Source organism: Stegodyphus dumicola, chromosome 4 (genome assembly GCF_044657685.1).
Source record: "Stegodyphus dumicola isolate Sdum_Otavi_A_Nest chromosome 4, ASM4465768v1".
NCBI classification, from domain to species: domain Eukaryota; kingdom Metazoa; phylum Arthropoda; class Arachnida; order Araneae; family Eresidae; genus Stegodyphus; species Stegodyphus dumicola.
Window position 1 is genome coordinate 118,713,177 of NC_140771.1, and position 72,089 is coordinate 118,785,265.

Consider the following 72,089-nt stretch of genomic DNA (forward strand, 5'->3'; position numbering starts at 1 on the left):
TCCTACAGAATGTCCGTCTACCTATCCGTGATGTGACTTATAGCTAAACACATGTGCGTATTTCTTTAGAATTGAATTTCTAACAGTTTTCTACCTTGATACCCAGTTAAACCATACCAGTTTCGTAATAAAATGATATTCTGTAATGTCATCAATAGTTTTTTTAATAAGATAAGAGCGCATACAAATCTCAAAGTCCCCATCTTTCCCAAAAATCAAACCACGTATTGCGCTGTAGTAATATAAGGCTTTAGCTTATTTATTAAAACTCTCTATCACTTCCATTCACTAGCTGGACTTTAGCTGAATGAAATCTGGTTAACTGAATAACTACTGCTGTTCCAGTCCATGTATTGAGCAGTTCATGAGAAAATAAATACAGAAGCACTTTATTTTGCATATTAAAATATTCCCTTGCTCTTAAATTATAATGAAATGTATAATTTGTTAAATTCCTCAGAGTTCTCAAATTCAAATAATATGGGCACTTATAAGCTTTCTAATCAAATATTGAATGTAATTATTTATGGAACTAGAAATTGTCTCAACCCACACTTCTTTCAGTATGTGGCAAATTCAGGAAATATGCTTCTGTAAACAGTTGGAGTGATGACATTTCCGTTATGAACATTCCGTTATGACATTTCCATTACGTAAGAAATTTCCAATATGCAAATCAGAAAAAGGAAATGTTTATATCCTACTCACGCACGTACGCCTGAATACTTTTATTCAGCATGTCTTTAAACGTTCTGTTTCATCTTTCTGTAGCACTCATACTTTCGTAGTGGCAAGAGCAGAAAATCGCAAACTCCTATGACGGTTAAAAATGCTTTAATTAATTTTTCAATAAAATTACCTCCTTTATCTGAACGTACAAGTTTAGAAAATCTTGCTGGAGTAAATACTCTCATCAAAACACTGCAAGTAGTAACTTAAATTTAGTTTAAGTTATTGTTGCCTGCATATCACCTGAGAATTGGAAGTAAATTTTATTAATTATTTTATTTTTGTTTTTTCACACAGAAGTTCAAATAAACCCTTTAGTGGTTTCAATTTTCATATTTACTTAATGCTGTGATATTGAAATGAATGCTTTACGCTTTTGAAGATTTTAGCAGCATAATTTCCTCATACTGGAGCTATATGAATTCATATTAACTGTTGTGATAAAGGTCAACTAGACACAGCTAAAAGTTTATCTTAAATTAACTTTTTTAAATTATAATAATCTATGATATCTTAAATTCTTTCTATAATATCTTAAATTAATTTTCCAAACCACTGTAAAAGTTTTGATTCCAAATTATAGAGGTGCATTCAACGTTTCGAGCGCATTTTCCTCATCCGGTTTAAAACAGTAAAAAAGTTTTAGTTGATGCAGAAGCTATCTGAAAATTTGATAGGAATATTGTCAGATGGAACATTATTAAGGGAAAATTCTGGTGAACCCAGCCATTATTTTGACAACCACTGCAAAGTTTAAGAACGTTATATCGAAATATTAGATCTAAGATAATAGTTTTATAACAGGCAGAATTACTAGCTGTTCGGGGATCTATTACATTTAATGGAAAGTTTTTCATTTTTTGAAGTTTTTCTCTTCTCTTGATTTGTATAAATCGGCTTCATCTTTGTCACAATTTCATAAATAAATTCATCCTTCATTTAGTATCACTATATTTTTCTCATGTTTTCACAAAACAAAAGTTTATGTTTAAAGATATTTAGTTGTATCTGTTTTTCTTGCAGACAATAGATACGATTTCTCATGTCTACTTTAAGCTAAAGATCTTATGAAGATTCTTTAAAAACATTCAATCGTTACCCAGTTACAAATCCGAAACTTTCTCTTTAGTAACTATTTTAGGAACATATGTTTTGATAAAGCTATCTAGTTATGGTAAAAGATGGTAGATCCGATATTTTTATATGAAATTTAATTGAAGAGAATATTAAAAATACAAATGCGGCAAAACGCACTTTTTTATTGTTTTATAATGCAAGTAAACAAACTCTTCAGTACATTTTTCAATTCTTAGTGGCCTTTCTACTGCACAGTTTCACAGTTCTATGAAATTTTAAATGTAATTCATTTGTTCAGATCATGAAAAAATAAACATTGTGAATTGAGGAGTAGAGATAAATTGTACTCGTACATAGCCAGATTGGCAACGCAAGAATGATATTAAAAAAATCTCTTTGTGTAATGTAACTAGGAATTTAAGATGATATAGATTATATTTTTCGTCAAAAATGGGATTGTTGATTTTGAAGAACCTAATTGTTACTTCAAGAATGGTTATTTATTAAAGCTGAATTACGTGATGGAAGTTAACATATCTGAACATGGAATATGGAATGGACGAGTAAAGTTTATTATAGGGAACAAAAGCCAATTTTTTTTTTAAAGAGAACAGAAAATATCGTAGCATCTACTTTTAAAATAAAACAATCTATAGTTAAAATAATTATTATCATATATTATCCGATCATTTTAGTTAAATTTTATGTATTTAAGGAAAAGATAGCTTTGTGAACGATAGGCGGCAAAAGTGACAGCTGTCACGTACCGTTTGTTTAAACACTTATCCTTCGAAAACTCTTATAGTGCAGCAAATTTAGGAGCAGCTTTTGAAGTGTTTTTTTTTTTAACCACAGCATTCCAAGCGTAAGTCTTAAAAGCATGGTTTTCATCATTATCAGGCCTTTGAATAAAATCTTGTTTTATTGTGCGCTTTAATATGCTGGAGATTAGAGGAAAGGCTTTTGCATCCTAAAAGAAAAGGGGAAACTGGAATATTCTGTAACGTAAAGAGAGTTGCATAGGAGAAAAGCGGAAGACTGGATAAAACTGCTTGTATCGCCAAGCGGATTTTAAATAAGACACAGTGCACTTTTTGAAAAATATATGAATTATATGTAAATTGGTATTCATAAGTAAAGAAACAAGAAAAAAGTATCATTGTAGTTTAATACAAATTTAACAAATCCTTCATATGAAATTTCACGAAACTGTAATCATATTTGTGTTTATGCCACTAGAAGGATAGCTGCCTTTCAGCTGCATTTTCCAAAAAAGTATAATAAAAATGAAAAAGGAAGTTTTTTTATCTAAAAGTATAATGAAAATAAAGGAAAAAAGTTTGGCTTTCCAAGAGTCCGAAAAAAATCAATAAATAAAGCGCTTAGTCTAAATGCACAGTTATACAAATGGTATTAGGTAATTAATATAGAATGTTGGAAAAGTCTTAGACTGTCATGAAAACTTATTGATAATGTTCCTTCTAAACATATTTTCGATTTTAATACCTCTAATTCTAAATACATTACCACTCTGTTAAAACGGAACACAAACACAAGTTAAAAATTTAGCATTAATTCATAGTTCCAAAGCTAATGTTAATATTCCTATGTCGTTAGTTCTATATGGCATACAAAAAGAAAAGGGAAATACCTGTTCTAAGGAAGAATGCTCTAACGCAGCGGTTCTCAACCTTTGACTAAAGCGTACCATCTAAAAAAATTTTTAAAACCTTATTGAGTACCATCACTACAAAGTACTACTACCACCACTACTCTTGAACAAAGCTCAGAGGCTTTGAATTTAATAGTTAAAAATACTTTGCTTCTTTGCGTACCACCAGTGGTACGCGTACTACCGGTTGAGAACCCCTACTCTAACGGAAATAAGCTTCGGGAAAATAAGAAGGATATAAAGGGGAGCTTAGGGAAATAAGCTTCGGCAAACTTAAATTAATAAAACAATAGGAAGAATGGCTAGAAAACCTAGGAAATTAATGCAATGTGCATTCCGATGTTATTTCTTATTTATCAGAAAAGAATTTTTTAACATTTTTATTTGAAAATTATAATTAATTGGCTATATTATTTTTCTGAATTTATAAAGCTACGATTAAAAAATACTTTAAGGGTTATGGTATAATTATGCTATAAGAATTATGATATTTTGACTTGTTTAATACAAATATATACATTATAGGGGAACGCATTTACCTTTTTGCCTCAGGTGAAAAAATACCTTGGCACGGCTCTGTTGTTGAAATTAAAATTTTTGTAAGACACAATAAATTTTTGACAAAAGCTTCTTTGTTTGATTTTACTGTGCTTCAAAGTAATTTGGATTTTTCATTGAAGAACTCTCTCTTGTTTTTTACTGGCCCTATTTTCTTCCGCCATGTATTAACGCGATTGAATGTATGTCCAAAAGGAAATGATTTCTTTTCTCATCATGTTTATGACTAAACACTAGGAAAAATAGTGGATAAAAATCAACTATCGAATTATTTATTACATTTTCATTTTATAGAGCGATCAGTAGTTTGATACGCTTGTCGCTTTGGACATAAGCTATAAAATTTAATTGCCTTATTATATCATTAAAAATTTTCGGAACTATCGTAAATATATGTGAAGCTGAATAAACATAAAATATACGCACTCATGAAGGCGAACAACGTTGTTCAACAGAAATTCAGAGCATAAAAAATTTCTATTTACTATTGTATTTATTTTTAAAATATAAAGCAGAAATAAAACACGGATGTTAAGCTAAGATTGCTACAATATGCAGTTAATTGTTTCTGTACCATTTTACTTTTTACAAAAATTGCGCCGTTTACTATCTTCTTTAAAAGTGTCGAAATGTCTTTCTGTGTTTAAAATGCTGAAACCTGAATAATAAACAATTTCATGTATAGTTTGCGTAACGTCTTCATGTCAAATCTTGTCCTAGACTCTTAAAATGTCCTCCTCAAATGTATACCTTTTCTTAGGCAGTAGTCCTCGTGTGCTTTGCCGTAAAAGAGCTAAACCAACAAACCAATCCTTGGCTAAGATATGTTCAATCCATTTTATTTGCAAATATAAGTTTCATCAAAATTTCCCTTAAACAGTGTAAATGCCTGTATGGCATTTGTTTCAGAGAGATTTAAAAGGAATGATACATTATTATTATTCATCAATTAAATTCGAAAACCAGTTTCTCTATTATCGTATTAGGATCTGATATGTACGATTAAACTAAATCAGTTTGAATTCTACAACTAAACGAATCGTTATAATTCTGATAATGAAATGAAAAAATTCACTTCTTAATGCAACCATTTGAAACTGATCAGCGTTGTTTCTGAGAGTGCGAATCAATAATGGTAATAAATATCATCAATAATCATACTCTCTAAGATGAAGATCTCCACTAGACCAAAATTCGTAGAGAGGTTTTACTATATTTAAATTCGATTATGTGAATTGTAAATCAATATTATGCAATTAGTATATCCTGCAATAATGAATAAAATTAATAAAAAGTACTTGGTGTCCAAAAAATGATGTTTACATTTGTTAAACATTAAAACAGAAGCTCTAGCATGAATTTTGCTGTGCAACATTTGTTGTAAATGTTAGTTACAAGTTACAGATATTGCCATTGGGGTTTAAAATGTTCCTTATGGACAGCAATAATTAGCCTGAACGCTGTAGAAATGAGTGATGAAAAAAAAATCACGCGATTTCCATGGGAAGGAAAATGCACGTAGTCTTAATCACGTGTTATCTAATGTGTGAGGCTTTACTTTGGGATTTTGTAAAGTCAGTAAACAATCTGCTTAGCTCCTTCATTCATAGCTATTTCTAAAGAGTTCTTATAACAACACAAAATAACGTTACAATGTGTTACTGTCACACATTTCCCATACTGAGCTCATACCTTTTGTGACAATTCCTGTGTAATTCATGGCAGATATTATTATTACTTCAGTTGTTAAATTTGGGGTCGCGAAAGATCAATCTTTCCATTTACAGTGATTTAAATTCTGGCTTAAAGTCTTTAATATTCATTTCGTCAATAATGATTATCGAGAACTGAGTAATCTCTATTGAAGAATTACTATGTCAAAGATTTTGGACATGGAGAATGGCGAAAGAATAGAAATCTATCACCTTCATCATCAAATCTTCGTTTGACAAATGTCGCAAGGTTTATCAACTTCTGTTTATGAAACAAATAATTCTAAATGAAATCGTGGCAGCATATGATATGTTTGGGTATGTTACTAGACAATCTTTTCCCTTCTAGCTTAATATAAGGGATCTATTATTTCATTTATTGATGTTTTGGGTCCGTCTGGCCTCCGGCCATTTTGTACACACAACACTTCTGTCACGAGCGAATTAAGTCAATGAAAGTCTGTGTTTCTCTTCACTGCTTGCTAACCATGAACTTCAAGCAGTACACAATGAAAGTTTCGTCATTAAAAACTGTTCGAGTTTTGCCACATACGCTTTCAGTTTTTGATTTCTGTAATCACAATATTCCAAATTGCTGTAAACGCTATTTCAAACACTCATCACTTCTAAGTGCCTTACTCTAAAGAATTCCAAGTGGACACTTAATTTTGTCTTTAACCTTCACTTGCGAATAACACAAACGCGCCGTCACCTTAATTCCGTTAACGCTTGTCATGAATTAAAAGGACTTCTTACTGAGAATGCAAACTGCATTTATCAAGATTGACTGAAAGATTTGTGTACTTATAAATGCTACAGAAAATAAAAATGCAGATAAAAATTTATGCATCGCATACAAACAGCAGTACTCTTCATGTTTTGGTTTAGGTGATTATGGGAAAGCCTCGAGGGCTATCGGCGTAAGGGAAGAGATGCCTTCGTGGAGGACGTTCTCGTATACACGTTACGCATGCGGGAAGCTACAAAAACGCTGATGCAGCCATCCCGTTCGCGGGATTCGAACCTCGAACCGAACTTCTAGCGTTCAAGCGATTTTACTCTCGGCTGCTGGTGGGCCTTGCAGTGCATTTCATTTTTCAACTAATACGTAGCATAAAGAAAACAATCAAGTATTTCATTATACTAGACTACTAGACATTCTTTTTGTATGGCTCACATTTAGAAGTTTTTTAGGCTCATTAGTTGATATCAATGAAGGATGGTAATTTTTTATATTGTAGCAGAGCAGATTTCAGAATAGTATTAGCAACATCACTATCTAACCTATAGCATAATATGTACAGTACGTTATATTTAATTTCTCAAAGTACATTGAAAAATACCAACGATTAGTAAAAGCTTGACTCAAATAGCTATCTGAAATACATTTTTGTAAGAAATTTTAGCAAGAGTACGGGTGTGCGTGCATCTTCCTTTAACTGAGTGACCATATCGTTCAATCTCGCATTTATTTATGCTTAGCTGATAAAACCGCTTTCATTGTTACAGAAATTTTAACTAAATTTTTGTAAAAGTTTATTAATGAGAGCAATAATGTATGCTGTATTAGCTCTGTATTACATTTAGTAAACTGTGTAAAATTTAATTTTTAACGCATATTAAAATTAATGTAGTTCGTATATAATTTAATTTCTAGACCTGATTAAATTTAATAAAAATAGTACTAATTGAAAATTATCTATAATAAATAGCATGAAGATTTTAATCAATTAGTTAGTAATATCTTATAGTCCATAAATGATGCTCTAATTGCATTATTGATATATTGCAAAACTTAAAGATCAGCTATTCGTTTCCGGATTTGGTTGTAGAAATAAGCAATCAAATACATAGTGGTCAGGGTCGCCAATCTTATCACGTATGCAAACATCACTTGCCATTTTACCTGTTGAACCCCTTTTTTCTCAGAACAGTGGTTTCTAAATTAAAGTACGAGGAGGAATTAGTGAACTGCACAGTATAGTCTTAGTTTATAGTTCAAGTTTTGAAACCGTAAATAGATTTTATTGTCAAAACTTTTATGTAATATAACTTTTTTTATGTATTAATTACTCTTATTTTACTAGCATAATGTATATTATAATAAAAAAGGATCAGAGAAAGAAGTATGTGGGACGTGGACGCACTCAGCTGAACAATGTTTATTAATGTTTAACAATATTTTTACTTAAAACATTATGCACAGTGAAGTTTTTGATTAATTTCATAAGTTAATTTATTTTGCTAACTTTACTGCTCATTATTATGCAAAGTTTGACTTATGTTGCAAAATAAAACAATAGAAAAACTTATCCATCTACGTTTAATCTTTATTTAGTGTTATTTATTCATTATTTAATTTCATTTAACCTTCGTTTTACCTTATCTCTAAATGTAAATGTCTCAAAATATAAGTACAACTTTAACGTTGGATTTATTCTCTTTAACAAATCAAAACGTATTATTCTCTTGAAACAACTTTAAATTTCTTTTATTCCATCATTTTCATTCCCATGCAATTGATACCGTACGGAGTTTCACCGCATTCGCTTATTCGGTTCGTTAGACAATCGGATTATAAGGTAAAACAATAAAATAATTGATAAATCTTCATTTAATATTATTTGTTTATTATTTTATAAGGCATTTTCTCTCTCCTTTCTGCATGCCTTCGTGGTGTAACGGTAGCACACTCGGCACGTATTCGAGAAGTCCAGGTTCGAGTCCCGACGAGGGCACTGGACATTTTTCACATCTTCTGTTTCAATATAGCCTAATGCCTCTACAACTTAATTTTGCTTAACCTTCGTTTAATCTTAACGCCAAGTCCCAAAATGTATGTACAGCTTTAAAGTTGAATTTATTCTCTCTAACAACTCAAAACGCATTATTCTTTATATACAACTTTACGAGTGTTTTATTCTTCCATTCTCATTTTTATGCAATTCATATCGCATCCAGTTTAACGCATCGTTATTCGATTCGTTAGCGAATCGGAACTCACTAGTTTCATATAAAAACCTACTTTTGAAAGGTAATGAAATGGAATCCTGGGAAAGCGTAAACACGAATAAAAAACGCAAACATATTTAAGAAGCAATTCAGATTTCAGCGTCCATGGCTGACTATCTCATTTATTATATAAATGGAGATAAGTACGTAACATAACGTTCATATACCACGATATGAGTTAGCGGAAGTATTCAGAACCTATTAGCAATAGGGTGTCTACATTGAGTGGCCGAAAGTTTAGAGTAGCCTCTTTTTTTCCAACATGAATTAGTCTGTCAGTGAAGTATAGTGATGCAACAACCTAGAGTTACTTACATGAAACGTAATCATGTTGTGAAGAAACCATTACTAGTATGGCTATTATGAAAATGGGCAAAACGGAAGATAAAGTAACTTTGAAAGAGACATGATCGTTGATCTAAGAACACTCAATTATGATATCTCTGAAATTGTTTTCTGTTCTATATTTTCTTCCTGCAACATGATCTCGAATGTTTACAGAGCAGATGCTGAGAAACAAACTTAAGGTGATAAAGATAATTCTGGACGTTAAATGTTACGGACCGAAAGAGGTGAAAACGGCTGACACGAACAGCTCTTAGCAACAAAAGGGCAACGACAAATTGCAACTCAGTATGATTCAAGATCGTTGCAATGCATACCTTAATATGCAAAATGATAGAATTTACAACGGAAGGATTTTAACAGTGGAAGATTGTCAAGAACGTCTATGCTATTGTTGATAAACATGAAATCACGATTGCTAGGGACCCAGGAGCAACAAAACTGGAGCCCTGACGACGGAAAAATTTGCTTGGTCTGTACTATTTTTCCTGTTACATTTGCAGATTACAATGCCAGAATATGGAGCATACAAAAGAATTCATCTACAACTTCTAGCCCAGTGACAAGAATTCATGTTGGTGGCTGAGGAATTATTGTCTCAGAAATATTTCTTTAGAATTTAATGTGTCCGTCTGTATGTATGAAAACAACCGGCAGCCCCATGACATTAAGACAGCATGACTGTCAGTACCATGACAACTTTCTAAGCTTACTTCACTATCCTTGTTGATCCCATACACTCGTTTATTGCTGTGATATTCCCTGACACAGATGATCACTTTCAACAAAACAATGCAGCTTGTCTCTGTGCACGATTGACTTCAGACTGGTTTGAAGAGCATGATTCGGAGTTCGAATTGGTTCAGTAACAAGATTGGCCCTGTAACCCTTATCCTATTCGGCATATTGGAGAAAGGGGAAATATTACTTCTACCAAAACCAGCCAACAGTTATAAACGGCGGTAAAAATGAAAACGTTTGTTTTTCTGTCTAAAAAAACTAAACATTTCTTCCCATTCAAAAGATAATTAATTACTTTTAAAAAATGTAAATAGGGATCTGGTGATCTTAAATTTCCTGAATTCTCCTATTATCAAGATTTTGGATACCATTGTTATAAGAGATGTAAGATATATAACGCATGAATTATCACTCTCAGAATACGTAGATTCACAAAGCGTAGGAAGTATTTCATTTAAAAACATAAATTTTAAATGCAAAATATAACGTGCATGTGTGAAGATTCAAATTCATGGTAAAATCAATGAACTGTGCGTTATGGAATGTAAGATCTGATGTCATTTGCCTAATCTCATTCTATAAATTCTCGTTCGCATATATCGCAATTCTTCCTTCGAAATAGCATTTGAAAATATCTATGTTTCATAAGATGTTTCCATTAAAATTATGACTCAGGTTTTTGATTATTTAAAAAGGAGAAAGAAAGAGTATTAAAATAATTGGGCAATCTATATATAAGGAATTCACCAGACACTGCTAAATTTAAGACATTTAATTGAAGCACATGTGACATACGCTAAATCTAATGAACTGTGTGATTAACTGGCGACGACAGACTGTCTTCCTCAATTTTCTTCCCTTTCTTTCTTGGGAAAAAGTTATTCTAATATTTATATCAATAGTTTGTATGGTCACGGCAATTTATTTCATTTAACTACAAAAAATCAACGCTTGCTTGTCCGTTCCGTGCGGAAGCGAAAGACATAAGGAAAGGGATGGCTAAAACAGCTGAGAATGGGGAAACAACAAGAAGACAGATTTACGCAGTGTATTTGTTAAAAGGATGCTATTTTGAAAGCTTTGCGTGATGAGACTCGTTTGGATGTGAGTCTCTGATATATATAGTCGACCGATCAGAACATTTGTTTATAGTAAATGATGAGTAAGCTGTCCGTATACATCACAGTTTATCTTGCAATAGCTTTCACGAGTTTGCAGTTGCTTTTATAAAGAAGAATAACCACGAAGAAAGGTAAGGCTTCTGCTGGAAGTATTTAAAATTTAAACTGAACGTTATCTCTAATTTTTGGAAATAGACTTTTATAAAATATGTGATATAATGTTAAAAAGTCGAAGATGTGAAGCAATGATTTGATAACCATAATTCGAAATCAGCATTTGTATCAGCTCATAATGAATAATTATGCTATGTAATATTGAACCTATGGAGAAAGAAAAAATTTGTGTATTCTCTTCAGATTTATATTTATTTTTTTTTTAATCTTTTAAATAAAATTTCAGGCTAGAAAATTATTTTCTCAAGCAAAGCGCTTAAACTGGTGTTATGTGTCAGATTAAAACAGTTTACCTAATTTTTAAAGTTATCTCAATTTAGAATTAAAACTAGCAGACATGTTTGAATATTTTTGTATATTTTGTCGATACTACTAACTTTAGATATTAGTACCATACTTTAGATTTCAGATGTGTAAGATCAGACATCAGATTAACCAGATAAGCGTTCGTAGAAACCAACTAAAGAGCGCCCATAGTTTACAAGAATGTTCTAATATATTCTGTTTGTTTGTTGTTAATACAGCAAAGCATGCAGAGTTATCTATTTAATTAGAAGAATATCTCCTTGAAATACTTTTGGGTCATGACCGATCAGTTTGTGGGAAGTCTCCTATTTAGCATATGGACGTTGTAGTAAATTAAGATAAAATGTCTAAAATATGTTAGACGATAAGACAGAAAATTTGTGGTTCATATTCTTCTATCTAGAGCTCAATGCAGTTTATATTTTCAGTCGCATCCGCAGAAATTAGATTGCAGTACAGTACGTCAAAGTTTTATTCAAGTATGAAAAAACCGTTTCAACATTATTCTGGACGTGAGCTGATCCTTAAAAGTGATGCTGGTATTTCTGGAAACTGGGATAACAATGATATCTTCTGAATAATCCCCATAGTTCCCCATAGCTTCCCCATAATTCAAATCCAGAGAATAATTGTGGAATGATACTTGGAAGATGCGATGGCGTTAAAATCTGTTCTAGAACTAAACCAAGATTTCATCCATGCTCTGAAGAAGTAACGGATAGAATTTAGATAGAAAATAAGTATTAAGTTAAACTACGGCGTTATTTTATAAGTAAATGTGCTCAGGTTGTTCCGTATGAATACACTGCATAAGGACATTGTTCTCTCAGCCTGTTTATTAGTAAGCACTATTAATAAGCATTCTCAAATTGTGAACTTAAAAAATTTATAGGTTTTGAAGAAATGCTTATTAAATTAAACTTGTGGCATATAACTTTAATTTCTAGATTTTTTATGCAATGTTATGTGTTAGTAGACGCACGATACATTTAATTCAAAACTGGTTTCAAAAATAAGAAATTTTTCACATATAAATAAAAATACAACATACCTCTGGTTTTCGGAATGCAGTTCATATTAGCATAAAATGACTTAGCAACAAAATTTTGTACTGCACTTTTAAAAGTTTCAAAGAAGATAATGTTTGTATAAAATAATACGCGTGTAAATATCGAAAATATATCGGTCGATATTTATTTGGACGATAATAAGGTAGCTCTTATTTCAACATTTTTGCTGTGTACTTACTGATCAAAATACAGATTGAGAGCACCTGCCGAAGAACTGCCGTGCATCGCTGTTTTCACGCTCCTCAATATTCGCAATTTTTCGCGTAAGTCCTCATAATTAGGTTGAGTAAATCATACCATACTATTGAGGAAGCCAAGACGTGCGTTTTGATATATGGATTAAGCCTGTATCATCCATACGTAAAAAGTTATTAATTAATTTCTAGTTTACTCGTGGGAGCCCATTGTGTCCGCCATTGTTCATGCAAGGGAAGAACAACATGGCACTTTAGTCCATCATTTACTCTCAAGATTTATATCACCGGACGCGCAATCGTGTCAGGTTTTCCTTGGAACTATTTTCGTAGTGATCAGATTATTATTACTTTAATTACGTAAGATTATTTAGCTAGCACGTGGTGTGATGAGTCATCTGTGAAATTGCAGGAAAAAGTACGGTTTCATCCCTGAACGTATTGCTAACTATGACAAAGAGCTCCAAAGAGATAAGAAAAGCTGTTGATAACAAAAGGTACTAGTGGTTTCTTCATCAGGCAGTTTCTCCAGTTTTTACAGCCCTTTTTTCATGAAAAAAAGATGACAACAATCAGCGGAAAATGACGATTAAGGATTTCTAAATTAAAAGATTCTCCGTCAAATAGTTCAGAAAATATAAAATTTGGCTTATTTTCTCCTTTCTACCCTGGAGGAAATCCCACCGCAGCAATCCCTACAAGGAAGGAATCTACAACGTTCCCCTTCCCCCCCCCAGGACCCTTACGAACAAAGAGCCTCTCCCACTACGTTTGCGGTTTTTACGACAGTGGATATTCCCATGGAGGTAGGAAGTAAGATGGAGTCGCCCTAAACAAGTTTCTCCGTACCCTGCTCTGAAGCACCGGCGATCCCTACGTGGTGACCAAAACATTGGGTCATTTACCATTGAGTTCTATGGGATTTGACGCGTTCGGGTGTAAATATTTTCTAATTACGTCGCAAATATACATATAAATGTATATATTTTCTTTTTCTACAACACTTCAGAGTCCTAAGTATGTGAAAACAACATATTTTTAAACAACATTTCATTCTGAACGGAATTAAATGCTATACTTTTCACAGGACAGTTTTCTCAGAATGGTTTAATTTGAATGAAATATTTTCACAAGTTTTCGTTAATTACATTAGAAAAAAAAATTAAGGTAATTCGATTTTATTCGGTTAAGGTACAAAAATTAAGATCAAAGTTTATTGTATTATTAATATTAAAATTATGCATTATTTCTTTTCTATTTATAGAGCTTCTTCCTAAAATACTTTCTTAAATATGACATGATTTTTTGGCTTCTTTTAAATCGAAAAATATAAGTCAATTTATAATTAATGCTCTATTCGGTTCATTTTAAATTAGAGAATTATTAGGAATTAGCGAAATACTTTAAATAAGTATTTCGCTAATTCCTAATAATTAAATAGGTATTTGACTTTCTCTGAACATTTCTGAAAGGGAATAAAATAAGTTTTTTTTTTTTTTAAGTATTATTTAAAACTTGTAACTGAGTTATTATAAAATGTAAAGGGAATAATTCTTTTAATTATACTTATCAGATTTTTTTTTTTTTAACCCTTCATTTCAACAATACATATTCCAAAACTCTTTATTACGTTCTTAAGTGCGCATCTCATAGCATTTGCTTTACAATACCTTTTAACAGATTGCCTTCCAATACGAACAATTCTTGCTTAAATAGTTTTATAACGTATTTGTCAACAGGATTTCAATTTATGTTTCCAATTCAATATTAAGGTTATTATATATTTAGATAACATTTATAATCATTATAAATTAGATACATTTAATCATTAGATTTCTTCACAGTACTTTCACAGTTGTTTATAAGTGAATAAATTCTTCATTTCAAATACATTTATAAATAATTTAATGAATATTTAAGTATTTTGTCAAAGGCAGATACATCCTTTTTGCAAACACATGCATAAATACCCATACATATTTCCTATTTATCATTTCCGGCATGTGCAAATCTTTAATTTCTGTGCATTCACTATATTTTTCGTGTAAAGTAATTTACACTAATTTAGCATACACCCGAAAGTTTTACATAAAAATATATATGAATATAATTTGAATGAAAATTATAAGTATTATTTTTAATACCCACTCAAAGGTCAGTTTTTCTTCAAAATTCCTCCACGATGGCATCTCTCTCTTTAGGCAGATAGCCCTTGCATGCGTTACTCTATTTAATAAAAACTTAATCTGACCTATGTGCCTAATTACAAATATTTTAACATACATAATTTTATATTTACATTTAGCCATCAAGTTTCAAACTTTTCAAATCTTCTAGAAAATAAATTTTGGCAGATCTCTTTTAGCAATTTTCTTAAAATCTATATCTTTGTAGTGTAACTGTTTAGAATTTTATAAAACAAATTCATAATCAAAATCGCTGTTGTTAGTTATCGAAAAATAACCAAGATGTGATTTTTGCGTAAATGTCAGTAAACTATACAAATTGCTATTATCCATCACACTATGAATGTTTCTTTCATGCGAGAGTGTCCCTTTTTCGATTTCTATGGAATTGTCGTGTGTCGAAATACTATCAGAATCTTGTCAAGCGAGCTTCTGAATGTAAACAAAGAACACCCCGTCTGGTGACCCAAGCTTTAAAGCAGTGCTTCACTTCTAGCGCGGAATGGCCCCTCCTCCCTTTCCTACCTCCATGGATATTCCTCAATTGTGCAGTCACTCTTTATTCAATTAGAAAACGGATACAGGACAGAGAAATTCCCTCTCAAGTCTTCCAGAGTACTTTAAAAGTTAACTTTGCATCTCTATCGGTCATCTACTTCAATTTTAGTGATTTTGGTGAAATTTTGATTTTAGTAACAGCTTGTACAGACTCTATATTGTGTGATAAAATTAGTGTATCATTGTTTTCGCACTCTTTTCTTAACAAGAATTGAGAATTTTCTCTCTTGGAAATTGTCTAACTTACGGAAGAAGTACTGCTACCAAGGTAGGACTTTTTACTCTTTCGTCCCCGCTTCTCATTCTCCTTGCTTCTGTAATTGATTAATTATACCACACGCATTGCATAGTTTAATAACAAACAGAGTTAATTGCTTAGTGTCTAAAGAGATGAATTAAGGTGCCTAATATTCCTTATTTTCTTAAGTGCTGAATAACGCAGTTGACTTAATATATATTCGGCCTAACATTTTTCATTTCATTTTACCAATGTTTTTAATAAGTTACATTCTTATATTAGTTACTTTTTTCATTTATTGCACTGAATAGAATGTATTTGTTCTTAACATTCTATTATTATGTTTGTACTTGTTTTTTGTTATATATTTTATATTTAACTCATCTAATCTGATTAGTAATTTATACTGGTATTATTCATCCTAAAAAAACAAAACAAAAAACAAAACAAAAAAAAAAAAAAAAAAAATTGGCTCTCTACGTATAGAAAGCATTTCCATTCAATTATCTCTGTACTACGACATTTCTCAGGAGTGTGTGCAACTTATCACAGTATAACTGTTCACAATTTATAATAGTAATTCCCTCATAGTCAGCTTCCAGCATGGCTCAAACTACACGTCCTTCGAGCCCAGTGTCCGTCAACTCGGAAAGTATGCTTTTACCAGCGGAAAAAACAGCAACAGTACGCCAAGAACCGCGTATAAGAGCCGTAAATCTTTATCATGCATGTCTAGATCTAGCCAGTACTAGACGAGGCGGAAAACGCATCATCCCACCAGGAATGTTCACAAAGCTTAAAAAGATGCTCGATGAGCTCAGAGATATTGCTACAAGTAATGGGATCAGTAACGTAAGCGACGTTCCGTTTCCGATAGGTATTCCGCATCCCTCCCACGCCGTCACACGTCAGTGCGATGATTCCACCACAGACTTAATTAATACAGAAACAATGCCGTCATTATTAGAGGATAATAATGTTCCTAAAATTTCATATGCTGATGCTGTAGCAAAGGTACCAAGAAAAAATAACCCAACTATTTTGCTATACCCAAAGCAAGAGCTAAAATGCCATATTACAGAGAAACTAAATCAGATCCTTCCCCTCAAAGAAATAAATGCCAATATTGATTATATAGCAAATATTAAGAATGGAGGCATCGCGATCAGCAGCACTTCAAAGGAAGAACTCAACAAGATTACTAACGCCATAAACGTTTCCGAAGAAGCAAATAACTTAATAGAAATAAAAACACCAAGGGTTAAAAAACCGAAAATCTCAATCAATAATATCCCGAATACATTACCACCAAAATTAGTTCTCGAAGAACTAGTTGACCATTTAAGGATTGATAAAGAGGAGATTTCACCTCTCTTTTACACAAAAGGCAAAAACCCAAACACCATTAAGTGGGTTCTCGAATGCTCCCCTCGTACTCTATCCAAATGTATTGAACGTAGGAAAATTATAATTAATTGGAGCATTCTCCCAATCCCAGAATTCTACGGAGTGAGGAGATGCTACAGATGCCAAGATTTCTCACATTCTGGTAGTGCATGCAAATTTAGGACTTATTGCGCTTTCTGTGGCGGACCTCACTCCATAAGGAATTGCAAAGAAGACGTACCGGATTGTATCAACTGTAAACTGTTCAACTGCACATATGGAACCTACATCAATACTTCACATGCTGCATTCTCCCCCAAATGCCCATTATATCAGAGGGAAATCTCAAAAATTAAAGCTGCTGCAGTTTACACATCAAAGCAAGAAGAATAGTTAGCTTACTACCTAGTTTCTTTTAAGTTAATTTAAACTTCCCTTTCTGTACATGAATCCATCAAGTACTACCGCCGCCCTTTCAATTCCCCAATCTCAACTGTTTACGACAATTTTACACAATAATTCGCCTCCACAGGACAAGCTTAGAATTCTTCAAATAAACTTAGGCAGAGGAAAAAGGCGTCAGAACAACTTAGTGAAGTAATTGAAAATAACAATCATGATGTAATTTGCATTACTGAGCCGTATTGCGTAAAAGGTGAAGTTAGATGCCTTCCCCTTCACTGGCAAATATTTCAATCTACTGAAAAGGATCCTCTAGTTAACCCACGTGCCAGTATTATAGTCACCAATACCAAATGGTCCCCTACAATTATATTAAGCCATAGAGATGTGATGACGATAAGTATTAACTGTAAATCAGAACAGCTATTAATTACTTCCATTTACTGCTCACCACGAGAGGATATGGGGCCGAATCTCCACACATTAGAAAATATCTTCAGTAATCTCAGAAGATCACAGCACGTGATTACAGGTGACTTCAATGCTCACCATCAAATGTGGCATTACAATAATACAGATAATACAGGACATACACTAGCTGACTTTATTGCTACACACAATCTGTATATACATAACCTCTCTTCAGACACTCCTACATTTGAAACAACAAATGGTAAAGGATGGCCGGACTTGACACTGTCAACATTGAGTATCTCCAATAAAATACAAGAATGGAAAGTTCTTGATGATCCAAGCCACTCAGATCATAACTACATTTCATTTGAATTATCAGAAGAAATCCCCGACCTCAAATTAAGATTTTCAATCTCAAAGCAAAAAGCAAGGCAATTTGGAAGAAAAATCTCCACATGTCTTCAGTATGCGGAGAAACTTATAGATAAATGCACATCACCCGATGCAGTCCATGATTTAATGGAAACAATTATCAAAACAATACAGGAGACAGCGACCAACACATTTAAACTCCGTAACAACAACAAGATTACGAAGACTAACTGGTGGACAAAGGAATTAAGACGTGAAAAGCAACATACAAGGGCCCTTCGTAGAAAAATGAAAAGTGCTCCGGAAGGGTTGAAAATGGAAATATGGATAAAATACAAGCAACAATTGGCAAATTACAAAAAGAAAATAACTGAAGCAAAATTACGCAGCTGGAAGAATTACTGCTGTAGTAATAAAGATACATACAGCCAGCTGTATAAAATGGCTACAAGTAAAGTTTTTAGTCCCGCACATATCGGTCTTTCGAGACATATCGGTCTCTCACGTAACAGCCAGCTTGGTAATGTCACTGAAAAGATTCTCAACAATATTTTAGATGTTGTCTTCCTAAAAGATAATGCAGAAGACGATGGCCACTCACATTCCGACATTAGATACAATAATACCGCTCCAAATACTCCAGACGATGTGGAATTCCACTCACAAGAAATTTCAAAAATTATTAAGTATCTTCCGAATAATAAAGCTCCGGGACCTGACGGATTAGACAACAGGATTATTAAGATAATTCACCACGCAATGCCTTTTCTGTTCCACAAACTACTAAACCTCTGCCTCAAATTTTATGTCTTCCCGAATTGTCTCAAACAGGGACAAACAATACTATTCAAGAAAAATAATAAAGATCCTACGGACCCGGAAGCCTTCAGACCAATCAACCTCTTACCTGCAATAGGTAAACTTCTGGAACGTGCAATCGCGGGCAGATTACGCCACCACTTAGAGAAAAACGAAACCATAAGCCCCAACCAATACGGCTTCAGACCTCTCAAATCTACATCACATGCGATAGTAGAACTTCAAGAGCAGATCCGTAGGAATAAATCTTCAGCTCTCCATACAGCAGTACTCTGCATGGATCTCAAAAATGCGTTTGACTCCGTGTGGTGGCCTGGTATCCTTGAAGCCTTGCGCAACATTAAATGCCCTCAGAACATATTCAAGCTAATGAATAGTTTCCTAACAAACAGAGCAACGATAATCATCAGCAACAACTGTATAGTAGAAAGAAGAATAACGAGGGGCTGTCCACAGGGTTCTTGTCTAAGTGCAGACCTGTGGAACATCACCTTCAATTATATCACCTCCTACAAGTGGCCGGACCATACAAAGCTCATCGCCTTTGCCGACGATATGGCCTTTGTAACAAATGGGCATTCAAGAGACATACTAGAAAAGAATAGTAATGAGACTCTCTCCATATTCCAATCACTCTGCGTCAATCAAAAACTAATAATTTCAGAGTCTAAATCACATATTATTTTATTTCCAAAACCGGGCAAATCGCTACAAAGGCTACCTTGCATTAAAATCAATAATAGAAGAATCAAGATCTCAAAAGAAATCAAATTTCTTGGATTGAAAATTGATCAAAAGTTTTCTTGGATCCCACACCTCATGGAAATTCGGAAGAAGACCCAAACTATTTCTAGAGCCCTCGCGAGGATGCAAGGCACAACGTGGGGCCTCAAGTCGAGGATGCAAAACATTCTCTATAATACCGTGATCGAAAAAATAATCCTCTACGGGGCATCAGCATGGACTCACCCTATGACAGTGAAAAAGAAAAGACTCTTAGCTTCGATCCAACGCCCCTTCCTCTTACAAATAGCAAAAGCATACAGAACTACCTCAACGGCAGCTCTCTGTGTATTAACAGGAATCCCACCCCTCCACCTGAAAGCAAAAGAAGATGCAGACTTAGCCACGTTATTCCACCTCAAGAAAAACATAGAGGTAGAAGATCAAAACCTGTGCCCTCTTGATTTTGAACAGCCACGAAATCCTTACCTAAGACACCCTGCAGTACATGCAAAACTCAGAATATCTACAAAAGAAGACACCCTCAGTGTACCTTCATTTCCAGTCGTGTACACAGATGGGTCAAAGTTAAACGAAGAAGTAGGATGCGCATTCTTTGCACTCCTCTCAGAACAAGAAACAACAGAATGGAAAGGACACCTAAGGAATAACAACAGCGTTTTCCAAGCTGAGCTTTCAGCCATAAAACACGCTATTCTGTGGTCTCATCAAAAGCATCTAACATATGTTACCATCTACAGTGATAGCCAAGCGGCAATTAAAGCTGTCGATGATGCAAGAAACAAATCATCAATAGTGCAAGATATCTACGATTTATTATCACAGCACAAGAGAACATCTATAAAAATAAAGTGGGTAAAAGCGCATGCTGGACAAGCCCAAAATGAAAGGGCAGACGCGCTTGCTAAAAATGCAGCTCAAGACCCATCTCTACCTCCAATCAATGTCCCATTCCCTAAATCGTATGTGAAACATATGTTGAAAAAAATTACATTAAAAAAATGGCAAACTGAATGGGAAAATGCAGAAGTAGGTAGAAGGCTTTTCAACTTCTACAAGAAACCCACATATGATCCAATCTCTTATAACTTCTTCATCAACATATTCTTATCTGGACATGGTCCTTTCCCCACGTACTACTTTGCACGAAATTTGAGCGATTCAGACAAGTGCGTATGTGGGGAAAAGGGAGACCCAGAACACTATGTTTTCAAGTGCCAGCTCACAAAAGAGCTACACTGCAAAGGAAGGTCACAAATTACGCCTGAGTACATTAAATGCATGCTAACGATACCTCAATTACAACAAAAGGTTTCCTTGATTATGAAGAAACTTTTTGCATATAAAAGAGAAGACATATGTCAAGATGCTATCACATCTGTATAAATACCTCTTATTCTACAACTTGCAAAAATAATGCAAGATTTCAGAAATATTGCAAGTGTCTGAAACAGGCTAAATATGGTATAAACAGTTTTTATAAAATAGTTACATTAAGAATTTGGACTGTATTAATGTAATAATTAAATCATTAATTAAAAAATAATATAAACAATATACGACTCTATTAGATATATTAGTGTTAATGTAAGTATTATGTGATTTTCTAATGTATATTTTCTGTATTTATGATACATTAATTTACAAAAATAATAATGTAAGATTTCAGTGCTGATGCATTTGTGTGTAACAAGTTAAAAAAAATGAAAGGAAATGTATTAATAAGAGAATTCGCCTTAGTAATTCAACTAAGTATGATAAAGTGCACAAAAAAAAAAAAAAAAAAAAGAAATCCTTCAATTAGCTCCTTAAAATGATGTTTATTTTAATTCGATGTAACTAGATATACTAATGTAAATATATTGTTTGTATGAAGTACAATGTACAATGAAAGTTTGTATGTATGTTCGAAGTAATTATGTTATTTCAATCTGCCACAATCCAACTTTTGTTAATAGGTTAATTTCTTTGCAATAATTGTATACTATGTCTTTGTAATTGTATATTCAATACGTAAGTCTAATATTAATGTAAAATTACTATGTAAATGTCTTGGTAGGCTAGCATCCGATGCGGGCCAACTAAAAGCCCAGCGGGGTACAGTAGTGCGGCGGAGCAACACCTGTAAAAGTCACTGACGAAGTTCTGGTGCTCCGTCCACTTTTCCCTGTCCCTGATCAAAATACAAACATTTTAGTAACAATGCATATTAGTTATGGGCTTTCAATGAACACTATTACGGTTTCATTACTTTTTTTATTTAATCAGTTACGGCAAAGCACACAGGACTTATACGCCTGATGGAAAGGATACCTTTAGAAAACACGCACTCTTTAACGGAAACTAGCTCATATTCACTCTTTATTAATTATATTGTAAATAAAGTACTTTTTATTTGAGTAATTTTTATAACCATCCCTGAAATATTGAAGGTTTAAACTATATATTAGTTTACTTACTAGTAGTTACTACTAGTAGTTACTACATTACTTACGCAGTTTTCCAGGAAATCAGATTAAATTTATTCTAAATAGCTTGAACTGCAATGCAATGCTTTATTGTTTATATTACTAGATTAAAAATAAGTAAGAACTTCTTGCTCATGCTCTGTTCGTTACAAAGTTCAAGATTAATTGAAGTTCTTTAAATTTTTTAAGACAGTAGATTTGAATAAAGTAATTATCATTAGTAATGATTCTGAATGCAAATTACGTTAAAACTATATAAGTATAAACTATATAAGTATGTATTATATTACTTAAGTATTAGAGCAACACAGATAACAATATATTTCATTTGAATTACATTTGGATAAAAGTAATAAAATTTAGAAGCTTTCATATGGAGCTATTGCTTGCTCAGTTAGGATGGCAATTTAAAAAAACGAAAAAGGAAACTATTATACAGAAATGCGCAGAAAAATTCTAAAAGTATTTGCAATTATTTTTAGATTACAGGCAGATTAATTCATTTTATAATAATTTTCAGATAATGTAAGTTTGTCTATGTACCTGGTGAATGAATTCAACGAAATCCTAAAATGAAATTTTTTCGGAATTTTTATTTGGTATGAAGTTTTATTACTAGGCTTTACTTTGCGTCTTGAGCTAAATTTACGCAACTTATCAAACGTAACTTATCAAATAAATTAACTTAGTCTTTTTTTCCATATTTTTACAAGTGCATTCGGTGAGTTCATATTTTAATTTCCTCCTCAGAAAACACTCAGTAAAAAATAAAGATTCAGCAATGAAAACAGGTAAAAGATTTTTATTGTTGATAAGAATCAAATTTCACAAATTAAATGTTGATTTTGCTGATTTCTAAAAGGGTAACTTTTCTGTAAGGTCTGATATTAAACTTAAGAACCAAAGATATAACGTAAATACTTCAGCTGTCTAAAATATAAGACTGTGATTGATTCATGTATTTTCTGTTACTTTTTATTCAAATCAGTTTTGTAAACAGAAAAAATAGGATAAAATAATCGTCTAGAACAAGAAGTTAGTTCAAAATATGTTCTGCCTCTTTTCTCTCTCAGTCTCTATTTACTGCAATTAATCACATCACTGTTGATGGAAACTGTTTGGGTTCACTGTTTGATCACTGTTTGGGTTCCCCAGAAGGAAAAAAAAAGAGAGCCTCAAATTAAGTTTTGAACTAAGTTCAGTTTTAAGTTAAATTTGGTTTAAATTTTAATATTAATATTTTCTGATACTCTCTTTCTGATATTCTCTTTCTGATACTTTCTTCCTGATATCTTTATCGTTTATGCTTCACATCTTATTTCTTTTTTCAAAAATCCAGATATCATGCTAATTTATTTTTTCTTTGTCTGACAATATGCCAGTACTTTAATTTGATTGCACACGCCTACAAAACATTTTCTAAACACATATATGTTGTATAATTATATAACACTTCATTAGGTTAAAAATGCGAATAGGAAACTGAATAATAACCTATGTATTCTACAAAGCAATATTGCCCTGAAACTTGGCAAGCTACCAGGGAAAAGCGAAACCAGATTAGCCTAGAAATTAGAAATTCAAATATTTCCATTGGCTATAAAATTCCAAAACTACATTTTTAGTCTATTTTTTCCTACAAGTATCTTTTCTATTAACATATATAATGTATTTTTTGACATTATTCACCATTTCTGAGTTTTTCTGAGTTTTGAATCATTTCTAAGTTTACTAGTTTTCAGGAAATAGGTCTGCAATTCTTATTTTACAGAGGAAAAATAAAGTTAGCAAAATATGCTGAAATGAATCAGATGTCTAATGATAGCGAATTGCAGTAAATCCCAAATTGTCGAACTGCAGTCGAACAATTTTTCTAAGTTTCTCCATCTAGAACTAAGACATTAAAAAGTTTTATTAATTTTTTTAAATATAAACTTTAAATTTCTTTAAAAATCGACCTAGCAAGAGTGACTGAAGCCACTGAATACTAATAATTCTTTCCAGGTTCTGCTTTCAATCCCTGAATCGACTATCTCTAACAAGTTTCAATTTCTTCCCTACGTATAACATGAAATGGAAACAATTTCCCTTCGGAAGTCTTCTACGAAGATATCATGCATCTTAGACAGAGAGCTCTTGTGTATCTTTCTATAATTAATAAATTCTGTCTTTGAACATTATAACTTTCTTCCAGGAACTAAATTATAATGGGCGTTTCATTATCAATAAAAAATAAAATTTTCAAATTTTTATAACAGAGATAATAAGCTGCTTTTCCGTACACCAGCGTGGTCCAGCCCGCGGGCCGCATATGGCCCTCCTATTAATTTTGTTGGCACTGCTTTAAATAATAAATAACAAATATAAATAATTATATTTAATATAATAATTAAATAATGAAAATTATAATTTTCAGACAATGAAAACTGTTTTAAATATTGTAAATTTAATAAAGCGAGGCAAAGCCCAGAGACGCAGAGCATTTATTTATATTATCCAAATTGTCCTCAACATCCAAATTGTGGACAATTTGGATGCTGAGTATGGCGACATTTCATTGTACTGTCAAGTGCGCTGGCTAAGTGCTGTAAATTGTCTGCAAGAGTTTTTTAGGTTGAGGAATAAAATTCTTGCTTTCCTCAAAAAAGGAAAACATTGGTTATAAGTATTAAGAGAAATTGCAAGAAATCCAGTTTTTAAATAATCTTACTTTTCTGACAGATTCAACAACCCATCTAAATGCTTTAAACTTGAAACTAAAAGGCATAAAACAAAATATAGCCCGGCTTTATGGACATATTGAAGGCTTTTGCAAAAACTCTAATGTAATGCAAATTACACTGCAAATAATGCGCACACTTCCCATTTTGTCAGCAGATAAAAGAAGAAAACGACACATGTTTAGTATGTTTCATGAAATAATTACTGATATCAAGAAAGAGTTTCAGGACTGATTCCAGGAGTTTGACTCCCTCAAAACAAAACTTCCATTGTTAAACAACCCCGGGGAGTATAAAGTGAGGTGCTTTGCGACCTTCAAATGGAAATTTATGATCTTCAGGCAGATCCATTCTACCAGACTAAAAAGTGTGATGTGACTGAACATTTCTGGAAACTGATTTCTAAAGAACGTTTCCCAAACTGCATAAATTCTCTTTGCAAATGTTATCGCTGTTTGGCAGTACATAGCTGTATGAAAGGCTTTTTCTGCTCTCAAGCAAATTAAATCAAAAACGAGAAATCGCACTGAAAGTGTTTCACTGGAATCGATCCTGAGACTTTGCCTTACAGAAATTACAGTGGACATTGATAAACTTGTGTCAAAAAGCAGTGACAATCATCACATTGATTTCTAGACTGTCAAATAAAGTGATATATTAAACTAGTGATTTATATGTAATTCATTTTCTTTCTTTAATGTCTCTGGCCCTCACTTTCCTATACTAGCGTTTGATTGGCCCTCGGGTAACTAAAAGGTTGGACCACACTACCCTACAATATCGCATGTTTCATTTTTGATATTAAGAAAGGCAGTTTCTTACTAAAGTCAGTAGCAAAGCCAATAATAGTGCAAGGCTATTTAGTATATTTTTGCTTTTATATGTGGCTCCTTATATTGTAAAGTTTAAAGCACATCCCCAACGTTCAAATTTATTGACAAAAGCTTTTAATCTTTATTATAATTAGAATAAAGGAAGACTAATAGTAAAAGATGGCAAAAAGTTATGACATAATTTTAAATAAACTTGAACACATATGTACCTTCTAAGGTTGCTAGTGTATCATAAATATTTAAGAGGGAAAAACTTAAAGAAATTAGAACCCACGAAAGCTGAAATCAGTTATTGTTTTATTAGTCAAGCTTTTCAAACTTGTCCATTTTTTGTTTTTAATATTCGGCAAAAAAGGCAGTATTCGTCAAAGCAAGATTGATTTTTCTTAAGTTTATGTTTTATTTTGTTGATTTTCTCCCTACATTTTCGCATTTAATTAACAGTAACAAAACTTTCTTATTCAAAATTTTTTATTTCATAACATAGTGTTTTGAGTTCTTTACGTGCAAAATAATCAATGCCTGAATAAGCAGATATGTGCAGAAATGATCTCAGAAATTTTAGAGTATATTAACGATGTTAAATTTCGTTATGAAGTTACACAGCATGTTATAAAAGTTTTTCCAGAATTTATGTCTTCTATAAAGATTTTCAAGGTAAGACTTTAAGTGCGACATAGAGAGATGCAGCCGTCACTTTCAGGTTAAAATATTTTAATTTTCTTTTTTTCCCACTGTATTGAATTGTTTAACTGGTTAAAATTTTACTATTCATAAAACTTCGAGCAGATACAAAAAGTAATGTAGTTACTACAATGAAGAAAATCGTATCAAGGATTATGCATCAAAAAGTATGAATAATCGACACTTTTTATTGCTATGGTGCTAATGTTACAAAATGCTTTCTAAACTCTCACGAATGAGAGAAAGTTCATTCTACTGACCTAAAAAAAACAAGGCACAAAAAAATTCTCATAACGAGAGTTCATGCCGTAAAATCACTCATATGGAAAAAGGACGGTTCGTTGATTACAACAGAAACCATTTATGCATGCACACACACACAAAAATAATAATAATAATAATAATAATAATAATAATAATAATAATAAAAAGAAAGAAAGAAGAAAGTGTAAGATGCGCCGGAAAAATACTGATTCTGGGTAAAATGAAAATCTCAAAGTATTCAGTTTGTTTTGTATACTTAGAGAATGGCATTACAGCTTTTGGAAACAATTCTACATTATATCTGTTACAGTATTTACTAAGTTTTAAGAATTCTCTTAAAATGTACATTTTTAACGTAATGCTTCAGAAGTAAAATTCAGTAGTGTTGTTTTATTAAGGTAAAACACAGAAACAGCTATCTGCCTTCAAAGAGACAGGCTGTGTAAAATTTTCCATGGGAGAATGTATCTTCATTATATTACAGGCGAAAAGGCTCTGCAGTACCAAATAGTTTGCATAAATATATGAATACTGTTAACATATCCGAAAAGAGTATATTAATTCAGATTAAAGATAAACTATCACTATTACTTATTCTATCCGTTCTGCTAGAGGACATGTGTCGTTCTAAATTGGATTACTTAAATGGGGCAAAAGCACTCAATAATTATCTACTTTGGGAGGGATGTCTTTACAGAGGACACCTCCTAAGAAACTAACTCGTATCTACATTAAAATGGGGAAAACTACATGCAGCAGCTTATTCAGTGGCTGGCAGAAGGACTTACGTCAAACTAAGACGAGCATTAAGTGTTTGTATCCATATTATTAAACCCTAAAATTACTCTGAAAATTCCATTTATTGTAGCGTCATCAAAATGTGGACATTTTTTGCAGAAAGAAAAACCTTAAAGAGGCTAATTTAGCTTATTTTTTTAATATTTGATATTTTATCTTAATATCTACTTTAAAATTATCGTATTATGTATTTAAGTCCAACGTTTTTAAAATCTTATAAATTAGGTTTAAAAAATCTATATAAAAATACATCATACGAAATTATTTCACATCAATTTGAAATGATAAAATATAACCTACAAAACATTAAACTCCTTGTCACAAATAAGATTTCAATCCATATTTTAAACCTAACAGAAAATTAAAACGTATAATAAAAACATAAATTTATAAAATATCCTATAGAATGCTTTTAGGAAACGCAAGTAAGAATTGTTGAAATCGATTCTTACTTGCGTTGACTACCTATAGAGACTATCCAAAAATACCCAAATCATCCAAAACTGTCTAAAAATGCTTAAACCTTTATATGCTATTTGGTAAAGTTCATCTTCTGGCAAAACAAAATATGACAATTGCAAATCTAACGCAATCTTAATTTCTCCAGCTTGAGACATCAAACAAAATCTAGTTAACTTCAAACTAATAATTCAGTGGGTATTTTCATACTGCAGAAGTATTACGTATAAATGTTCTTACTCATATTACGAATTTTACCAATGTATTTTAGAACCAATCCGTATTCATTCTAGGCATTTTTATATTGTAATTATAATAAGCATTCTTCGTAAATTTTGAATTTATTATCGAGGAATTCAATAATTACAGACGCCAAAGTAATTTTTTCCATTGCTTATAACTTTTGTTTTATACATCAAGCTTTTAGAGTTCAAGCTACTTTTTCTAAAGGATTACTCAATAAAGTCTAGAAATTAAATTTATAATCATCTCGAGTCAAATTCTCATGCCAAGTTAAAAAGACAACAATAATGGAATAATTTTTAGAAATGCAAGCAGCTTGATAGTGCCTTTCATTCATTTAATATGCTCATGTTTTGTTCTCAAAGCTTAATAAATTGTTCATTTAAATTAATACCACCTAAATTTTCTTTTCCAAAAATTATTATTACTTCATATCAAACACTCCAGAACACTGCAGTTGCAGGGTCAAACAGTCTTAAATTATTCAAAAACCTTCGGGATTACCTCAGACTCTTAGTAAACAATATGAAAATTTCATCAGTTGTTTATGAGGTTTAAAATAAATCGTGAATAATTACAGAAGCTTTTCCTGATTATTATGATAACTGCTTCATTCTCAAAGTTACGAAACATCAAAGAAAGTTTTGTAAATCTAATCAAAGGATATTAATTTTAGATAATGCGCTTTCACATCTAAGTGTGGATGTTAAAGTAAAAGTATTTACATGCTGTTACATCTCTGATGAAGCCAAAGTTTCTATCAAAAGTATAACTAAAAGTGTGACTAAAACTTTCAAACAGATTATAGAAAGCTTTGATTAATTATAGAATGCTTTTTCAAAAATTAAAAAAAAATCTGTTTAGAAGAAGAGAGAAAGTTTTTACAGCTTACCAAAACAATTAGTTTAAACAATCTGGTCTTAGTGGTAAGATTTACCTTCAAAACCTGAAAACATTAGGTTAAACATCTATGATAAGCCTAATAGTTTAAGAATTAGCCCTTCAGAAATTAAAATTATAAAATTTAATCTTATATTTTAAACTGTTTAAAATGGTCTAAATACACAAGATGTTTAAATAGTTTGAATACAAAATATTGGTGAAATATATGTAAATTCGTTTGCTTTTAAAGTTAAAATTAAAATGTAAATGATAAACTTTCTTGATGTTATAGTTATCTTGATGCTATCTAAATATTTAGTTCATCATCAGAATGGATGATACGTACATCAGAATGGATTTGGTTTCATACGAATTTCGGAAGGGAGAAACAAATATTATATTATACATAAGCAAATGCGACATCTATCGGATTTTAGTGTAATTTTTTATCCAAGAAATTTCCTCCTATTGGCTTAATTCTGAGATTGACGAAAATTAAAAGGAAAGTAGCAAATTTTTCGATAAGGTAAGAATGATACAGACGAAAAATATTTATATGGCTAATATTCATACATTTAAATTTTATGTAAAATTTGTTATAAAAAGAAAATTTTAATTTAGTTCTTTATATAGCATTAATTAGCGAAAACATGGCAGTGATGACAGGAAATTATTAATAGTTAATGCTCTCAATTTAGATTTTTGCTTGAATTGATGAGACATCATAAGTGTCATTTGTAATAGGATTTTCAAAATAGAGGATTCACAAAGCAAAGTGAAATGTAGTCTTACAAAGCAAAGTGAAATGTAGTCTTACACAGCAAAGTGAAATGAAACACGACATTCATTAACAGAATATCTTAAACTTATTACTTGGTTATTATACTTGTTTATGAGAATTCCGAATAATAACAGGATTTTTTTATGTTAACTTACTAGATTTTGATATCTTTACTGTGATCTATCTATATATCAAAATCTTCTAAGTTTCTCAGGAATTAAGAGAAATATAATCCTCAATTCAGACCTTACTCAGCATTCAGAAACGCAGATCTTATTTACTAACTTTAAGTACTTAGAATAAAATATATCAATAAATTATTAGAAGGAAGACTGTTTCGCTGATTATTGCCTAAATTCAACTTCAAAAGAATATTTCATGCAAAATTTTAGTCTGTATGTTTATAATTTAGTTAAATTACAATACTTGTCTCACACCCCATAATCGGATTACAGAGTATTATTTAACTTACGAATTTCTTCCTGTTAAAAATCAAATACCGTTAAGCGTTTCCTCATTGTTGAACCACGAAGCTGGCCCTTTTTCTAATAGGATTCTAAGAGCTTATATTCTTTATATTATATTTAATAAATTAGAGGAGATTAACAACACATATTTCAATGGGAAATTATTGTGTTAGTGTTATTTCAATAATGGCTCTGCACTGGTTCCTTTCGCAAAAGGTTTAATGGTTTTTTTAATTATTTTAACTTTATAAGTACTATGCTTGATTTATTTTAATACCACAATGTTTATAGTTCATTATGGGGAATAATTAGAAGAAGGTCTTTGATAAACGCATATATAATGCACATATATGTGCATATAAGAATGACTTAAAATGCTACTTCATATGCAGTGTTAGTGACCTACTTCCAATGAAAAAGAATAAGTCTTTCCTAAGAAGAAATAAAAAGAAAAGAGCAAATTAAAAAAATACTGGAATATTATCATATTAAATAAATTCAAATACATATTTTAAAAGCATAAAATTTTGAATATGAATTTAAGTAATACTAACAAACAATAAATTAAATGAAAAATGAAAAAAAAAACCTGAAAGGTTTCAGATTTTAAATTACGTCCAAAGGGGCATTTTTTATCGTTTTGTGTGTTACCTTTATTTATTAAATATCATGTTCTACGTACTCAAACCATAAAAAATTTAGTTCAACAGCAATATCGCAAATTAATTTTAAAATGAGCATATCTTTAGAATTTCCGGTACAGAGTCTCACGCGTTGGAGATAAAAATGTTTTTTTTTTTTTTTTTTTTTTTTTTTTTTTTTTTTCCGTACAGTGTTGCCATTGCTCGCTTTGAAATCGTTTAGTTTTTTAATCAAAAATTCGTTAAATTTTTACAAAATATGAAATCGATAATAAAGCAAATTTCAAATTTGGTTTCCAGATGCCCATATTCGGAGGAGGATTACGTTATTCAAAACTTGATGGCTCTGTTACGTTGCTTTATCATAATGCGAGAAACATACATACATTTATGCAGATTCTTCGTTATTTAATTTCTTTAAATATAATACAGAGTGATAATATATGGTGGCAACGATTTGAAAAGTGATACAGCCTTTTAAAATTTTCGACGCAAAATGCTAAATCGAAATTAATAGTCCTTCAGGGCAAATTGCCCGCTTGGACTAATAAATGGCAAAAAAGAGAAAGCATCGAAATTACAAAAACAGCAAATGTAAAGGAATTAGAAATAAAATTAGAAAGGGAAAGAACAAAAATTTCTTTAATTTCACACAGTTTTGTTAGTTTTTTATAATATAATTTTATTATTCTATCAGTCTGATAAGTTTTTTTCTTTTTCCTCCGCATGTTAAAAACATGCGATCGTGTAGCAATTATGGTAATGAAGTCATAGCTTCCTAAAGAGATAAACTCGTTGGATATTGGTATGTTCTTCTGAGCCTTCAGTTATTGTCAAAACAAACTATCAAAACAGGCTTAAAGATTTTCATATTTTCTTCGCTTATAACGTAACTATGCATGAACACCTTTCGAAAAGTTTCCTAATAATCACGTCTTTTCTAAGGAGGTAGGTTTCGTATATATCCAGTAAAATGTACAAACAATGGCATGTTACGTGAAATTATGTTGCAGCATTTTTTGAAAGAAACCATCACAACGTCTATTGAAAGATAATCCATTTATTTTGATTTGCTGTTACAAAAGAATGAATAAATAAGTAATCCGTCGAACAGACATAAGGCGTTAATTTCCATGAAAAAGCCGACTTCCTGAAGTAGGCTTTAAATGAAATTTTCTGAACTTAATATATGGAAAAAGTCACAGAAACTCTCACCGCAAGTGACTGTATCTCGACCGGAAGGCAATGTATGTAGTCTGTCCAATTTTTCTTGTAGTGGGTTTCTTAAATGGCTTATCATTTCAAAGAAATGAAAACTTGTTCAGAGCAGTGCAATGATACAAAGCATATTAATTTATTAAAAACTCAATATGTATAAAGCAAGCAAAATAATAAATAAGCTCATAAGACATAGATATTTTCTTTTGACTTTAATTTTTTAAAAACAGACTAGTCGAAATAATCTTAAGGTTTTCATATTTTTCTTTACATATAACATAAATATGTATTAGTTCTTTTCATAAAATCTTCTAATAAGTGAGAACAACTTAGTCAGCTTTCATATAAGCATCCAATAATTGCTAAACTAGAATTTGTGTTACATAAGTGAAAGTCACAAAATTACTCACTGCAACAAGGCTGTATCTCTGCCCAAAAGGCTGAATTTAGAACCTTTGTCTGCTTTGCTAGTCCACAATTTCGAAAGCAGGGAAAATTTTCAGATCAGTATAACGATACAAATCGCAGCATTTTAAGACAAACTGTTTAATATGGTGAAATCGAGGAAAATAATAACATCTAAATTATAATGAAAATTGATAAATTAATAATACTAAAGATTAAAACATGGGCATGGAAATGTGCTTTATGGTTTAGCAGATGCATGCTAAGTTTCACTGAAGAAGCACATAAGCCGTACGAAAGAATTTAACGTGTTTTATAATATTTTATTAAATAAGAACTAGAAATCCAGTAAAATTTCCACACCATGAGCATTTCTTAAGAGATCAGAATTAATATTTCCCTTGTTTAATTATCAGCAGTCTGCTCAAAATAATAATTACATAATTATATAATATATAAATTTTCTTTTGTAAACTATAATACATTTACTATTGAGCACAATTTATTTATTATCAATTTGATAATTAATCACGTAATATTAAATATGTACTTTCGTCACTTGAAAAAATCGCATGAATTAGTAACTACCTTTCCCTTACAAATTTTAAAAATCCATATTTATTTTAAAGATTTAAGCTGATTTTTCGAATTCCTCTTTAAAATTTTCAACACGTTAGATATCTCATGATTTTCTCCAGCTAGATTAAGTAAGGATAGGAGAAACTAAGATGTTTATCGTGTCATCAGTTGAAGTAATTTGCAATATTCATTAAGTTGAATCTTTTTTTTTTAAATATTATTCCATCACAGTCACCACATTCATATATAGCAAGTTCCTATATAAATCAAAGTTTTTAAAGGAGATCCGTGAAGTACATTTATTAAAAAAGTGAAGCATTATGTGGAAATTTTTAACAAATTATGCCTTTTTGCCAGATATAGCCATGTGGCATAGTTTGATCTTTTATATTACGTGAATAAGAAATTTTAGGAAGGAAATACGATGGAATATGAAGAAACATTTAACCTCAATTTTGACTATTTAATTACGACAAGGAATACAAGAATTATCTGCCTGAAATTTATCCTAATATTGACTGAAAACACCCGAAGGATTTCAATCTGTTATCTAAAGATTTCTTATCTTTTATCCTACCATCAGCTTCTCATAATAATTTTCGCATCCACAGATTTAAAATGCCTGAATTCTGCAAAGACATTATAGATGCTATAAATCTATAAATAGCGGTGCCTTACAGAAATTCCGAACCTAAGCCGAACTGTATATAATTTATCAGTGTCCCCGCAACACTCTTCTGCCTAGCAGGCCATATTTAACCTTACCAAAAGTATTTTAAGTAGCGAGTACTACAGCTAAGGACTTTCAGAACTGAAATAAACTTGAAAGAGACTTTATTACTATTTCCAATTTTAGCCCGTTCTTCACGCACACAGTTACAGTCATGCACACAGTTATTTCTCCCTTCATTTTATTTACTTTTGCTCTTTCATCATTTCTCTCTTCTTACTTGAATACTTATTAGCGCTACCCCAACTTCGTTTTATTTTTTTATAATCTAGAAGCAATGTCAGTTACATCTGCGATTGATTTTAGATATAATGCTTAAAATACGGATCTCACACCCGCCCCTCTTCAAAAGTACCCCTGACTTTTAACATGCCACTTGAAACTTCCAAGACTCAATTTGCGTTGCAAATCATGGTTTGAATAACGTACTTTATACCCTTTTGATAGTTTCTGAAGAATCTATTTTCTTTAGTATTGCATAATTTGAGAAGGAGTTGAATAATTGTTAAAACAAAGACTACATTTTCTATACTTACCTTCCTACAATGAAACTGTAATTATGGAACAGCAAAGAAAGCAAGACACAATCACTTTTATTGCTTCCTAGCTATTAATTTTCCTCAACGAGCTAATTTTATATTAATGAGCTTATTATAAATCATCGCAATTATTAATAATTATTACCATACCACAAGATCTATCTAATTAATAGAAAGTGAATCTCTAACTATGTTTTGCTTATAAATAAATTTTGGATATAAGGCTATGTTTTTGCCGTTTTTAATGACAAATAGTTTTATTAACCAGCCATCTGTGGAAAGTAACCAATTAGCTTTTATAAATCAAAACTTGATAATATTATCTATATTAAAAATGAAATAGGCAAGCCTTATTTTTGCATAGAAAAAGCAGTAAAATAAATATGTGAACTTTCAATTTTTTTCAGAAGTATATTTTCCAAGCCTCCAAAGGATATTAGCCAGTTAAAAGAAAAAAGAAATTGAAAATGCTTTTAAATTCAGTAGTAAAAACATACTATAAAATATTTACTGTGCTGTCATAGATGGTTACTGGACAAATTAAAATGGTTTCTGTAACAACAAACAAAATAATAACACAGCTCTAAATCTTAAAAAGAACTAAAAATGATGAAGTTGTTGCAATTTTTTTTAAATCGCCTTTCGCTTAGGTATGTGATTGAATATATAACATGTTATCAAACGCTTGATCGAAATACTTTACCTGAAGACAAATTAATATGCATGGTGACTATGAATATGTAGACTTATGCAAAAAACTATATTAAGAAGAAAGACCCGATTACTTATTGTTTTTCTTCTACTAGCAAGTTCGTCGGAAAAGACCAGACACACCGATATTTGGCTGTCTCATCACTGAAAATATTTCCCTTTGTGCACCATAGAAGGTGACCGATATCACACCCGCTGAAGAATGAGAAAGAAAGACAATACAACTAAAACAGATTCTTACATAAAAGTTGAACTTATGCCTAGTTCAATTCTTATGTAAGCAATTAGTCTTCGCTAATCACCATACTATACAGAGCGATTTAATTTCTGTAAAACTCAGCAAAAAGAAGAAGAATTCAAATATAGTTTCATTCAAAGATAGTTTTATTTTTATTCAAAGATAGCTCATTTTCATTCAAAGATACTCGTAGTTTTCATTCAAAGATAATTCAAAGAGTTTATCATTTTTGCAAGCTTTTAGCATAACAAAAAATTTTAGTTTTTGAAGTATAAAAACGGCTTTAAATATTTGTATTCAGATTTCTATATTTGGAGATAAAATTCCTCCTCTTCACCCGCTGAGCTGCCAAAAACTGTATCATGATAAAGCTACAACACAATTACAATCGATCCTTACACAGGAGTCGAAATTACATCTTTGATTTCGGATTAGCAGTAAGCCTTCGCTAACCTCGATGCTGTCCAGGGTGGCAAGCCAATTAATTTCTGTAAAACTGGGCAAAAAGACATAGAAATTTAGATCAAAGAAAGTTTCAACAAAGAGTTTATGATTGCTGCAGAGTAAAAAATTAATACTTTTAAAATATGAAATGCGTGTTTGAAATGAGATATTTGAATTTATACTAAAGTTAAAAACAAAATTCCTCCTCTTTACACATCGAACTATCAGAGTACAACTCAATTACGATAAAGCTGCTATTCATTCGTTTATATAACAGCTAAATGTCTTGCAAAAATGACAAAAAATGTATGCCTTTCTCCATGTACTTGTTTCTTTAATGGACATAGTACGTATGGACGTCTAACCCTGTAAGAAAGACTCTTCAATTATAGAAATTAAGATGCAGTTTGATAATCAAGCGAATAGAATAACAAACGGAGCATTTAAGAAGAAGCATTTTTATTTAAAACATTAACTATAACGCAAATTTTCGCTCTAAAAATGTGAAAATAGCCTTTATAGTTTGGGAATGCAGCCGGCTTTATAGATTATGAGTGCATGAAGTGAGGATACATTTTAAGCAATAAAATGGCGTTTAACATTCTGCCTCTACAAAAGCGTAAACATTCTATAGAAAATACTAGCTAGTTACGATGCTTAATCAATTACTGTAAGGACGATTGATTAATAATAAACTGATCAATAATCTTAAATCTATAATTCTGATTATCTAGAGAATACAAGGCATTATTGAGTAAGTATTCAATAATTTTACATTCTTTCACGTAATCCTTAAATATGGACAAATGAATCAGGACTTAAACTCAGCTGTTATAAAATAAAAGAAAATATAAAATAATTATCATAATTTAGATAATTTTGGGAAAAATATTTATAGATAACGAACAGCCTTGGTTATAATTGAAAATGATATGATTTTAACATCAAAAAACTTATTCTTTGTACGCTTTGCGTATTTTTCCTGTTTCCAGATACTACTGCATCATTTCAGTACCAATGTACAATAGAACACTGCCATTCCTTTTGCTAGTAAATAATCATTAGATAGAAGCATGAATAAATACTTCGAATTTTACCGTTTGTCATCAATAGGTGGATCACTTTGTATCTTAAGCAGCACAAAATTTGCAGTATTCCGTTTCTGTAACATCAGTTTGTGTTGGTGATAAAGCCTCTCCTTTTCGATTCATTACAGTAAAAGTGCTATATGAAGCAAGCAAACTAAAGCTGAAGAACGACAAAGAATGTGACCACCTAAATTATATTAGAACGAAAAACCTGCAGATGTTTCAAGCAAATAATTCTAAAAACCTGCCCACAAAGATTTAGGGTATATGCTATCATTATCTGAATCTAGAGTTTCTGATTGTTCTCCTTACATTGCCATCACAGCACATAAAATCGGATGAGAAAGCAATGGTACTAGAGGTTATGTGATTAAAAACATTAGATGATAGAAGACCTGTTATGATGTGGAAAATTTTACAATAGAGGTAGACTGTCTTTCTCAGAACAGCCTAGCCAATGCATCTCTTTTTAAAGGATGTTCTTCACGGGCATCATAACCCATAGATCAGTATATCATTTCAAAAGGATAGTGAGCCTATAAGGTGCGTGTGTTCACCTCCCATTGGTTTTACTTTTGTCATGCACTTTAAGGAATTCCTGACCTTTGATAAAGCTCCTGGGAAGCGCAGCTACAGATCCTCCCATATATCGCGGACCACCTGTACATCCGTTTTACGCGGCCAACTTGTGGCTTCTGTTTCTTATTCGCTCTCACGTCATTTGGTCCGATTAAATGGAATTTTGGTCAAAATAAGCGAATAATATTAGGCGTATGTACATAGGATTTGTTTCGGTTCTTTAGGATTCGGTCATCTTCTCCCTCCTTTCTGCATGCCTTCGTGGTGTAATTGGAAGCGCACTCGATGCGTATTCGAGAGGCCCATGGTTCGGGTCTCGCCGATGGGATTGCACATTTCTCACGTCTCCTGTTTCAACAAAAAAAAACTTGCAATTCTAACTATATAAATCGCATGAATGATTAGTTGAAATTAAAATGTAGCAATCTTTATGTGTCTTCAATTATAAACTTTAGAACCATCACTTACAAGATTTTTATAATAAAAAATATGTTTCTTTTATTAGATGCTTCAGCGTATCGTGCATAAAGGAGAAATTTTGTTCCTAGTATTCTTCTTGTCCCTGCAGGGTATATTCAGTAGCTGCTGCTTCGGATTTATGTCTCCTTATTTCTATCCACCTGCAATGCGTACATCTTCGAGTGCAAAAACTACTTACTCGTCAAGTGTGATGCACCTGCCACAGTGAGTATTTTTATATTCTATGTACAAATACTTAAACGTCGTCCGAGTTAAAGCGCTTCCCTTTTAGGTGTTTCTTCAGTGGAAAACTTATTTCTAGTTTCGGTCAAGAGCTGGTAATGTGGGAAAAGCAATAACTAGCAATATTCTTACATTTAAAAAAAAAATAGTAGATGAGCACAACACGTGCAAATTTTATGAAGATCTTTTACCTTCCAGTTCAAGAGAATTTATATTCTTAACGAAAATGGCAGTATATAAGATTATAAAAAAATACTTTTTTTTGTGTCCAGTTGCTTAGACAACTCGCCAAGTTTAAAAACATAATTTGTACTTTACTGCATAAGAAATTACAACTAAGCAGTATAGTGAACCGAGTGTTAATAAACTGCTGACATGAAATACTGATTATTTAAATTAAAAATGAACAAAATCAAGAAAATTCAGGTTATGCTTTGACAAAAAATAAATTACACTTAAAACAAAGGGATTTAAATATCCTTTATCAATATTTAACACAAAAACCTTCATTGTAAGGAAATTTATTAAAAGAAAAAATTTAATATGAAAAAAATTCAAGTTAAAATAACATTGCATACTTTCTTAAGTTTTCCTAAAATCAGACTGTATTTAGTCAATTTTAATAGCTTTTTATAAAATCAATATTTTTTTATATTTGCATGATTATATTTTATTACAAGAGTTTCAATTTAAACACCTTTAAAAGGAATAGACGAATGTGGTGTAAATAAACTTTGATTACTGCATGTTTCTAAAAATCATGCGATGTATATTGAAGAACGCTGCTTAAATTTTAATGTATAGTCCTTTTAAAAGTAAAAACGCCCCCCCCCCGTCTAGGAAAAAAGTGCTTATTTGAACAAATAGAAGTTTCATCAATTTTATTTGTAAAGTTATAAGTTTTTTGGCACTCATTTCCAGATTGCATTTATAAATTATTGTACAAGGGGTGATCAAATGAAAAGGTACAAAACGACACGGTGGGTACAAATGTAGACTTTATTCAAAATATACACCATAGGCCTGAGCACAACGATCCCACTGATGAACAAGCCGCAGGATTCCTTGCTCTCAGAATTCCTGTGGCCGTGACGAGACCCAGTCCTTCACAGCGTCTTTGAGTACGTCGTCCGAGTTAAAGCGCTTCCCTTTTAGGTGTTTCTTCAGTGGACGAAACACACGGAAATCGCAGGCGACATGTCCAGACTGTAGGGCGGATGGTCCAACGTCTCCCACTTGAACTTGGCCATTTCCATGTGTGACTCTGGAGACGTGTGGACGCGCGTTATCATGGAGCAGAACCACACCCTCCGTGAGCAGCCCCGGTCTTTTCTTCTTGATGGACCTGCGTAGGCGTCAGAGTGTCTTACAGTACACATCGGAGCTAATGGTTTTTCTGTGCTCGAGGAATTCCACAAGTAGCGGACCTTGAATGTCGAAAAAGACGGTGAGCAATACCTTGCCTGTTGATGGCATCCACCTTCACCGCCAACATTCGCAATGTGACACGCCGATCACTTCTCACTACGCCGTCCACCTTGTCGATGAGATCGCTCGTGATGACAGTGTTTGCCTGGCCGGGTCTCGGGTCATCACCCATACTCTCATGGCCTGCACGAAAACAGGCACTCCATTTTCTGACAGACTTGTCAGAGACACATTTCTCCCCGTAAACTGTCACCATCCGGCGATGAATAGCTGTCGGTTTCTCACCTTCCAATGTCGGATAACACCTCACTGCTCCTCAGCCGTCGAATTTTGCAACGCAAACGCCATCCTGTCCTCATATGGACTGCCGCATCATTTGGACGCCGCTTTTGATAAGAGCCTCTGCTCTCTCCTGCGCATGCGGGCGCCCTCGCATGCTCCGATCCCAGTCAGAGACTCCAATCGCGTCCCGAGATGTCTCGCTGTGTTCTCCCATGGCGGAATATGCAAATATTTAACTGTTACGTTTTTACGTCGTTTCCTACCTTTTCATTTGATCACCCCTTGTAAGTTATATTAGGTTTTAGAAAAATTTTCTCACGTGACACTTCAAGAAAAATCCTTCGCTCTAATAAAAATAACATTTAATACCTTTGGGATGCTGCTAAAGTAAGACCAGGCAGTATTTTCTTGGATTTAAAAAAGAGTGCTCTAAAATAAAGAATATCTAATAAGTTCTCGAACTCTTTCTTAAACTTTAAAATATCAATTGAATCCCAAACAAGTGTGATATAGAAGTTAATTGCACTGTGTCTCTGGATGGATATATGAAATGCAATCAGTTAACTCTTTTTTTATTTAAATACCTCGTTTTTGCTTTTTGATTATTTTTTTTAATTTCCATATATACTATGATGTAAAATAAATTAAAATAATACATTTAAATCTATCCCATGTTAAAATCGGAATAAGCCATACGTAAGAACAAAAAACCAAAAGCACAGTGATAAATGGCACGAATTGTGCAAATAATGCTAGAACCAAAAAATGGAAAAGAAAGAAGGTAATTTACATCTTTCGTTGCACCGTCAATCAGAGGGTTGGTGCAACTAAGGAAGCAAATATGTCAGCCTATTTCTGAACTAATAAAGACAGAATTTAAAAATTAGAGATGTATACTCAAAATAATCTCAGAAAGTTGATCAAAGTAATATGTGTGCTTATCATTCTCTGCAGGCCGTCGCAAGCAGTGCAATAAATTGTGAAATTATAGCATCAAACCCAGAAACAAACTTAGAAAACTTTAAAATCCTAAATTTTCTTTTTGAGCAGACCAAGTCCCCCCCCCCACACACACACACAAAAAGGAACTTGAGAAATCCAACACATGAAAATTTGAAATTATACAGGCCGAAGTAAAAAAAAAACTTCACAATTATAGCATCAAAATCTTAAACAAGCTTTAAAAAGCTTAAACGTTTTGATAAAAATTAAGGAAAATGAACAACTGCTTGAGGTCACCTCTCTTAAAATTGTTTACAGTGACTAGGGAAAACATCATGATCATCAATCACGATATTTTCTTCAACGACATTTTCGTCTTCCGTTGTTTTCTCCACAACACTTTCGTCCGCAATGTTTTCGGCAGACACCAAGTGAGCATTTGGTTCAGTACAGAACAAAAGAATGTCGAAATTGACTTCTTTTTTTGGGGGAAAAACTCTTTGGTCCATTTGTAAGCCTGCAACAAAGAAAACTGACTCTCACAAGCCCTTTTTGAAACTGCTTGCAGAATTATTTGAGTAATTTATTATAGTTAGATTTAAAAAATGTATTTGCACATAGAAAGAAATTTATTATTTTTAAAGAATCGTTACTTTCGAAGAAAGCAATTTATTTTTAGTTTAATGATTGCGGAGTGCAATATACGAATAAAATAAGAATGGAATTATAAATTTGTAAAAATATTTTCTCCACGTTTATTTGTAGTCAACAAAATTAGACTAAACATTTAAAATTCATTGATTCTTATCGTTCGATGATAATAAACTAACAAAATAATTAATTAAATATTGCCATTCGGATTAGAATAAAATTATGATATCATGATAAGCAAATAAGAAATATTAAAAAAAAAAAAAAAAAAAAAAAAAAAACAATGAATTATACAATGCATTTTAAACCTAGCAATTAACGTTCCTGGGGTAAAATCGGTGATATTTTTCACATTCATCGAATTCGTGCCGTTAATTCCAATTATATTAAATGATAACAACAGAAATAAATTTAACAAAATCAAATACTTCATTACAATTATTAGACTGCATCATTCAAGGAAGGTATATTAGACAAGAAGCAGCTTCCTATAATGGCATTTATAAATTGCCAAACGTTTAAAATAAGAAATTTTCTAATAGAAAATATAAATATTTTGATTTATTGTAAAATTGTAATAATGCTTGAAAAAGCTACTATTTGTAATAATATTTTTAATTGCAGTTATCCTGATAAAACAGAGGTCATAATGATTGGAGGCCAGAGGGGTGATCACCACCACCACCATCATCATCACCATCACCATAAACATGGTCATCATCATTCCCACGGCCACGATCATAAGCATGATCACAATCATGATCATGACCACAAACATGGCCATGACCACAAACATAACCATAACCATGGACATGACCACAATCATAATCATAATCACGGTCATGAGCATAAGCATAACCACAATCATGGCCACAATCATAACCACAACCATAATCATGGTCATCACCACAAGCATGGGCATAACCATGGTCATGATCACAAGCATAACCACAAACATGGTCATGATCACAAGCATAACCACAATCATGGCCATGATCATAACCACAACCATAATCATGGTCATCACCACAAGCATGGGCATAACCATGGTCATGATCACAAGCATAACCATAACCATGGTCATGACCACAAGCATAACCATAATCATGGACATAACCATAAGCATGGCCATGGGCATGATCACAAACATCATCACGAGAATGAACACTCACACAAGCATCAGCATTTGAATAAACACAGTCATGGCCATCATCACAATAATCAACACAACCATCAGCATTTGAATAATCATAATCATCAACATCGTCATAATAATCAACATAAACATCACCATTTTAGTCAACATGGTCACAAACACCGCCATAATAATCTGCATCATCATGCCAGCCAACATGAATACGAACATCATCACGGATCCAAAGATGCAGGATATGCTAATGTGCGATACAGGTCAAATGAAAACCCAAATAATTACGAACACATTCAAGCTCCAGAAGGTAATTACGATCAAACACCAAGTTACCAAACTAATGGAGATGGCTACAGTAATCAGCAATCTATTGAAAACCCTGAAAATAATTATTCATTTGAAAATGACGAAATCGTTTCATTAAAATCGTCAGACGAGGAGACTTATCAACCGCAGTTCGAATCAGAAAAACTTATCAGCAATCCTTCAGTTGGACACAGTATCGAAAGCAGGCTTTCGGATTCTTTGAATTTCATGCCACTTGCTGCGTTGACATCTGGTGAAATAGTTTCTGAGTCTTGGATTTTACCAAATTTCTACTAAATAGCATCTTCATCTCAAAAACAAGACCATTGAATTCATCTTCTAATGTTTATTCTCCTAAATGTAAATTTGCTAGATAAAATAAAAATATTTCTAATTTACGGAATCTCTTTTATTTCGTGATATCCATAATAACACATTAGGTTTATTTTTCGGAGCAGGAAAACTTATCAATATCCTTGCAAGTACTCGATTTCTAGGCCTTTCGATTAACAGCCAGGAGTACTTCCAATTACGCTATGAAGGAAATCGGTAAGGAGGGAGGACATTCCTTATAATAAGATCTTAATTAAATTGTGTATTTATAATGTTATTTCTATTTAAAAATATTTTTTGATTTCTTGATCAATTCACAAATAAGTCTAGCTTTAACAGTAGACTTCTAAATAAAGAATGATTTAAATAATTAAGAGTTTTGTTCAGCTTTTGAACAGTTTCTACATTTTATTTAAATTCTGACGATACAAATAAGCTTTCAGCCATTTAAACTAAGGACGGTTGTAGAGACATTAGGTTACTTTTGAAACAGGAAGAAGTGAAAAATGAGCAACGCCTTCGCCGGGAATCGAACCAAGGACCTCTGAAATACGCGCCCAGCATGCTGACACTACACTACGGAAGGCGGGAGAAATACCTTATACCAGCGGTTCTCAACCTTTTGATTAACGCGTACCATCTAAACAAAAACTGAAAACCTTTAGTACCACCACTACAAAGTACTACTACCACCAACACTCTTGAACAAAACTCAGATCGGATAAATTTACGAGCGAAAAAACTCAATCAGGACGTTGGGGCTTTAATTTTTGAATTTAATAGTTAAAAATAATTTGCTTTTTTGCGTACCACCTATTTTTCTCTCGCGTACCACGGGTTGAGAATCCTTGCCTTAGACGGTAAGCATAGGAAGCGGAGGCAAATTATGAAACGGAAAAGAAAAGTGAAAAAAATCTTTTGATCTAAAAAATATTGAAAGTATGACCTTACATTTAGGGTACCTTTCTTTCTAATTCGGTGATTTCCCACATTCGTCTCCTTGCGAAACTTTTCTAAAATCCGAAAGAAACTGGTTAATAACAGTTAAGAAAACCATAAAATTTGGCAGAACACTTATAAGTAGAAGCATTAAGTAGAAACATTTATAAAACTAAAAGGATAGCTACAAAGAAATTAATCTAAAATTTATTCAACAAATCAACTGGTTCTTAGTTAAGCACATGTTAAATTTGGAAAAACTCTTAGTGGAGTATTTATGGACGTCTAATGGAAAAAGAAATTCAAAGTTTGACTCAGTGTCTGAAAGTTTCAATCTTAGATCAGGTTTGCACTTGATCAGTTTCTGTACTCCTCAAGCAAATATACGTTAAAATTCCTTTCTCACATAGATATGTTGTGAAACAAAAGTTTTCGACGTTTCCTTTAATCTAAACAAATAGTTATTTTACTTTCCGAATCTTTACTGTCACTTCGCTCTTCCCGTTTTCCACCCTGAATGCAAATGAGTTCGCGTGTGTTTAAGTATGGGCTTGAGATTGTGACACAAAGCGTGCCTCTTGAAAGCCACGTTACTATGTTTGTTGTTCTAAGGTAAGAATTAATGTCTTTGGTCTTGCACATAATTGTCGATAGTTAAATTTACGCCAGTGAAGTCCGAGCCAACTTCGCGATAAATTACTCTGTGTAGCCTTTGGATATTAGTTATTTGAATTTAGCTTTTCATTTCAATTTCCATTTTGAGTTTCTCGCAAAACATGCTGGCAAATCTATAAACATCAGGTGTGCTTTCTGTTTATCTTATCAAATTTTAAATAAATATCTTTTACACCTTTCTCAAGACTGCTTTGTACTTCAGACATAGCGAAGTCCCTTAATATCTACCAAACGGAGGGTTTTTTTTTATTTTTTATTTTATTTTATTTTATTTTGACAAAACGAGATATTTATTTGTAACACTAAGCCAACAGTCAGTTAAAGAGTAACCTTTAAACATAGCTCTTAGAGAACTGTTACGGGATAACTTAATGAGTTTTCCTTTTCCCAATAAAGTTAGAGAAGTCTCTAAACTCACATCTCTTTGAAAAGGACTACTTATCCAGTTGTTTGATAGGGATATATTGCGTCTATCAGTAAAATAATCGTCGAAAATTTATTGAAGATATTTCAGATGTTCACATATATATTTTTTAATGTTTTCATCAACTGAATTTTCTGATAAAAAGGAGTGAGAGAATCAAAACATCCGTATTTATTCATTTGAGATCATTGGATCCAAAACTTGACTTGTTTAGCATGGCTTCAATTGTATCATTCACATTTAAAATGGTGACACCTGCTCCTTGTAATGACAGATTTAATTCATTTAATTTACTAAAGATGTCACTTAAGTATGCAAGCCTTGTGTGTAGCCAAAGAAAATCAAATATGCAAGAGGTCAAATGAAATGGATGATCTATAATAATGATTGAATACTTCAGTTCAAATAAACACATCAAAACTTTGTCGAGGGAAAGCCATCCAACTTCTGAATGAAGTAGTAAAGAAACGTGAAGGCTTCTTAAGTCTTCGCAAAGCGCATGGAATAGACAGCAGTTTGTAACCTGAGATTTTATAAAATTTATGATTTTTACAGCATCACCTAAAGTAATAGATAACTCTGCACACATACATGCCAATTTTTGTCAATGACTACAGAAATCAGTCCATTCACTTTTCTCGTTGACGTTTTTTACCAGCTGCAAAAGATGCATGTGCGCGCTGCACATGTTGTATGTGGGAGCACCTATATAATAAAACAAGTTTATTCCATTTTTTCCCCCTCAAAATGACCATTGATCACATGGAAAAGTACTCCTCCATTTGTATTACAGATTTTCAAAGATTTTGCAAACAGTACATCCTTTTGAATAGGATTCTTAAAAATGTATCTAACGTTGATAAGCAGTACGACAGCATTTGCTACATCGTCCGAATCGGTCGAGCTGGATCGCAAAATAATTCAGTATTATTCTCTTCGAAAGTTCATTGTCCACATCATTAATTCTATGTCACACTGTATTGTTTGATTTTTAAAAAAAAATTATAAAAAAAGAGGTCAGTTTGTTTGCTGCCTTTTCTCTAACCATACGCTTTGCGATAGCTTTTCTATAATTTACTCAACATGTTGCCTCAAGAGCCATTTTATTATCTTCGCTTTAAGCTAACAGGAAAGAAGAAATACCATACTTTCTATTACTGCTAATTTTCTTTTGAAATACTCGACAAGATTATCCTTGTGTGTCAAATGTTTTTAATAATTGGTTTAAGTTTCCGCTCTTCCCCAGTAAAATAAAAACCCATTTTCAAACAACTCTGTCATATTTTTGCTTTTTCCGTTTCTCCTCACCATATTCACCAATTTTTTTTTTCCAGACAGGTGAGGTTGTAGCTCACTACAGCTTTCAGTGTGATTCCCCTGTGTTGTTTCGAAATCAGGTGATGAAGTTGAAGAATGAACAATTGACTGCTTGTCCAGTATTTTGTAAGACTTGACTAAACGAACCCCTTTTCATCCATCAGTCCATAACAAAACTACGGTACAGTAATTATTAAAGTTTATTTACGCGAGAAAAACTTCGTTAAACAGAGCTACCGTCACATACTTACTAATCGCGAAGTGAATCACATAAGGTTTACAAGCGTCTGTACGAACGTCTGTTAATGCAACTGCTCTTCAATTTGTTAACAAGCGTCTAACTCTAAAGCCTGAGTGCAACTAAAAGCACAAGCCAGTCATGCTCATAGGGTTCGCTAGGCCGTTAAATTGATTAAAGCGGTTAACGTGATTAAGGGGGTTAAAGTTACTTTCTTATTTTCGAGTTATTAATAATGCAGTAAACGTAAATATGTAAATTTACTACGTCGTTTATTTATTTATTTTTTTAACATTAGTGATTTAAAGTTCCGGCATTATAATATTAACTTCGAGAACACCGGGGGTTCGCAAACCATCGGATGGGAACCAATGCTCTGATTTATTTGGCTTTCTGTAATTTTACATAATCAGTCATATAGTGTAAGCAAAAACAGATATAACGAATATAATCAAGATGATCTGTGTAATGAGAATTTCGAGTTCTTAATGGAATATTTTAACAATGGAAGCAGCACAAAGGGAAAAAGAAAAGAAATTCTTGTTTCATTCATGACTTTGGTCTAGTAAGCTTATTATTCATTCAAACCTTCAACTGCCACTCAACCGGGATAGTGGTTAGCGACGCTGAGCACCGTGTCGAAGAGCCCGGGTTCGAATCCTGGAGAAGGCATGGATGTTTGTATAGTGTCCACGCGGCATGGGGGCACCCTAAACATGCGGCGAACTGAAAGTTCTCTCAAGAGCTTAGTAGTAGGGGAAGAGGTATGGTAGACCCTCGGACCCGTCCACACTCGGAGTGCTCTTCATCAGAATTGGGGGCGGAACCGAGAAAGTTGTACTGTCACCTGCATGGTGTTTAAGGCTGTTGCCAACGACAGGCGCAATCTTGCACTCCTAGCCACGAAGAATTTCGTAGCCTTGGTTACTGTCTTATGTTACTGTCAGATAAAAGAGATAAGCTATAACAACGCGACAACAAAGCTTCAACTGGAAATATTAATATTCTTTTATTTTCCTGCGAAAAAGACAATTAAAAAGTTATGTTATTTCTTATACAGTAAGGGTGTACGAAGAGAATCAAAGTGGCACATTAGGATTGCAGATCAATAATAATCTTAATGCAAACTATTGCAATAAATTACGGGTTTTAAACGACACCATATGCAAAAAATTGTTTCAAAATATCCTTGTATTAATTTCTGTCTTTCAGCAGCTGGTATCGACATTTTAGCACTTAAATATCGTTTCATTTCTCCAACGGTTGGACACATGCTCGATGGCAGCTCGGAGAAAATGGCAGAACCCATCAATCATTTCAGCTGACTTATTACCAACAACTCATTTTGAATGCGTAACTTTTCTATTTGCGTAACTATGAATGTAAAAATAAAAGTCTTTCCAAAGACATTTTCGCAACTTCTTATATAATCGTCTCACTAATCTCTTATGATTCCCAGGATTTTCAGGAAATATTGCTTTAATTTAGCAATAATATGATTCTGTGCAGTTTCCATTGCTCCAGAAAATAAGCATTTACTAATGCAAAGCACGCGCCTTACATTAGTAAATTTGGAAAGAAAAGGAATGAAATGAAACCAATGTAAAGCTACTACGTTCAGGAATTAAAATTATTCATTAATATTTTTAAGTACAACTTACAAAAATAATTATAAATATTAATAACCCGACAGCAGATTGAAACGTTAGCAAGTTACTGTTTGGTTGTGATTCGAATTATTCTGCTTGATAATAATACAAGTAGAAAAATTATTTTCAGAATAATTACTCAGTATATTTGAATAAATTCAAAGCGCTGATTGGAGTTGCCATGCATTATTTATAAACATACTTATTTCCAAATTAATAATTCACTTCCTACTTCATAGAAAAGTTGCTGAAATAAAATTCAACAGAAAATGAATATGAGTAATGCCTGAAGCTGGTACTGATTTTACCGAGTTTTGAAACGAAAAGAATGGTCTCAAAATAAATCAAAATTTAAGAAGATACGAATGTAAATGCATTTTCTAAAATTCTCTGCAGACTATCCCTTTTTAGAAATCCTTTGTTAGAATTCTGTGCACACAAGGCTGTATAATCATTTAAATGCATAAACAGCAATTTTATTCTTGTCTCGTAAAACTACAAATTATGAATTATCTTAATCTGCTTCTTTTCTAAAATAAGAAGAGGAAAGAAACTTATTACTTTCAAATTGTAACGAAATAAATCATGAACGCTGATAATTCAAAAATTAATATAAGAAAATCTACGAAACACTTCTGTACATTTAGAATACCAATTCCTTTGAGTTAAAAAATGAAAGTTCACTGAACGATCTAACTTCAACAGGCGTAGAGCAATACAATTCAATTCACAATAAAAATCAGTTATTCTATAGCATTCAGGAAGTTACTATACTTCCCAGCATTATCTTCGAGGATAATGAATTAAAAATAATACTTTTTATTAAGTAAAAAAAAAACGTATTTCAGTTTAATTATTAAATTGGTGTTCAAAAGTTTAAACTTTTTGCCCTTGGTCGATTATCTCCAGAAGTGGTGAACAGAATTTAATTTCAAATAAGTATGGTATAGTTCATAAAACATGTTGTTCATAAAAGTGAATTGAGGGTTACCTGCACCTACATAAAGGTGAACACGTGGTTCTAAGATTGTTTCTATATACCTGGCAGCAGTCATAGAACATCGGTCTCAAAGACATGAAGGTCTGTGCTCCTGTCCGACATCATGCCTGCTAAAACCGTGGCGCATCAGCGGCCAAGCGGTAACACTAGCAGGAACTGTGTTCGAGGCTCGAATCACGGCGAATGGGCACTTTCATGATTTTCCCCATGTGTACCGTGTATACGAGCCTATTTTCCTCAGAAAGTACCAGTGGAGGCTCGTGGCTAAAATTAGTAGGGGTGCTGTTCCAAAAAATTTAATATTTGTTTTAAAATTGTCTAAAAGGAAACAAACATGTATAAAAAGAAAATTTATTTTGAAACTTCATGAAATCTTACAAGAAAAAATTAAACATTTCTTAATTACTTTAACCAAAATTGTTACAGTTCAATCTTTGTCTATTCATTTAAAAATGAAATCATTCTTCTTGTTTTAATTTCTTGTTTTAATTTGCGTGAAAAGATCAGTAATTTTCTCCTTGATCTCTGGATGACCACTGAGGAATTTTTCTTTATTGAAAGCAATGCAAGTGCATTTAGTCTTTCCGGATTCCTAGTGCTTCTTAGAAAAGTTTTCATTCTTTTCAATGTCGAAAAGCAGCGTTCTGTCTCTGATGTAGTCATGGGAACTCTCAAGAGAATTTTTATCAGTTGCGTAATTTCACTAAAATTATCATCTAGACTATTTTCGAAGATATATTTCAGTAGCTCAATTAATTTGCAGTATTCATGGATATCAGACCTACAATAGAATAATTTTAGTTCCGTTTCAAGCTTTTCTTTGTCAATCATTAGATATGCTTCAGTGGTCAGTAGGATTTCTTCTGTAGAATGTTCATTCCTAAAGCTAGAGAAGCATTTCTTGTTTAACAATTTAGCAGCTGCTAAGTGTTTAGTGAAAAAAATATCTGTGCATAATATCAATACATAGTATAAAGTCACATATTTCCTTAGCTTCTGCCATCAGTGTCTTTGAAAAATTCTCACAGTACTTTGAGTTTCTTAATTCTAAAATAGCAGTTTTGAAATTTGTTATATATTCGTTAACTTTAAACACACGAATTTCTCTGAATTGCGTTTAGTTTATTTCAACATGAGGTATCTGATTAAAAAGCTCTAACCGAAACTTGAAATTATCATCCTTTAGATATTTTAAAATTTCTGTTGCTTTTGCAATAGTTTGATCTGCATTTGATGTTAATTGAATTTCAGTAAGGCCATTTTTTAAAGGTTGCAAATTTTCATGAATTTTGTTTATAGTCCGTATGATGAATTTCTACCTTGTGGAGGAATACCACATGCGCGGAGTAAAAAGAAATCACGTTAACCCCTTAACTGCCGCGGGCGTATATATACGCCTTGCTCAGCCGATGCGTTAACTGCCCCAGGCGTATATATACGTCCTTCCAAACTGCTATCATTTGCTTTGCGCTGCTACACCTAAAATTATTCGCAAAGTTAACGCATCGGCTGCGCATCTGGGCGCATCTGGGGCAGTTAACGCATCGGCTGAGCAAGGCGTATATATACGCCCGCGGCAGTTAAGGGGTTAAAGACTAAAGGGCACACTATATTAAATATTAAAAATAGTAATGAGTGGAAATAGGTGGTGCTGCAGTTCCACAGTGCTTATTACGAGCTGCCACTAGAAAGAACTCCACGAAAGCATCCTTCCCCTTAGGCAGATAGTCCTCGAGTGTTTTGTCATAATCAAATTAACCAGCTTGCTCAGACCAACAAACCGCTGCGTACTGCTCCCTTTCTTGGTTGTTGCACAAAAAATGGCGTGTCTCTGGTCCTCTACAGATGAAGGTACGCTGAATCAGGATTCCCACAGATGCTCGGTCTAAAGTCGATGTTCTCTGCATCATGCTAAATAGGTAAATGGGCTCTCTTGCGTGCAGAAGCGAAAAGACGCAAACAGTAGGTTTTCTTGAAAACGATAATTCGGAGCTCTTTGTTCGCCATTTCAAGGTTGCAAATGGCCCTCAATTCACTTTTGTAAATGAAAGCTATCATCCATGTGCGACTAATCTGTTAAATGATTTTTAAAGAAAATAAGGACATTAACCGTATTGATTGGCCAATTAGATCTCCAGACCTAAACTCTGTAATATATGTCTGGAACATTCTTGGAAAGCTAATTCTCTCGTTTTCTACTCCTAGAATCCTCCAGGATTTAAAAATAACGATGCTACAGGAGTGGGGCCGACTGTCACAGAGATTCATAAACCGCCTTATTTCCTAGATAAAGTAACGATATGAAAGCGCTTGAGCGGCTTAGACAGAAATATTAATTTTACTAAATATTTTTTTACTAGAAAAAGATTATACTATCCAGGAAAGTGAAATGTAAAAGAAAAAATTAACAAACATTTTTTAAGCAATTAAAACAAAGTATTAGTCAAATACTACTTAATAAGCAACAAAAAAATCCAAACTTTTATAACCTCAGATGATAAACAGCATTTTAATTATTCATAGTTTAATGCTTCAAATAGATTCATCGAGGGTAATTAAGTAAAACAGTTAACAAGAAAAATTAAGAAGTTCCAAACACCACACTTTTCGTCCTTCTTGAACACTTCAGTGAACAATCAAGTATTAGTTGTGCAATAAATCCTAAAAACAACTAAAAGCGAAAGCATATAAATACTAAAAACTTACTTATAAAAGACATTACATCAATTACAAAGTCCTTAACTTTGGAGTATGTTGTTATCTATGGACCACATAAATATGTAAATATTTCTTAAAAATGGATTCTACACTGTGCCTCAGAAATATATTAATTACTGAAAGATAAATACTAATACACTAATTATCTAATAAACCTAATACAAATGACGAGTAGGCCAGAACTTGAATTTAGTTTACAAAAAAATATTGAGAAACGTTGTCACGAGGAATTTTAGAAGTACATATACAGTTAAGACACAATAACACGCCGAACAAATACTAATTCAGAAGTTAAACAACAAAAATCAGCGTTATATTTTCAAAATTTTCACAGGACTGCTGCCAAAGTTATTCAAAAAGCATCTTCCATTGGAGAACTGAATTTTCTAGAGGCATTTCACATCCAAAAAAAATCTTTCTATTCTAGTTAACGATCCTAATTCCAATCCATCTTTGCCTTCGGCCTTTAAAGAAATTATGTTTTAGTTCTGGTTTCATCAACAGATGGCGCCACATGCTTATTCTTGTCCAGGCTTTCTTATCTAATCATTATTTCCCATCTTGTTTATTTGCCGTTTTGCAGCTGAGGATGGTGGTTCGGTAGAACCATCGAAACTAGTACTGTGAAAATTTTGAAAATATAACGCTGATTTTTGTTGTTTGACTTCTTAATTACATGTACAGTGTTACACAACAGAAAAAAGGTTCAGCGTACACTACGGAGACTAGCCACAATCAATACTCATACTGTCTCTTGTAACCAAAAAAGCAGTGAAGATTAATTACAATTATAAATCTAATCTAATCTAAATTTTAATTTTTTTGGAACATAGTCTGCAGTTGGATCATGCTTAACTCATAGCAAATCTTTATGCTCGAACATTAAATAATTTTCAAGTGCAATGCCTAATAATAATTTCTCTAAATGTTTCGTATAAATTTATTCAATGTAACGAGTATTAAAGTTCCCAGACACAGCATATTGACCAAAGCAATACAGAAGAAATGAATGATTAATGAAGAAGAATAATGAAAATAATGAAGAAGCAATAGAGATGACTGTGACCTAGTCAAAAATTTTTTGTTGCTCATAAATCATTGAAAATAAATATTAAAAATTTAAACTGTAAGAATAAAAACAACATAGTGTCAATATTAACTAAATAATTATCATCATTAAAAAATTAATCTTTCTTATATACAAACCACCTCTCAATAATTACATTGTAGATATCATTTGGATTTTTGAAGCAAGTGACATGGAACTCGAACCTGGACCTCTCGAACAAGCGCCGAGCGCACAGCCATTACATCACGAAGGCATGCGGAAAGCAGGGGGAAAAATACCTTCTAACTTAAACAGAGGCTGATAAAGCTGAGTCGCTCGCTGATCACTATGCTACTTAGTTCTGCATTAACAGCATATCTTATACACCCACTGAAACCCTAGTTGCACAAACACTCTCCAATTTCACAATACCCCACACAAACAACATTCCTCCAGTTCAGCTTTCGTCAGTCTATGACTGCCTTTAAAAGCTGAAAAGCTCATAACATAAACATTTTTAAATAACTCTCTTTTTATAATTTTCACCGCACTGTATAGTATGTATTTCATTGATTAAACACTGTCAAAAATACTGTCAAAACATTTACCTCTAAAATGAAACTTACACAGCTGCTTAGTAAACATACAATATTGTACACTTAATTTTTGAATAGAAAGATACTTCAGCACTGTTTTTGAATATAGATATATTTTTATACTTCTTAATTACCTTTTCATTATAAACAAAAGTATTAAAGTATCTCTAGATTTTCTTTCAGCAGATAAAACATTACCTATCCTAATCTCCCTCTCTCACAGGCTTCTTCTGTTTACTTTCTAAATCATTCTAGGCAGCTTTTTGGACTGTTTTCGTAATCAATAAATGTAAGAATTATATATTTCAAAATAAAAGTTTTCCCAAGTTTTGTGATGATTTAGAACAAATTGTTTAAGATATTATACTCCTTGAATCTATGAAAACGAATGCACGAATTAATTTCACAACTACTTTCCAGATTTGATTATTATTTCAATAAAAACTATCAAATTTAATTAAGTGTGATATTATATTATCACATCTGTACTATGATTTTAAATTAATAAGTGGACTGTATAGCAAAAGAACTAACTAATTTATTTACAGTAATTAACTATTCAGATCTAATACATGCTCTGGCATGTTGCTTAGCCAAATCCAGATGGCCAAGTGAGAGTTTCTCTCCTTATCCAATAGGTGGCGCTGTATTCTAACTTAACATGCCGCCGCCCGTTGAAATTACAAATTTCAACATGTAAATTACAAACAAACATACAATTTAACAATTCAAGAAAAACTTATTCTAGAGTACAATATGAAAACTAATAAATAATCTTTCATCATTGAAAATAATATAAAATAATTTAACATTTTAAAAACATAAACATTCACTATGCTACAATCGAACTTATTCTTTGAAACAGTTCCATTTTTATGTAAATCACAATTTCAATAAAAACATAATAATGTAAATAAGCATTATTATCCTGGATAGGTAATAAACAAATTTTTCTAATACATCGAATATACACACCGTTTGATGTTTTCACTTTAACAACTCTGGCCTTATTATCTTTACCAGGTAAAACTTCTAGAATTCTTGCTAAAGACCATTTAAATGGGGGAAGATTATCTTCCTTTAACACAACTAACATACCTGCCTTTAAATTTTCTTTATTAATAAACCATTTGATGCGTTGTTGTAGATGATTTAAATAATCAGTTTGCCAACGTTTCCAAATAACTTGAATGAACTTGGTAATAACTTGCCATTTAGAAAGTCTATTATATGTAAGATGAGACAAATCTGGTTCAGGATATGAAGTAATGGAACGTCCAATTAAAAAATGACCCGGCGTTAAGGCTTAAGTCATTCGCATCTGTTGATAAGGCTAAAATTGGACGAGAATTGAGAATACCTTCAATCTGTGTGACAACAGTCCAAAATTCTTCTAAAGTCAATTTATAACTGCTGATTGTACGTTTTTTTTTTTTTTTTTTTAGTCCAAAGGGATTTGAATCCCAAAGGACTATTAGTTTCGTTTTGGCATTTTGCGTCGGACGGATAAATGTCGGTTCACTTTTCAAACTGTTGCCATAAAATGTTAGAGTCCTGCATTATATTTGAAGAAATTAAATAATGAAAATCTGCGTAAATGTATGTATATTTCTCACAGTGTCATAAAATAACGGTACATAGAGTCATCGAATTTTGAATAACGTAATCCTCCAACGAACATAAGCATGTGGAAGACCAAATTTGAAATTTGAAATTTGTTTTATGATCGATTTCCTATTTTTTAAAACTTTGACGAATTTTTGATTAACAAACTCAAGGATTTCAAAGCGAGCAATGGCAACGTTGTGCAGAAAAAACATTTTTATCTCCAGCGCGTGAGTCTCTGTATCGGAAATTCTAAAGATATGTTCGTTTTAAAACTATTTTGTGATATTGCTGTTGCACTGGATCTTATGGTTTAAGTGCGAGGAACATGATATTTAATAAAGAAAGGTAACACACAAAATGTTAAAAAACGCCCCTTTGGACGTAATTTAAAATCTGAAACATTTCAGATTTTTTTTTTTTTTACGTGCTCCGCCTTTAGGCACTACACGGAAAGGGAGGGATGCCCCGTGGAGGTCTTTTTTTTTTAAGGGAAACTGGCTCGTATCCACGTTACACATGGGGAAAACCACGAAAACGCCCATGCAGTCAGCCCGTTCGCCGGGACTCGAACCCCGGAACGAACTACCAGTGTTCAGCGGCCTGATTGTACGTTGAAGATGATATTTAAATGACTTAATACCTACTTCCCATAAACCACCGAAATTTGGTGCTCTAGGTGGAATTAGTTTCCCATTTATACCTTCAGATGTTAAGAAATCTACTATGTCAGAATTAGATTTAAGGACTAAATTATGCAATTTTTTTAGTTCTGATTTTGCACCAACCATATTAGTACCGTTATCTGACATTATGTTATTACATTTTCCACGTCTAGCAATAAATCTTTTAATAGTAGCAAGTAATGAATCTGTGGTTAAATCAGTTACTACTTCTAAATGTACTGCTTTAGTAGCTAAACATATGAATATAGCAACGTACACTTTTGCATAATTACCCTTTCTCTGATTTTTATACTTGATGAGGAATGGACCAGAAAAGTCGAGTCCACACGTATTAAATACAAACCCTGGGTTAACTCTCTCACCAGGTGAATTTCCCATAAGTTGTTCACATACAATTGGTTTAACCTTAAAACATGTTACACATTCATGTACAACCTTTCGAGCTATATCTCGACCATTAATAACCCAAAATTTACTACGAACCTGATGTAATAGTGCTTGAACACCAAGATGTAAATATTTAACATGGTAATACTGAAAAATTAATCTAGTAAATACATGATCTTTTGGCATTACATAAGGAAACTTTTGGTTGTAATTAAGATTACTATTGGCAAGTCTGCCTCCTACTCTCAGAAGAGAATCATTATCTAGAAATGGACATAAAAATTTTAACTTACTTTTGGAAGAAACACAATTCTTATTTTTTAAAGATAGAATATCCTTGCTAAAATGTTGTAACTGTACATACCTGATCATGATTTTCTCAGCGTCATCCAATTCTTTAACAGTTAGAGAACCTATTAAATGTTTTCCCTTACAATTGGCTATAAATCTACAAACAAAACTTAATACACGAATAATACGAATATAGTTATTACTAATGTTAAGAATATGATCTAAAATAAGGGAATTAGAGTTCACATTTAGATTAACTAAGTCATTATCCTTAAGTTTCAGTTCTTTGACGTATTCTACATTATCCATATCAGATGAAATTAATTCACAAGGATTATTCAAAAACTTCTCCTTAGTCAAGAAAGTTGGTCCATACCACCATAAATCATTATGAAGAAGATCTTTAGGTTCAGCTCCACGTGATATCAAATCAGCTGGATTTTAAGAAAAAATCAGCTGAATTCAAAGATTATTGTGAGTGCTAACATGGTACCACTCATGAACAGCAGTCATGCTTCGAATAACAGATACTCTATTAGCAGCAAATGTCTTTAGTTGATAAGGTTCCTTCTTAATCCATGATAATACTATTGACGAATCAGTGAAGTAATACACCTTCAATATAGGCAGCTGAATGGCCTCTAATATTCTTTTCATTAGTTTTACCAATAGAACTGCACCACAAAGTTCCAAACGAGGAATGGTAATTGACTTCAGAGGTGACACGCGAGACTTGCTGCACAGAAGTCTTGATGAACATTCATTTGAAGATGACATACATTTCACATAAATTGCAGCACCATAGGCTTTCTGACTAGCATCACAGAATCCTATAATTTCTATTTGTTGTAATCCACTGGTTAGAACAAATCTTGGGATGCGATAATCGTTGACTATTTTTAGACTATGCAGAAATGCCTTGCATTCTTCAGAGTAATTTTTAGGAAGAGGTGTATTCCAATTTAATTTTAGAAGCCAAAGGTTTTGTAGAAATATTTTAGCTTTTGTCGTAACAGGTCCAATTAAACCTAACGGATCAAACAGGCGACCTATCGTTGATAAGACATCTCTTTTCGTGTCTGTTTCTTCAATGTCAAGTATCTTTAAATCGTAAGAAAAACAGTCTGTAGACGTATTCCATGACATTCCTAAGGCCTTTGTAATCTGAGGCTTATCCGTAACTTGAAAGGAGTAATCCTGAGTAGCACTTTCTTTATTTTTCAATAGGTCTGCATTATTTGAACACCATTTGTGTAACTGCATTCCACCACGTTCTAGAAGACAGGTTAACTGTGTCTGCAACTCCTTGGCTTCTTGCAGCGTATTAGCTCCAGTGATAATGTCGTCCACGTAACAGTCCTTCAGTATGGCTCTTGAGGCATGAGGAAAGCCAGTTGCTTCATCCATTGCTAACTGCTTCAGGACCCTTGTTGCAAGGAATAGTGCACTTCCTGTTCCGTATGTTACAGTCCTTAGACGGTCAGTCTGCACAGGACTACCAACTGATTCCTTCCACAAGAGCAACTGCAGGTTTAGTTGAGATGGTTCAATAAGTATTTGTCTGTACATCTTCTGAACATCAGCTCCTAATGCATAGTTGTACTTTCGAAATCTAATAATAATAGAAAATAAATCTTCTTGAGGTATTCGCTTTCATTAATATTGAGTTCAGTGACTTTCCATTGCTAGTAGCCGCGGATGCATTAAACACAACGCGAAGCTTGGTAGAGGCTTTCTCTGGCCGATAAACTCCATGATGACTAAGATAATTGCAAGTCGATGTTTCAATTTCTTGAACTTCTTCCATGTGATTTAGATCTTTATATTCCTTAAAACCCTCCAGGCGGCAAGGCCGTATATATGCGTTCGAAAATAATGGCTTTCATAGCGGCAAGGCAGCATATATGCGTCCAAATATTTTGGTCCTCATGCATATATACGTAAACTTAAATTTAGGCACGAAACGGCAAAGCAGCATATATACGGCCTGTCTCAGAGTGCCCTCCCCTCTCTGCTCTTAATGTAAACTGACAGGTGATAATTTTTCTCTGCGGGAGGTAATTGAGGAGAGGAGGTAATTTAGGTAATTGAGGAGAGGATCTATTCGCTAGGGTCAAATGGGTTTTATCGTTAGGTTTTGAAAAACAGCTCGGAATAAATAGCCCGTTCAAAACTTCCAGCTGTTCTGTGCTTATACCAGCTATAGTAAACTTAAATGTTTATGTTCGTAAAGAGAATTTTCATTTTCCAGCCTAATTATTCTCCAAATTTTAGATGCAGTTTGGCAAAATGTAATAGGAATTAAAATTAAAATTGCAAGAAACTGCAACAATATTTTGGAAATATGTGATTTCAATTATGTTGCAATTGTAATTAGCTTCGCAATTACAATTAGAAAGTAAGTACTTTTTAAATGCAACAATAATGTATGTAATTGCATTTTAATTCTTAAGTCTTACAATTACAATGCAATGATAATCACAAACATTATAATTATATAATCTAATTACAATTACAAATTTTATTGCATCTAATCACAACTACGGTAATATTAGCTAATTACAACGTAATTTTAACTGCAGTTGCAGTAGGTAATTATAACTACATAATTAGGAAAGTAATTGTCTCTGATAATTAGAATTACTTAACATAGTGAAATTATGATCATAATTGTAATTCTAAGTGTAGTATGCAATTGTAATAAAATTATGCAATTACTAAGTAGTTATAGTTAAAAAGTAGCTGTTTTTTTAATTACAATTACAATTTACGTAATTTCATTTAAATTACAATTACTCTATATTTGTGAAATCCAATTTCATATTCAATGCAACTGCAATCATATAATCTAATTACAATTACAATGTCATTGTAACTCCAGTAAGTAATTATAATAATGTAATTAGGATAGCAGTTGTTTCTGATAAAAGCAGTTACATAGCCCAGGAAAATCATAATCTTAATTGCAAATGTAATTGCAGAATGCAATTGAAAACACATAGTAATTGGAATAATATTATGCAATTATCTTGTAATTACAATGTAACAATTTTTAATTACATATACAATTTACTCAAATGCATTTTAATTATAATTGCATTTTAATTGTGAAATCTAATTGAATAAACAATATAACTGTAATTATATAATCTAATAAAAATTACAATGCAATTGTAATGACCTCTTAATTAAAATTGCGCAGCAGATAATTGTAACTATTTAATCAGAAAAACAACTGCCCCTTATAATTTCAGTGACATAGGCTAAGGAAATCGTGATAATATTTGAAAATTACAGTCAATAATATTATATTCGAAATGTTTCTGCATTTTGGATAATGAGTTTTTAAATAATACAACGGGATAATCACCTATAAGAAAAATATTAATATTTTCTGTCATGTCTTCTGAATCATCTTGCATATATTGTAATTTGTGGTACCAGCATAAATAGGAGTTTATTTAAAGGAAACATTTTATATAGACCGAAATGCAAATAACATTAGTAAGCAAATATGTATGTTTATGATCTTCGATATACATGTGAACTTAAATTACAAGATTAAGGGAAAGCAAGCAAAGAGTTTATGCCAGTGCAAAGGGATGTTTTCGCAAAGGATTTGTTACGGGACGCTTGTCTTGTTTACATTACACAAGAAATAAATCATAAAAATTACATTTATCCTTTTCTTTTCAGAAAGGAGATCATCAAGGACTAAACTAAGTCTCATAATTTTATCCAACCTATTGCTTTAGCTGGTAAAAAAGGATTCTGATCAGCAATCAGTATGCTTAATTGCTCTGTGTATTAGACATTTTACTAAATCCATTTATTATGAATTACCGCCCAGACAATAAAGCGGTTCGTGACTCTGGTTGCCGTACCGAAGAGCCTGGGTTCGAATCCCGGATAGGGCATGAATGTAATTTGTTCGTCCTCTTCATAGGTGGCAACGGTGGCCCACGTATTAGTTCCCTCCTTAATAACATGACCCGCCTTAGTAGTGATCAATGTCTATAAACGGCTACTACCTGCCATTGGGAAAAAAAAAAAAAAAAAAATTACGAATTGGTCTTTTATTCAACATAACACACATTTTCCATAAATAGTTAAAATGCATTATTCAGTTACAAGTGAAAGTACTTGCATGAACTATTTTCCATCATTGTTTCACGTAAGAACAAATAAAAGTACAATTTTCCTATGCACCTGTGATTGTCATATTATTTGGATTACGGTAAAGGCTGCAAAGATGCTTCTGTGGAGGACATTCTAAGGGAAACTGGCTCATGTTCACATCACCCGTTAATAAAAGCAGGAAAAGATCTTTATTTAATTGAATGCAACGAAACGTTTAAGAAGAATGATGTACTCATAGAGAACTTTCTAAAATAAAATTATTTGTATTCATGTTACACATAAGGAAATCCACGGAGCTATCTAAACAATTCATTGCATTACAATTATTATTATTATTATTTTTTCCCAATGGCAGATTGGGAACAGTTACAGTGCAACACAGTCCATTAGTCTATACAAGGCCAGAAGTTGCAGTCACTTTATTATGGAGGCATCTAATATGTGGGCCACTATCGCCTCCCATGAAAGGACGAACAGTTAAAGCCATGCCTTCTCCGGGATTCGAACCCAGGCCCTTCGGTATCGCAGTCAGGCTTCCCTAACCACTATACAATCTGGGAGGCACAATTACAATTATAACTGCATTAGTTGTAGTTTTAACTACAAAGTAACTACAATGAATTACCAGCTTTTCTCAGTCAATAACAGATAGCTTAAACTTTAAAGATAAATGGAAGGTCTTATAATTTTTCGAATATCAATATTCTAAGAAAGTGTAGTCTCCAGGATGGTTGAAGTTTAATTACAGTCTTACATTTCGCATACTCGCAGCACTTGCCCAAAGGCTGTTCCAAGATTATTTCTGTTCACCTCATCCATTAATTTTGTAGACAGAATCATGTCTAGAGACATTTTTTTCTGAGGACAGTATTTTATATAATAGAAAAAAAAATGCGTCTCCCTCAAGGTGCAGGAAACAACGAGTACTGTTAAATTTAATTGAAATTACAATTATAATTCTAGTTAATACAAATACAATGTTACTTTAACGGTTAGAATTACATTATAGTTCTAATGGCAAAAATATCAAATGAGTGTTATAGATTAGTATACTTTTACTTATCACAATATTAAACTTTTAATACCGTTTTATTTTATTTAGCTTATCACAATATTGAGCTTTTTAATACCGTCGGTACTGAAAAAATGTTTTACTACTGTCATGAAATGTATATTCGATAATAGTTTCTCATTGATGTTTTTCTTATATATTTTTCTGCATAATTCATAAATGTTTGCAATGGAAATAATTCTGAGGTTTTTATAATACTTCTAAATTTTCATGAAATAAAGTTGCATTAAGGTTTACTTGAAGGAGACTCTTAGTGCAAGCACTCGAAAAGAAGTTATGCTACATTTACATATTATGAAATGGTTGAATGTACAGTATTTACTTGTAACAGCGGTGCTCAATATATCGCGTTTTCTGAAAGAATGCATATGTTGCCTAAAATCGAATTTAAATCACTATAATCAGAATAATTGGCTAAAGTATTACATTGTAATTTTTACAGAATTAGTGGATTTTATTGAAGATAAAAATGTGTTGATATTGACAAGCTATATTAGTTTTTGTACTATAATGAATGCTAGCTAGTAGCTATATGAATAGAATGAATGTACTATAATGAATGCTACCTAGTAGCTACTCTAGCTAATAGCTAGAGTAAAACTCAGGATATGGTAACATTAAATAAATAAAATTTAAAAAAAAAAAGAAGAAGCAGAAAACGAAAGCGAAAAGGAACTGAATACATTCGGAAAGAGAAGGCTTACTATGGTGAAACATTAGAAACGTGTAGAGAAAGTGTTAATACTATATGTGAGAAAATACTAAGGACAAATTGAAATACATCATAGCTACGTTTGGTGCTTTCTATATTATTTGTATCAATATTAATATAAGTACCGAAAAATACTTAAAAAATAGGTATTTTCGAAAATTTAAAGGAACAAAATTGCAGTCTGAAAATTTATAGCAGCGGAACTTTTGAAGTAATTTGATGCCTTCTGAAGGTCGCCATGAACATAACAATTTATAACTGTCAGCTTTTACAACTAGGAATCAGATAAACTCTATTGTTTGGTAAACCGGACTGTCTAGTAATGTTTTCGGTACTGTCTAGTTTCCGGGAATGGCGATGTATGCAAGCTTTTTCTTCTTTCTGCCCTAAGAATAAACAGCTCATAGGGGAATTCTGAAAAATATATAACTCTTTCATATATGTACTCATACCCTGATGTTCACAATAGCGTTTCTTTATTTAGATAGCTTTGAGCATGCAAATTCAGTAAAAATCAGAAAACAAGTACCATACTTATAACAAAGCAAGTTATCTCAGTAAATGAAGGGAATTAAGTACCGGCGATGGCAAGATTTTCCCATGGTTTGAAGACTAAGTAATTTATTCCTTTCAGAAAATTTTCTCGGAAAGCAAATCATCACTTACGGATAGAAGAATGTTCTAAGAACTACGGGATAAATTTATAATGGGAATAAAAGAATGAAAGAACTCGGAAACTCTTTTCTAGTAATCATTTTACTCCTCGAAAGTTGGTTTCAGTATCACCTTTTTAAGGAAATGACACATGAAGTGGATTTCAGAAACTGAATCTCGAAATCATCAATAACTATCCAATATTCTGCATTTGTAAATATTTATTTAATTTGCATTTCAACCAAATGTTGAAAACAAAGCGGAAAAAAATCTCCTTACAAAAGGAAAAAAAAAAAGATTCCCATTCTTTTACAGTGATATTCCATTAAATTATATCAGAAAATCATATCACTGTTGGATGCAATAAATACTAATTTCAGACATGTTGCCTGTTTATGTTGTTAACTCTCTTTTGCAACTGAACACTGGTAGTTTTGCCTAAGTTTGAATTCCGGCGAATGCGTTCGTTGCTTGGTATTTTGGTGAATTTTAGGTTGAATATACCAAACCAGTTTCCCTGAAAAAGTCATCTACAAACGCATCCTTTTCCTCAAGCAAGTGCCCATCGTATGCTGCCTGACGAAATGTGCAAGAATTTTTCTTCTTTTACACAGCTTTCATAATCACATATTACCCACCAGCGGCCGAGCGGTAAAGACGCTGACCACTGTTAGTTCGGTCCGAGGTTCGAATCCCGCGAACGGGCTGGCTGCATGGTCGTTTTCCCCATGTGTAACTGTATACGAGCCAGTTTCCCTTAGAAAGTCCTCCACGAAGGCATCCCTCCATTTAGGCAGATAACCCTCGTGTGCTTTGCCTTGAATAGTACCTTACCAATAATACCATAATCACATATTATATTATTGAGCATTTTTAATTTGCAAAACTATAAGTTATGGAAAACTCAATGACATATTTATTTAGATTAATAAAAAGATAAAAATTAAATGCGTCATCGACATCATTTTGTTAATAATATCATTATATAATTTATTGTACCTTTTTTTTTTTTTTTTTTTTTTTTGTGTGTGTGTGTGTGTGTGTGTGTGTGTGTGTGTGTGTGTACTGGGGAATTAAAGAAAATTTCTCAAAAGTATCATCATGTTTTCGTAAACTGATATATAGTGTTAAATTATTATATTAAATTTCAGTTTATTATAGCAGAAATCGTAAATAGCTGCATTATATATAGCTCTTGCTTCACTGAGCTTTCGGAAGTTAATCTGCGTCCATCCGCATAATCGAGAAGCAGGTCGATTTGTTTCTCAGTGCAATCGCTGTGGGATCTTAATTCTACTGACCGATGTTCTATAAATTTAAAATATTTTACCCTGCCTAAATTCTGTACCTCTCTACATTCTAAAACTTTTGCCGTTGTCAAGTGCCAAATTCTTAGAATTTCGCCATCCCTAAATTTTCTTGTTCGATGCCTCTTTAAATTCTAAGAATTTTTCAGCCATTAATCTGCCTCCTGGCCAGACGTGTTTTTCGATGCCACATATGTCACTGAAAAAGGTTGAAAAATCGGAATTTTAAAAGAAAACTTCCTACTTTTCATCAAATAAATTTTATCGATTAGCAGTGCTATGGAAGCATTAAAACATTTATGTAATAAATACACAAATACTTCAGAAACATTTTTTTCTCTCTACTGAAGAAAGGCCTGTCTCTGACTACCTGCGAATTTGAATAAGTTTTATCCAAAATCTACGTCAAAGCGTTTCTTTTTGGCCTAATATTAAATTTTACATTGGCATGTTCCTGTCCCTGCTTGATGTTGACAAGATTTATTCAAAACTTACTGTTCTTATTTTTTATTTTAAAACAAACAATTTAAATGGATATCCTCAGCTTGCTTTTATTTATTTAAATAATAACATTTGATAATGTGAAGATCTCTAAGTAATTTGCGTATTTGAAACCAAAAAAATATTAAACACCAATTTTGAAGCCTTTGTTTTAGTTTGCTTTATTTTTCCTTCAAAGCACGCGAAAGCTATCTGCCTAAAGGGAGGAATGCCTCCGTGGAGGACATTCTAAGAAAAACTTACTCGCGCCCATATTATGCACAGAGAAAACCACAAAAATTCCACTTTGAAAGGTAACAGTGTCTAATTTTTTAGAGCGAGATTTTCCTAACAATGGATTTTAGCAATTTAATACAAGTGCTATATTTAATTAAGAATTAAAACAATGTTCTTTTGTGATTTACGTAAGGTAACTCTTTCTGTCAAAAATAATCATATGAAAATGTACCGAATTTCAGTACCATGTAATTTAGTTCGGAAACTGAGAGGTATCTGTGTCATCTTGTCTATATGTAGAAAATTTTTAATAAGGTTATTATGACTGAAATTTGTTTCAAAATATTCAATATTTCATAACTTCTATCAACCAATAAATGCGATAAAGGTAAACTCCCCTTTTATAAATATGAAACAAGATAAAAGAAATAAATTTGTGGTAAAATGAATTACAAACATTATGTCGAAATGACTGACACTGAGCATGTGTTTGTTATTTTAATAGTAATTTAATTATCAATTACATGTAGCTTTCAATAGGAATTAGGTATTTTAAGCCTCTTATAAATTTTTTCTTAGCGTTAAAGCTCGATAACATGAAACAAAAGCAGAAAATTAGTTAAACTACACTGTCTCACTAGTCGTAAGATTATATTACTGAAATATGCACATAAAAACAAATTAACATTCTATAAACGTACATTAAAATACCGAAACGCAATAAAAATCAATAACATCTATACTTAAAAAGCAACAAAGCCGGGCTTATGTGAATCACTAGAAGAGGCGCCAAAATGGCTATACGAATTCGAAAATTACTTTAATTATTAGGGAAAATAGGCTTCGTCAAACTTAAATCAATAAAACAAACCAAAAAATTGCAAGAAAACCTGGAAATTAATGCAATATGCATTTCAGTATTATTTCTTATTTATCAAAAACGAATTTTTTAACGTTTTCATTTGAAAATTATAAATAATTGGCTACATTATTTCTCTGAATTTATAAAACTACGATTAAAAAATACTTTAAGAATTATGGTATAATTATGCTATAAGAGTTATGACATTTTGATTTAATACAATTACTTTTGCTTAATACAAGTGTAGCTATTTTTATATTTATATGGACGCGCATTGACTTTTCTGCCTCAGGTGAAAAAATATCTTGGCACGGCTCTGATAAGCAATTAAGATTAGAAATATGCACAAAATTAGTAACAAGGCAATACAAAACTTCCTTTTCTGTTTTGGATTTCCAGAAAAAAATATATTTTTTCGTCTAATCAAAGCATGGACACAAAACGTGTTTCTTCCTCCGTAAGGGCAAAAGCAGCCCATCTGCTTAATCGCCTCTAGGCGGTAATCAAAGGACAGTAGGAAACCATCACTTAAGTGAAACGACTTGTTGATCGCCCTACAAGGAGGGGGGGAAGAAAATCTAACAAAGGCCGTTTTCAGGACAATTTTGGTTCACTCTAAATGAAAAAAAAAATGTAAACATGGTTGATTTTTACTGCAGCTTTCGAGACGTAAATAGATTTGAATGCGAGCCGCCCGGTGGGTTAATAAAATACTTATATAATATTTTCATATTCGAATCACTTTCTAGTTGATTCCACACTTGATGCAATCTTTTCTCAGCCAGCGTTTTCGATTCTCCTAATGGGTCTCCTTCCCTTATGGGTAACTGAACTACATATCTTCCATCATTTTGTCTATAGTGAGTACGCTTGAAATGTTCTTCACAGTATTTTTCTTCTTCACTCTATCAGGTTCAGCGTTCCTCCTTACTTCCTTTGAGAATTTTTTTCTGGCTTACTATTGAACTGTCGACGTTCGCCGGTTGTTTTTGGATACTCAGGTTTCCTTGCCCCCTGATTCGATTTGCTTCTGTAGCCGTGTTCTTGCCTTTGCTGTGGTCTTGGTGCACCAAATTGGCTTCGTTGCTCATACTGGCGTCTTCTTTCAATGTCCGCCGTTCTTCTACATTCAAACTGGATTGCTAGCTCAAATAATTTTTCCAGTGTAGTCGGATTCCTTAATTCAATAAAGTCTTGCACTTGGGGAAGTAACCTCGGCAAAATCACTTGAATTATCTCAGGATCCGGACGGTTTCCATACAAGAGTTTGAAGACGTGAATTTTTCTTAAAATAAAGCTTGAGAGATTTTCGATTCTTTCCTGATATATACTGAAAAGTTCCGTTTCTGATTTCGCACGATCCCTTACGACAGGAAAGGCTTTTACTAGGGCAGTCTTGAAATTCTCTTAAGTATAGTGGGACTTCCTGCTTGACCCAAGAGACTTCTGCCTATACATTTGAATCAGTTAAACGCTTGGCCCCTCAAAGCGCTGGTAGCTAAGGTAACTTTTTGAAACTCGTGCACGGGGTAGAGCATGAAGTGGTCATCCAATTTTTCCAAAAAACTGGTTACCGGTGAGTTTCCATTAAATGTTGCTTCTGGTTTCATCGAAGCGCGCATGGTCTGGACGATGTAACCAAATCTTTCCAGGGCGGCAGCTGGCATTTCTGGATTCTGAGCCGCTTCTACAGGCAGCACAGGTTCTTCTTGAAACTCGGCCATGGTTATTCTTCTTCGTCGGGCACCACTATCAGGTTCAGCGTTCCTCCTTACTTGCTTTGGGAACATTAAATGACCTGACTCGTAACAGGGAGCTTACTAAAGCTATGTTCAATAAATGTGGGAAGTAGACAAGATACAAAGGGTATACGAAACCCTTTATTTTTCTCTCTTTACAATGATTTCCGGACTTCGGAATACAGAGACCAACCACTTGTGGTCTGAACGTAAGAATATAAAAATATTAACTAAATTCTAACTAAACTAACTTTGGATTAATAAAGAAGTGTCTACTTGAAGATTGGCCGTATATTAACAGAAAGGCCGTATGTAGTACAGAGAACTGTTAACACTACGATACGTTTAAAATTATCAAGAGGATTAAACCTCTGGCCTTGAAGGCAACCAGCAACCGAGTAAAACTGCTATGGCAAGCGGCCTGCTCCTAATCACTCCTTCCTCTCTCTTGCTTGGCAAAAAGGCCACAACTTAAGTACTTGGCGTTCGCAAGACAAATTTGCATAAATAAGTTAAAGCTTTTAATTCTGGCCGGAAGTAGAAAATAAGAAGTGATAGTAATGATTTAAAATAAAATAAACGTTAGTAAAACTTAAGATCCTTACATACTTCCCGCCAGAGTTAATTAGTTTGAAACTGAGGTCTAAAACGACCTTGTTGAAAACCTTGTTGCTCTAGAATCTAACGCGAGGCCAATCTTTTACAAACATTTCTCACTAGAAACTAGAAATTTTAAAAAAAAATTGTTTTTACATTATCAACTTCATGGACAATTACTTTTCATCTGTACTGCATCTAAACAGGAGCTCTTAGTTGAAATCTGGTTCCTTCCAGAGTAGTTTAATGAAATGTTACACAATTAAATGGCAAGTAACATGAATACTTATATTTTTCTTAACATTCTTATTTCATTCATGACTTTATTTAATTCTCTCCCCGTGCTCTCTGACATGTGTTGTAAAAGAAAACACCAAACACGAACGTGTTTATGTACAAGTGTTCAACACTACCGCCTGCAATCAAAACACTAACGTGTTAAAATTTAACATAACAAGACCTCATAACACACCTTATATTCATCTCTAAACCCTGAGGTACTATTCTGAAAGTGGCTAACTCTGAAGTGTAGCGTCAGAGAGCCTAACTACATTCATTCAACCTTTAACACATATTCACCATCGCCCACCAGCGGAAGCATCCCTCTTCTTAGGCAGATAGCCCTCGAGGCTTTGCCATAATCACACACACATATTCACCATCATTTGGCTCTTTTTACAGTCACACGAATAAGTTAAAATTTCCTGGCATTACTTTCACTTTTAACATATCACAGTATTTCTTAACGCTTAAAATAACAGTTCACATTGTATACAAGGACATATTAACATGCCGTTAATTTTACGCATTTTAAAACATACATTAGTAGCACATTGTTAACTTCTATTCTTTTCCAAGCAAGTGCCAATTCTTCTACATCGAAATACTACATTTCAAAAGTCTTTCAGACTAAAACTTCTTTCTTGCTAGAATTTTTAAATAAAATTTTATACAATAACTTTTACAATATTCAAGTATTTACACATTCCTATTATATATTAATTTTAGTTTTACTCGCGAGTAATTGAAAAACATAATACCAAAATAGGTAATAACTCATTTCTCGCCTTTTTGGCCATAAAGGTAGACCTCACATGAGGTAAAACGTCTTGAATTCTGCCACTTGCAGTAAGATTAAAAGATTAACTTAAGGTTGCAAAGTAACATAAAGTTTTACTTATCTTTGTGATATTCGGACATTCTTTTTTCTGCCCAGTCCTGGAAGGTAGCAAAGACTAGCGTTTGGTTTATCTTCCTTCTTGTGCGAGTTCGCCCTTCAGTTCCTTCCTCTATGAGCTTTCTTTTCCTTCCAGTTCGGTCACCCTTGAAGACCTTCTTTTTCGCCTCTGCCTGTGGTCTTGGCCGTTTGATGGCAGCTGGTCTTGGTGGAACCGGGACACTTCTCTTTCGTTCCTGCTTGGATCTCGTTGCTGGCTGTTCAAATTTTCCTTGTTTCTTTGCCTCCGCAGCTGGTGTTCCTTCCGCAATTCGTTGACATTTGCTGCGTAGACTCCTGTCCGATGGATAGATCTTCCGTTTGGGAGCCGGGTTATAGTTGCCTTTATTTCTCCTATCTCTCTTTGCATGCGTCGTACTTCTCCCTTCTTCATTCTGGGGGTGGTCGTGCGCTCTCTTTTCTGGTCGGTGGAACGGCTTCTTTTTCTTGTTACCTTCACTTTTCCAACGGGGAAACTTTCTTTTCAATTGCTCCTGCCTCCTAATGGCTTGCCCTTGTGATTGTCGTTGTTCCACCTCTGGAGCTTGTGCCTACAGTGCCTGCCGTGCCTGCCGTGCCGGATCCTGCAAAAGACCTTTAAATATTTGCATTTTATTACGGTCATAGAATGGTTTTATCTGGTCAATGTTTGCGGAGCATGTTTCACCATTCCTGGCTTTTAACACCACTACAGCCTGAGTTATTTTTTCTATGACATATGGTCCTTCAAATCGTGGGAAAAATTTGGCGGTTTTATCTTCTGGTGCTGAAGAAAGTGAATGCTTAGTTTTTAATACTTCATCTCCTACTTTATAAGTTACTCCCCATCGTTTCATATCGTAATACAGTTTCTGTTTTCTCTGTGCTCCTTCAGTGTTCTTTTTTGCTTCTTTAATTAATTTTTCTATATCACCCATTTTAAATTCTGGGGCTCTTTGTTGAACATAAAATAATTTATCTAACGGCGTTATAATCTTTCTGCCTAAAAATAACTCAACAGGAGTTTTGACCGTTATATCATGTTTTGCGGTCCTAAGGGCGAAAGCTAATTCATTGATATAGTTATCCCAGCTTTTATGAAAATTTTTAACATAACTACGGATAATTTTCACTATATTTCTATTGACCCGTTCCGCTATATTTGATTGCGGCCGATACGGAACCATTTTTAAATGACGTATGCCCAGTTTTTGGCACATGTCTTCAAATATATTACTTACAAATTGAGGACCATTATCCGGTATAACTTTTAGGGGCGCCCCGTATTTTAAAATATATTTATTTAAAATAGAATCAGTAACTAATTTCGCGGAGGCTCGTTTTAAGGGAACAATTTCGGTCCACTTAATAAAATGATCAACCATAACAAGGAGATAGCGACTTTTATTTAACTGACTTTTTGGGAAAGGGCCCAATAAATCGATGCCAATTATTTCATTTGGAAATTCGGATTTAATGCTATTTAGAAACCCAGCCGGGCGGAAATTAATTCAATTAACTGCTTGACATGTTGGGCAGGACTGGACATACGCCCTTGTTAACTTTTGCAGTTCAGGAAAATAGACTGCTTCGCGTACGCGTTGGATAGTTTTTCGAATACCAGCATGAGAAGCTAAAGGGCAGTCGTGTAACTCCTGCAGGATATTTAATCTAAGACTAGCTGGGATAACAGGTCGAAATTTGTTCTTGGAATTTGTAGTTTCTGTATAAAATAATAGACCATCTATTAGTTCGTAATGGGCCGCCCTATTTCTTATCGCCACAATAGCTTGGTGGCTAGAATTTTCAGGATCCTTTAAATACTCATAAATGTTTCTAAATTCAGGATCCTTACCCAGTTCGGTTATTACAGTTTCTCGTGAATTTATTGTACATGCTGTGAGCATTGCCACCTTTACAGTATTACCTTCTTCATCTATTTTTATTCTCGATAGGGCATCTGCTACGATATTTTCCTCTCCAGGAGTGTGCTTGATTACCAGATTATACTCTTGTAACTTGAGTGCACATCTTATTAACCTTGGGGATAAGTTTTTCCCTGAGTACAATCTAGTTACCGCCGCATGATCAGAGTACACTGTTATTGGCGCCCTTCCAAAATAGAC

At 32.8% G+C, this 72,089-nt stretch overlaps 1 protein-coding gene across 1 annotated transcript; it reads left to right on the plus strand.

Annotated features, from left to right (window-relative positions):
• The first annotated feature begins 10,962 nt into the window (after positions 1–10,962).
• On the plus strand, positions 10,963–43,454 carry LOC118203151 (uncharacterized). The gene is made up of 3 exons (XM_035375408.2): positions 10,963–11,098; positions 38,107–38,285; positions 42,231–43,454. Exons 2-3 carry the CDS (start codon positions 38,107–38,109, stop codon positions 43,357–43,359), a joined length of 1,308 nt encoding a protein of 435 aa, XP_035231299.2. The 5' UTR covers positions 10,963–11,098; the 3' UTR covers positions 43,360–43,454.
• Positions 43,455–72,089: the final 28,635 nt, after the last annotated feature.

Coding starts and splice junctions, on each gene's coding strand:
- LOC118203151 (XM_035375408.2), top strand. CDS start 38,107: ATGCTTCAGCGTATCGTGCATAAAGGAGAAATTTTGTTCCTAGTATTC. Junction 38,286..42,230: donor AGTGTGATGCACCTGCCACA/GTGAGTATTTTT, acceptor TTTTAATTGCAG/TTATCCTGATAAAACAGAGG.